This window comes from Artemia sp. Qi Xiang Cuo, chromosome 2 (genome assembly GCF_049724085.1).
Source record: "Artemia sp. Qi Xiang Cuo chromosome 2, ASM4972408v1, whole genome shotgun sequence".
Taxonomy (NCBI): Eukaryota; Metazoa; Arthropoda; class Branchiopoda; order Anostraca; family Artemiidae; genus Artemia; species Artemia sp. Qi Xiang Cuo.
The window spans coordinates 36,787,081-36,859,169 of record NC_142795.1 but is presented as its reverse complement, the minus strand read 5'-3'; the positions used below and the strand labels follow the sequence as shown (position 1 = coordinate 36,859,169).

General features: G+C 36.1%; 2 protein-coding genes across 3 annotated transcripts in view; both read right to left on the bottom strand.

Moving 5' to 3' along the window:
- The window catches only part of Srrm1 (Serine-arginine repetitive matrix 1), a 71,364-nt gene extending 55,206 nt beyond the window's left edge, over nt 1–16,158 (bottom strand). Inside the window, exons 1-3 of the mRNA XM_089106512.1 lie at nt 16,093–16,158; nt 7,058–7,147; nt 6,021–6,146 (exon numbers count right to left, since the gene is read on the bottom strand). Of these exons, the coding sequence (XP_088962638.1) occupies nt 6,021–6,146; nt 7,058–7,147; nt 16,093–16,116 (240 nt within the window). The 5' untranslated portion in view covers nt 16,117–16,158. The remainder of the gene's footprint in view (nt 1–6,020; nt 6,147–7,057; nt 7,148–16,092) is intronic.
- A 14,004-nt stretch (nt 16,159–30,162) lies between these two features.
- LOC148955188 (glutamate receptor ionotropic, kainate 5-like) lies at nt 30,163–70,011 on the bottom strand. 2 transcript variants are annotated; one of them, XM_089100743.1, is made up of 5 exons: nt 69,813–70,011; nt 67,679–67,846; nt 66,532–66,644; nt 55,145–55,319; nt 30,163–30,458 (listed from the first exon to the last, which is right to left on the bottom strand). In XM_089100743.1, the coding sequence occupies exons 1-5, from the start codon at nt 70,009–70,011 to the stop codon at nt 30,391–30,393; spliced, it is 723 nt and encodes a 240-aa protein (XP_088956869.1). In that variant the 3' UTR covers nt 30,163–30,390. The 2 variants fall into 2 exon arrangements, with proteins under 2 accessions (XP_088956869.1, XP_088956878.1); XM_089100752.1 differs by having other exon boundaries at nt 30,396–30,458; nt 55,091–55,319.
- Between the last annotated feature and the right edge of the window lie 2,078 nt (nt 70,012–72,089).

Sequence of the window (72,089 nt, the reverse complement as noted above, 5' to 3'; positions counted from 1 at the left end):
TTAAAACTATTACGCAGTATGGTTTGTCTAATATTAAAAGAAACAAAATAAGTTTATAGTACTAAGAAAAATGGCGACATGCCCAAATCTATCCATTACAATTGAAGTATTTCAACCCCATTAAGTGTGTTTAAAGCACGAAAGAACAGCTTAGATGTCTCGGATATGTGGTCTAGTGGTATAGAAATCGAATACTCATAATTCTTTTCTCAACAACTTAAAAGACAAAACACAAAAAAATGACACTTGCCCGTTCATTCCTTCTTTTCAACGAGCTCATATAGAGTTTAAATGGATTAAAAAGAAATGTTCCTAAAACTGCAAGGAAACATACAGAAATACAGATCAGTTTAAAAATGAATTAAAGCCACAAGAGCCAGAGAAATAGCCACAGCCCTTCACTTTCCCATCTTCGAAACAGTAGCCTTTTCCTATTACAGTAGTATCAACTCCTAGATCGTCTATTCCCTTTGGCTTCTTGTTGCTTTTTTATTTCTTCAATACAAGCCAAAATTCAGGAACAGTTTAGCAAAACTTATAGAAGTTGTCTCCTGTGAATTTTGAACTGTATATTTACCCTTCAACAACAGTTGAGAGAAGTAGCATTCAGAGGTTCAAAAACACTTACCACCCTTCTTCTTATTTCTTCTTTTTTTATATTGACAAGTTCTTCAGGGATACCATCATCAGACTCCATTGCAGATATCAATTGCAGTTCATCAATTGCAGAGACTCCATTGCAGTTCTTCCATAAAGAGTCGTGCAAACTTCCCATTCATGAAACCAGTGATGTTTATCTGAATCTTCTTAGGGTCAGGAAACTGTCAATTATGGAAAACTAATGTAGGAGAGGAACCTCGGGGCTTTTAAATTGATTTAGCCAGAGTTTAAAATACTAGTAACGCAGAGAAAATTTTAGCATTTTAACAAGCGTTAGTTGGTAAGAAAAAAAGCTTAATTTACATTAATTAACATTTTGATTCGCCTTGAACTCTCTGAAAGTACACAGACTTCTTATTTTTGCTCATTTTTAGTGTTGTTTACGAAATGCGTAATTAGGTCTAGGCACAGACACAGGATAGACAAGAGATAAAATGTACACAAATGTATCTATATAATCATATGACAGAATTGGTGCATCTATGTTCACCAATGTAAAGCTAAATAAAGAAAAGAGTTAGTTAAACAAAAACAAAAGGAATTCCCATTTTATTATTGTTTTATAATTGACCTTACGATTTAGCTGGGCAGTGCTGGATGACCTAGGTTGTTGTTTCTTCACAAAAGAGAAACAACTTCCCGCACTCTTTAGTAAGATCTGTGCACATCTAAGATTGAATGGACGTTACTCAATAGTAAAAAAAGCATAATAGCACGTTCGACAACTGAAGATGGTAGTTCCACGGAATAATAATAAAACACTCAATTTACCTTCTATATCACCTTGAGCATTCAGAATTTCTGACCCATTTGACTTCCTGGATGAAGGGCCAAGAAACTAAGATAGATGAGCAGAGCCAATAGGGGATGTAGGCTAAAGACTAGTACAATATCCTTTTTACCTTTATTCGGCAGTCCTGCACAAAGAAGGGGGGCAGTATATATGTCCTTAAGGGCAAAATATTTTGGAGGGGGGATACATAATAATCCATGTAAAGGAGAACTATAAGAAACCCAAATCAAAATAGTAATTAGGGTAAAGGCACCAACGATTCGACAGAGCAATTTTGGAACCACTGTCTCAATTTTCCTTCAAAACGGGACGACTCTGCTTAGCAATGACTTGGAGCGCCATCTTTTGAAGCCGTCGTTACATTTCGACGATGTGAAAGGTGGATACTGTATCCGAGACACCCAGATAATAAAAGAGCATTCAATTCAGTCAGTTTCCTCTTTTTGACACGAGAGGAGCTCCGGACAATTTTTCAGGTATGTAATGTTTAAAATGTTATTACTTGGTTATTTATTGCAAGAAAAAGTTGGGATCAGCACAATGCGTCAAGATACATCTGATCTTCTTTGAAATGTAGACACACTAGCTTTTCGTTGATAAATGAAACGGGCAACGAATATTACATTATCGAAACTACGTTCCAAGTGTCGAAAGTTCTTGCTTGATGTAGTGGAATACCAGGCCAACTAAACATGTTCCTTAAGCCGAATTCAAACGTAAATATCGGTTTCTATCAAGGGATTTATTTATTTTGCGAAACTCTCGTAGTAATCTTGTCAAAATTTTTGACAGACAGCAAGAGGCCCTATCGAAAACTGCACTGAACATGTAAAACGGATGAGAAATAATTGGTGTCGAAATTCCAGGATCCACTGACGAAACCATAGCTGTCGAATTTACGGATGATTTATGCACAGCGAAAGATTTTGATGATTATTATTTCTAATAATATTTCAGTAAAAAATTCAGTTAATATTTCAGTTAAGCAAAGCATTTTACTTGAATAAAGATTTGCGAATTTGTCACCCACAGCATTCATAAAATTATGCTTGTGTGATAAATAGTTATATATCAATAGGTAGTTGACTTTCTTTTAGAACCGAAAAATGCATTTTTCCCTTTTAGTCCATTTGTAAAATGTGGTTTTTTAAAAGTTTTTTTTTTTTTTATAAAGTATTTATTTTGGTTGATGGTGTATTGTTACAACAACTATCTTCCCTTTTCAATCTATTGTCACTTTTTTTTTACCCATATTGAACTTGTGATAACCTTTTGAAAATAAATATTATTTTTTCTTACATTCTAGTATGCCTCCACCACGAGAAATGAAGAGACTGCAGTTTACACTTGTTCCAAGTCTATTGAGAAGTCAACTGAAGGCAGTGACTGGTCACAAGATGAATATCGAAAACGACGCAAAACTGAGCACCATCGTTTGAAGACAAAATGAAAATAATAGGAAAGATGAAGAAATCTCGCCGGATACACAATAGAACCAAAAAAGTCAAGACAATTTTGGACATAGGAATCGGAAGAGATTATGATGATACTGAGAGTGACTCTCAGTCTAGCAGTAATTTCGTTTCAAGCAGCAATACTTCCGACCAGAGTTCGGGGTCTTCAGATTCTAGTGACGTAATTAATAACGCTGACGAAACCGGTGATGCTACAAACGAGTGTGAGAACCAGTACAATAAAGACAAGCTGGTGTAACAAGCAAAAGAATGAAATAGACGCAACTCTGAAGAAGAAAAGACTCGCGGCCAATATAAAAAAAAAAAATTACAATTTAAAAAAGTTGAAAAATCATTGCACGAGCATTTGACAGAAAAGACGTCGATGTCTGAACTATCGCGAAAGTTTTTAATTCCAATCATCTCAGCTATGCAAAGAGATGCTTCTCACAACAGAAAACGCACCCATATGGGACCGATTTATTTTAGTGATTCAGAAGAGAAAAAAAGGTCGACTTTGCTATTGCCTGCCAAAAACGACGATTCCCTTATCGTGAAAGCCGATCTTATGGACTCTGGTGAACTCTGCCTTTTAAAGTCTGGTCGAAAGATAAAAGGAAAAGGTGCTCTAACGAAGAGGTGGTACTATAACTTTATGAAACGACGCCCGAACCTCCCTCTGCAAACAGTAGAAAGTGGGCAGGGTGGACAATCCAAGGTGACAAGTGAGAAAAAAGAAGGTTGGTTTGAAAATCAAGAAGCTTAACTGAAACAAAAAGGTATCCTCCAATGGAGACCGTGAAGCCTGAGCAAGTCTGGAACTGTAATGAGACAGCTTTCATATTCCTTCCCCATGGTAAAGTAGTCTATTCATTGCAGAACGAGATTTTAGGCAAATTGTAAGGAACACAGGAGGCAATGAAAAACTAGTCTTATTATGCCATTTTGTGTGTCCACAAATGGAAGCCAGTGCCCAGAGTTCATTGTCTATCCATACAAACCGTGTCGAGTTTCCAAAGATCTGAAAGATGCTTTCCCAGAAGGTGTATACTAGACTGCATCCAAAACAGGATGGATGAGAGCTGAAACTTTCTTAGAATCTGTTACTAAAGTCTTCACTCCTACCTTGAACAGAAAAGACATTCCAAAACCGGTGTTGTTGTTCATAGATGGACACACATCACACCTTTCTCTGCCGCCTAGCGAGGAGCGTGAAAGCCTTGGGATCGAACTCGTATGCCTTCCGCCGAATGCCACGTTTGTCATGCAGCCTCTAAACAGAGCAGTGTTCAAGTCTTTGAAGACATCTTGGACCCAGTTTAACAAAAAAAAGCGTGAGGTCGTGCTTGAGAAGTCAACATAAGAAGTTATCAAAGGAAACTTCGCTTGGTTGCTGAAGGAGAGCTTTGGGCCTTTACTTTCATTCGCGCTTCTTACAAAGACATTCAAAGTACATGGAATTTACCCATGGAACTGAAAAAAAGCTAGACACAAAAAACTTGTTTCATAAGGTGCGCTTCCCCCTGAGCAAATTGACATCTTAGTTAATACTGAATCTCAAGAGACACTGGGTTTTGTTTTAGATCCTTCTGGCTATAAAAAACCCCGGGCTCCCGAAGTGTTACGGATGGCTTTATTAGCATCTTTTCTTGACCCAGAAACATTAGAACTTTTTGAAAAGTCCTATTCTGGAAATCTAACTGACACACTGGACGATAATTCGACTGGCTTATAGAGTTCTGGAAGCAAAAAGATTGCCTCATCAATAGGGCCATGGCACACCATGGTGGTGCCTGAGATTACGACAGGGTTAACACCACTAATGACACTGAAAGCAGCTAATTCTAGAAAGGTTAGGAGGAAGTTCTATCAACATCTTTCAAATCTTGATTATAGCATTGCAAAAGCCAAAAGAGGAAATAAAGCTCGCAATGAGACAATAGTCAAAGATATGAGTCTCAATCATTTTCTGCGCCCGACTCCGAAATTCTGCCGCCTGGTGGGTCGGAAGTTGAACCGCAGCTCGACGAATACTATGCCGTTTTCTTTAACGATAAAAAAACAAGGTGACTTATTTTGTCGGTAGAATTCTGAACTTTCCAGACAAAGGACAGTCAAACCTAAAATTTTTAAAGTGGATTAAAACAGCAGATCAAACTTTGAAACGGCCAAATGTTGATGACATTTACACTGTGAACAATGAAGAATTTTTTGCTTGACTGTTAAAGCTAAAAGGAAGTGGGCCATTCCAGATAGCATTTGGAGATGCTATTCCTGTGGCATATATGCTACACTGTGAAAAAAAGAAGGGTCACGTGACCTAGGTCACACAATTACACTCCATATGATTATCCAATTTCGTTCCTATACTTGAAACAATTTTTTGTTCGTTTTATTGCTTCTATTATCTGGATAGTGTTTTATACTGACACATTAAATGAAGTTGAAGAGAAAAGAAGAAACAAATTAACAAGAATGGGCATGTTGAATGAACTACTTTCCATCCACAAGCATTCCCCAAGCATTTCAACATGTGTCAAATTCGGTTCCAACTTGCATTGAAAAGATGTAATTTTTTCGCTGTGTCGGATTTGTAGGTGAAAACACTCCGATTTCGGAAAATTGGAGTCTTGTACCCTTTTCTGATAAGACTTCAAACCTCTAATCAAACAGTTAGATTTCTAGATGTTTTTCCTACATGTTGAAATCCTTTCCAAACCAAAAGTCTCTTTTTTTTCAACTATTGAATAATCAGTGGCTTTACCATATATGCATTTTTTTCACTTTAAATTGGATCAAAGATTGAAGTACCACTTTCACAAAAAAACACAATAGATATACCTGGGTAGTTTCAGAGAAATCTAAGTTGAATCCAAATTAAATATTTCGGATCAAAAACATTAACAAAGTGAAATCATTTTATTTAAATTACTATTCTTGGATAATGTACATTCCCTTTGTAAAGGAAAAACAATTATAACAAACAGAAAAAACATAAAAATTTTGAAGAGAGAAAGGTAGGGAAAAAGAGGAAGTAAGAGGAAGAATGAGAGTGAGAGAGGAGGAAAGAGAGAGAGAGAGAGAAAAGGAACATAACAAGAATTGTTGGTTACCTGACTGTCTCTAAGTTGATTTAAAACAAACTCTACAAGAACTTCATCATCAATCTGACAGAGATCATTTAACCGTTTGGCAATCCAAGGTCTCAGCACATCAATCTTCACTTTTTTAGTGTCAATCTAAAATTTACATTGAATGTAGATAATTGATTTGTCTCTTTTTGAATGTTCAACTTGGGTATCAGTACTGAATATTCAGGGAGATTTTGCTCTAACTTGGGTATCAGTACTGAATATTCAGGAAGATTTTGCTCTAATTTGGATATAAGTACTGAACATTCAGGAAGATTTTGCTCTAACTCGGGTATCAGCACTGAATATTCAGGAAGATTTGGCTCTTTGACTTGAACATAAAGCTCCAAGAAACTTGAAAAAATAATAATCCATATTTGACAGAATTCTAACATCACAAATTACAAAGAATTTCTAATTATGATTGTAGAATTATAATCCATGGAGCCTTTGCGATGACAGAATAATAGGTACTATATGAATAAGTCAGTTTTATTACTTCATACCATCTAAACTAGCTAATCTACAAAAACTAAAATAATGCCTAATAAACTTATAGTTCCAAGGTTGTTAAATCAGAAATTATTATTGTTTATACCTGAATGCAGATATGTAGAGATTGTAGAATGTTTGACTGGAGTAGAAACACTTTGCTTGTTTAATGAAACAAAAATAACTTAAAACATATAGGTGCAGGGGCACCAATTCACCAAAAAGAAGGGGGAGGGGGCAAGAATTTTCCCTTATTTCTAAAAATGAAGATACAGAAAAGGTTTTTCAAAATTTCGGGGGGGGGGAGGATTTTGTTTTTCGATTTTTTTCCAATAAAAGCACCAAAAAAGATGTTTCCCAAAATCTAGGGAGGGGTGTAGTTGTTATCCCATGCCCTCTTGCAATTGGCACCCCAAGACAAGTGAGGTTTAAGGTTATGCATGTAGTAACATACTTAAAAACATAAATACAAGCAATATAACAAGTAAATGACAAAGTACAATTAGAAATTTTATAGTAGTTCTTACCTTGTAACCCAAATTATCTGCAAATCTCATCTGCTTTAACAACTTTTTCTCTTTATCACTGAACCTGTTATCTTGCTCAGTTGAAGTCCCCTAAAAAAAACACAAAACTTAGTTCTTGCTTGATATGCCCATTTTATCAAAAAAAAAAAAAAAAAAAAAAAAAAAAAAAAAAAAAAAAAAAAATCTTAGCCATTTCTTTGCTCCACACCCCATTTTATCATATAATTGTCTATTTTTCCGCAGAGTTTACAGTGTGTTCAAGCATAGCATATAAAACCAAGAAAAACTTCTTCTAGAGATCCCAATTTTATAATCAACAATTCTTATAGTTTTCTTCCACATCCAATGGACAAATTATTGTAACAGCGCGTCTAGACTTAAGCTAAAATCAGGCTGAGAAAATGGAACACAAATATTAAAATTTTTGATTTTCATTTCCCAACCACTCAAGTAGCTAAACATTAATTTCTAAGTGATTGAGTTATATTTTAGTTTAAAGCATTTGGTGTGTTAGATTTTTTTGCTTTAGCTTCATGGTTAAAACAAATTCTAAATTTAAAATAAATCATACATCAGTTTTCAATTTGAGTACCTAATATGTGTTTTTGTTTTGAAAAAGCAGTGTTGCCTGCAAGTATTGAAAATTGTCCCATTGCCAACAACAACAGTTGAGGATAACAAGAAGTGAAAATTTTGGCAATCCAAATTTTATGATAAACTGACAAAAATGAGCCAATAACCAGAGGTTTGTTGTACATTGACACAAGTACTCCTAAAAAAAAAGAAAAAAAACTCAATCCCGAAGGCTCAAGAAAACACAGTAGGAATGTCTAAATATTGACCAGCCAAGTAGGAGACCAATCCCCCTACAAGATATCTCTTGATGGAGATTATCAGAGGCACATCTGATGAATAACAAGCCGAAAATTGTTTTTTTGAGATAAAAAAAAGATCTTTTAGATATTAAAAAGCATAAACAAGATAAATTAGATAATGATAAAAAAAATCATTTTTTAGAAATAAAAAAAAGGTTATCTCTATTTTTCACAAAATAAAACTCCAAAATATAGCAGAATCTATGCAGGCTCAATGGCCCCAACCTGCAAGCTTTCTCTTATCAAATCCCCTACACTACTGACCTTACATTCTCATCCCAATATAACAGATCCTGCTAATGCCAACAAAGTGTTCTCCTCAAAATAAATTGCAAGTGCCTCAAGCACCACAAACTCCCACCCTCAGTTAAAAGTTTATATTGCTATGCCCTTGCAAAGAGTATTGGACTTTAAGACAGGATTACCAGTTCCTGGAATCCAAGGAGCTGCAACAAGACCTTTTAATTGCAGCATAGTGCAACAGTTTAACATGCCACATCAAGATGGAAGAAAAGGGAAGAGGGTTAAATAGTCCTGACTGGAAAACACATAATTGCTAATAGAAGAAGCAGTAGAAGAGGCCCAAAGCCAAAGTTCCTTTCAGGAGCCCACTACATGGAACAGCCAAGGGCATATTGTAATCATATAAGAACTGAAAAGGACCCTCTATCTACATGGTTAAACATAAGATACGTCTTCAAGCCAGAACTAGTGGCAGTCAAACAACAGGTATGCCATTTGTGAATCCCCAGAGCACAAAATATAAAGCTACAATACAACATCTTGCTTTTGTATCAATTGGACATCCAAGTACCACATTTATACAGATAAACGAGTATTCACAGGATATCACAATAGAACCACTATTCTGAGAGCCGAAAAGAAAAAAAATTCCTTTATGCAGTGATAGCTGAAGAAATAACTTGCACACCAAATCCAATAAATTCACATTCAGTCACCCAGCCATCTCACTACTTGAAACAAGGCCACCAGGTCCTAAACAGTTCAAAAGCAGGTACCAGACACATCCAGGGAATCACACCACTGCAACAACAGCAAATACCCAAACTTGCCAGAAAACAAGGAAAGAGAAACAACCTCTAGCTACCAGACCAAATGAGAAAAGGTAGTGAATACCAAACTTTATTCTGAATGAGAAATTTGAATTAAAAAAAAAAAAAAATATATATTATAGGCAATCTTTACCCACAAAGCAATAACAGATTTATTTGGGGCCAAAAATAGCAACTACCAAGCTCCATAAAAATAGTCTCAAAACGCATTGGTCATCCCTCAATCATAGTTTCCATCTCAGGCAAACGAAGAAACTAAAAATCTATCCAGGACAGGAAGGAGCAGCAGCACAAGCAGAATACAAAGAAGAAGCCAGATGAAAGTAAAAACAACAAGAAGAAGCCACTTCAATTTCCAAGGTCCAAACGTGGCAAAGAAGACAATGAGGTACTCTTAATCATGACCAATGAGAGCTAAAAAGCAGGGGCACCAATAGCATGGGACAATTGCCCCTTTATATTTTGAAAACCACATTTTATTTGGCAATTTCCAGGGAAAAAATGCCACTACCAAGGTTTTGAAAAACAAGTTTATACTGTCTTCATTTCAAAAAAAATAGACCCCCCTACATTTTCATGAAGTTGTACCCCTGAAAATGAGCTAAAAATTCTACAGAGACTACAAATAACCAGACACTTACAAGAAGCTAGCCAAAATTATCTCCAAAGATTTCAATCCCTGGGTTAACCATTTGTAGACAAGATATGATTTCTGGCTGCAAAGGAGATGGTGTGGCAGTGTTCATGTTTTCCTAAATTGCTCTCTCCTGGGAAATGTCAAAGAGGTTAAACCATGACATTGTTATTGTCAGCATAGATTTTTGAGACAAAGGTGGAACATTTTTAAGAATTATCATAGGCAGCACTATAGCACTGCCAAAGTAAAGAACAATGTGGGCACAATGTATTATTATTATATTTTTTTCTTCTTTCTCCATACCCAGGCACTTTGTATCAAAGAAGTTGTCATAGAAACTTCAAAAAGGGCTCATTCGATTGGAAAATGGAGTGGCTAGTGCCCTTTTTAATAGTCACAAGTGATTGGAGGGCAACTAGCCCCCCCCCCCCCCATGCCCATCATTCCCCCAAACACATCCAATAAAAATTTTGAGATAGCCATTTTGTTCAGCATAGTTGATTTCCTGAATGAAAATATGTTTTTGAGGAGGACACAACCCCCAGGGCAAGGGTTTTAAGTTATGCCCTGAGGGCATATAAAACACTGTTGGCAGAATGTACTATTTATTATTTTTTTTTTCCTTTAGAGCAGGGCACTTCTTATCAAAGAACTTGTCATAGAAACTTCAAAAAGGGCTCATTCAATCAGGAATTGGAGTGGCTTGTGCCCTTTTTAATAGTCAAAAGTGATTGGAAGGCAACTATCACCCCTTCCATGCCCACCATTTCCCAAAACACATCCAATCAAAATGAGATAGCCATTTTGTTCAGCATAGTTGATTTCCAGATAGAAATTATGTTTTCAAGGAGGACACTCCCCCACAGCCTTCAGGGCAAGGGTTGTAAGTTATACCCTGGGATATATGGTTATTTATAGAAGGCATTGTTGTAAAAACTTCAAAAAAGGCTCATTTGATTGGAGATTCAAAGGGCAAGGGCCCTTTTTAATAGTCAACAGTGATTGGAGGGCAACTAACCCCCCCCATGCCCATTATTCCCCCAAACACATCCAATCATAATTTTGAGATAGTCATTTTGTTCAGCATAGTTGATTTCCTAATAGAAAATATGTTTTTACACTCCCCCACAACCCTTGGGGCAAGGGTTTAAGTTATGCCCTGAGGGCATATAAGAACAATGTTGGCACAATGTATTATTTTTTTCCATTAGAGCAGGGCACTTTTTATCAAAGAAATTCAAAGGGCTAGAGCCCTTTTTAATAGTTGAAAGTGATTGGAGGTCAACTAACCCCCCTCTCACGCCCACCTTTTCTCCAAACACATCCAATCAAACTTTTGAGATAGCCATTTTATTCAATGTAGTTTTAAGTTCTGTAAATTAGGTCTTTGAGGGTGACAACCCCCTCACAGCCCACAGGGCAATGGCTGTAAGTTATGCCCTGGGGGCATATAAGGTTTTTATAGAACAAGTTGTCATAGAAACTTCAAAAAGGGCTCATTTGATTAGAAATTGAAATGGCTAGTGCCCTTTTTAATAGTCAAAAGTAATTCGAAGGCAACTAACACCCCTTCCATGCCCACCATTTCCCCAAACACATCCAATCAAAATTTTGAGATAACCATTTTGCTCCACACACTTTAAAGTTCAGGAAATTATACCTTTGAGCAGGACACTCCCCCTACAGTATTCAGGGCAAGAGTTATAAGTTATGCCCTGGGGGCTTATAAGTTTTTATTGAAATCTTTGTCATAGAAACTTGAAAAAGGGCTCATTCGATTGGAAATTCAAAGGTCTAGTGCCCTTTTTAATAGTCAAAAGTGATTTGAGGGCAACTAACCCCCCTCTCTCACCCACCTTTTCCCCAAACACACCGAATCAAAATTTTTAGATAGCCATTTTGTTCAGCATTGTTGATTTCCAGTTAGAAATTATGTTTTAGAGGAGGACACTCCCCCACAGCCCTCAGGGTAAGGGTTATAAGTTATGCCCCAGGGGCATATAGGGTTCTTATAGAATGCATTATTGTAGGAACTTCAAAAAGGGTTCATTTGACTGGAAATTGAAATGGCTAATGCCCTTTTTAATAGTCAAAAATAATTGAAGGGCAAATAACCCCCCTCTCACGCCCACCATTTCCCTAAACATGTCCAATCAAAATTTTGAGATATCCATTTTGTTCAACATAGTCAAAAGTTCTGAAAATTAGGTCTTTTAGGATGATAACCCCATCAAAGCACTCATTGAAAGGGTTGTAAGTTATGCCCTGGGGGCATATAAGGTTTACATAGAAAGTTGTTGCAGGATTTCAAAAAGGGCTCATTTGATTGGAAATTGAAATTGCCCTTTTTAATAGTCAAAAGTGAGTGGAGACTAATTAACCCCCCTCTCACGCCCACCATTTTCCCAAACACATTCAATCAAAGTTTAGAGATAGCCATTTTGTTCAACATAGTTGAAAGTTCTGGAAATTATGTATTTGAGGATGACAAATCCCCCGGAGCCCCCTGGGCAAAGGTTGTAAGTTATGCCCTGGGGGCATATAAGGTTTTATAGATAGAGTTGTTGTAAAAACTTCAAAAGGGGCTTGTTCAATTGGAAATTGAGAGGGCTAGTGCCCTTTTTAATAGTTGAAAGTGATTGGAGGGTAACTAACCCCCCTCTCATGCCCACCATTCCCTCAAACACATTCAATCAAAATTTTCAGATAGCCATTTTGTTCAATGTTGCAGAAAGTTCTGGAAATTAGGTCTTTGAGGATCACCCCCCCAGCTCTCAGAACAAGGGTTCTAAGTTATGCCCTGAGGGCATATAAGGTTTTTTTATTGAGTGTTGTCATAGAAACTTCAAAGGGTTCATTTGATTGGAAATTGAAAGGGCTAGTGCCTTTTTTAATAGTTGAAAGTAATTGGAGAGCAACTAACACCCTTGTCAGTTCTTTATGAATTTAATTTTTTCTATTTAATTTACATATCTAGAAACCAAAAACAATATTTGTTTTTAATTTTATTTTATAACTAATATTTTATAATATTGAAAGTTCTTTTTGAAACCATTTTGTTAAACGTAGTTGAAAGTTCTTGAAATTAGGTCTTAGAGGATGACAACTACCCTCACAGCCCTTAGAGTAAGGGTTGTAATTTATGCCCAGGGGGCATATAAGGTGATTATAAAAAACGTTGTTGTAGAAACTCAAAAAGGGCTCATTCAATTGGAAATCAAAAGACCTTGTGCCCTTTTTAACAGTTGAAAGTTATTGGAAGGCTTGACATTTTTATAGTAAAGATTGATTTGGGTATAATGTATTATTTTTTTGTTTTTGTTTAGACCAGGGCACTTAGTATCGAAGGAGTTATCATAGGACCTTCGAAAAGGGCTCATTTGATTGAAAACGGAAAGGGCTGCTGCCCTTTTTGATAGTCGAAAGTGATAGGAGGGCAACTAATCCCCCTGACACGCCCACCCTCCTATTTGCCTTTATGTTTAAAACTAAATGTTGCCTTAAGATTAAATCAAAATGCACTGTGTTATTGCTAATTCCAAATAAGGCATCTCAGCAGTATCCCAAGAATGACTGAGGGTATTATGTTCAAACTTTTGGGTCTACTTCTGCTCTTAAAATTTAACCAAATCAAAATAGATAAGTGGATCCAAGCTATCAAAGAAAGTAAACAGATTTTTTTGCAAATGGTATGAAGTTTTCTATTTCAGGGCAACTAGAGGAGGTATGAAACTAAATTAAACACTACTATTTGTGTCCAGATTTTTAAAAGGGTGTGTGTTGTTAAAAATTGCTGAAAATGTTTCTCCTGCATACAAATAGCAGGCCAGACTATAAATTCTTAAAAAAGAAAGAAAAGATTTAAAGTATTATTTTCTTTTTCCCTGAAAAGACTATGTCAATATAAAACAAACATAAATTAATTAAAACAACTTTTTCACAAAACAAGTTTTTCAAAGAAAAGTAAAGAACTCTATTAAACAAAAAATGAGCAAAAATAAAACAATCTACCAAGCATGAAACTACCACTAATCAGCATTGGTAAATAAATGAACCAAAAACAAACAGAAATTACAATAAATAACCAAGTGAAACTCAAAACAAGCAGAAATTAACATAAGTTGGGCTAAAAACCCCTATGCCTTCCCAAGGCTAGAACATACATTGCACTTTACTGAAAAAAATATAAATGTTTTTACTTTTATAACTTTAATAAATCAAATAATATTAACATTTTGATTACTAAATATCAGTATATGTATATTAAACTGACAATGCACATTCATTTGTATTTTTTTCAGTAAAGTGCAAATTATGTTCTGGCCTTGGGAAGGCATAGTGGTTTAATTCCAGTTCAGCTTCAGATCTTTCACTGGCTATCTAAATATTTTGTTGATATAGAGGTTTACCAAGAATTGAGCAGGTATAGCCTATAGGGAAAATCAGATAGGAAAAGAAGAGAACATAGTATTAGATCCTCCATAATAGGCTGATCAAAAGTTGGGGTAAATTTTTACCAGATCATATTATTGACCTCTGAATAAAGTGAATATACCACATGATGCCTTTTTTTATGCTCTTTCCAAATTTAATAATCATTTTTGTTGGAAATGAATTTTACCCCACCCCTATATATATACACCAATTCAGGGTATATATTTGCACATTAGGGGGGTGGGGGTAATTTTATTTCTGATGTAAATGAGAGTTAAGTTTTCACTTTACCCTCACCCCTGGTAAATTTTTACCAAATCATATTATAGACTTACAAATAAAGTGAATATGCTACTCAATGGGTAAATTTCTACCAAATCATATTATTGACTTATGCATAAAGTGAATATACCTCTTGATACCTTTTTTATGCTGATTACAAATATAGTAATCATTTCTATTGGGAATGAATTTCAGCCCCCCCCCCCTATATATGCCAATTCAAAGTATATATTTTTACAACCTAACCTAACCCTGAATTGGCATATATAGGGGAGGGGGCTGAAATTCATTTCCAATAGAAATGATTATTATATTTGTAATCAGCATAAAAAAGGCATCAAATGGTGTATTCACTTTAGTCCTAACTCAATAATATGATTTGGTAGAAATTTACCACTCAATGCCTCTTTTTATGCTCTTTCCAAATATAATAATCATTTTTGTCAGAAATGAATTTTACCCCCACCCCTATATACCAATTCAGGGTAGGCCTATATTCTTGCACATTAGGGGGGTGGATATTAGCACATATATTGTATTTTTTATATTTATTGCTATATATTAGCGGTAAAATTCTACTTTAGCTACTTTTGGCTATCTTGGGAAGGGGTTAGGTTAGGAAAATGGAACTTTCAGGGATGTGTCTACAGACTAAAGTTTGTCCTGGGAAGGTATTTTGAAGTACCTACCTCCACTCCTTCTCCCTCTAGAGGGTCCTGACCTTTGATGACCTTTAATAATATGTGTGTTATAAAAGTGAAACCTTGCAAAACAGATCTTCTGCTTAAATGAAGTAAAACAAAATTGTTTTCAGCTTCACAATTTTGCTAAATCCCAATTTATAAGGTTTCAACAATTTGTAAATACATCTCCTAAATTCTGAAAAAAAGCATTGATATTGCTTAAAATTCTAGGCTACTCAAATAACAGGAATTGCATTTCAGAACTAAAACCAGAGAGAAAGAAACTGATAACTGAAAATTAAGGTAAAATGTTGTTTTGTCAAAATTTCAATAGAGAAAAAGAAACTGATAGGCTAACTGAAAATTAAGGGAAAATGTTGTTTTGTCAAAATTTCAAAACTGTCATGTAGGCAAATTTCAGGACCCCCTAGAGGGAGAAGGAGAGGAAGTAGGTACTTCAAAATACTTTCCTGGGACATACTTTAGCCTGTAGACCCATCCCTGAAAGTTTCATTTTCCTAACCTAACCCTTTCCCAAGATAGCCAAAAGTAGCTAAGTAGAATTTTACCATATTAGCACATTAGTTTATACCTGAATTGGTATAGGCTATAGGGGTGGGGGTAAAATACATTTTTGACAAAAATGATTTTTACATTTGTAAAGAGCAAATACATTGCAGGGAATTGTATATACACTATGTTCATAAGTCAATAATATGATCAGGTAGAAATTTACCAAAGTTGGTTCATCATGGAAAGAGGCTAGCCTAGTCTAATGCCAATTTGACAAAGGAAAGAAGAAAAAATGGGCAAATTTTAGTAGCCTATATAGGATGGTTGAAAAGAGCATTAAAAAGCTAATCAAGGACATACTTTTCTATTTACTACTGGATTACTATATAATACTAGTCACGTTTTACCAGAAATTCTAGCCTATCTCATCCCTTACAAGACAAAATTTAATACAATTGCATCAACAAGAGTTATATGTTTATTTATCACTAAAATAACCATGAAAAAAAACTATGAATGTGCAAAATTACTCCTTTACCCTGAAAAATCCTGCATCAGTCATTTCTTTAATTTATATTCAGCAGGGAAAACATGCAACGATTATCATCAGCTACTTCTCAAAGGAGTGTATGTTGTAGTATACGCTGAATAGCGGCATCTAATTAGACAATTCGGTTATTATCTTCACCCAAAGAGTATGGAAAACTATACTCTATACTCCGTTGATTTGGAATTAAAAATCAAGTATTTTGCAGTAGGCATAAGAACATGGCTAACTGTAGGAAAAAAACAAGAAAGATAGTTATACTCTACTCAAACTCTTCCTACTCATGCTCTACCCAAAGAGTATGGGAAACTATATAGTTTCCCATACTCTTTGAGTATACTCAAAGAGTGTGGGTCAAAGTTAAAATTGTTTTTAATAAATCTTTCGACAACGGAATTGAGTTACCAAGCAGGACCATCTGTTTTTATTTTATTTAATTGTGTATCAAAACCTATGGACATTTTTCAATAGTCTATGAGTCCGTCTGCATGTATTTCATGTTAATGTGTCAGAGAACCCAGGGGCAGATCTAGAGTAAAATCTTGGGGGAGGCCCAATGTGACATGGACACAAAGGAGCAAAAACTTGGAGGGGCTAACTTGATAAAGTTGCCAATATTTGACCAAATTGAAAAATTTATTCTAAAAAAAGAGTAAAAAAAGAAAAAAAAATAATGAATGAGAGCGCCAGAAAAAATCTTGGGGGGCCCGGAGTAACCCCCACCCACCCCCTACTGGATCCGCTACTGAGACAACCTGTGATCTTTTTTAGAAGTCTATGAGCCAAAGGGATAAGAAAATTAAACAGAAGAAGGGCCACTCCAGACTGCAAATTTAAGATAATTTTCATCAAGTTGCCTTAAGTCATAATTTTCAAAGTTAAGCGCACATTTTGAAAAGGCTGTGATAAATTTGGAAAGCGATTTCTACTCATGAAGCTCTTACTGTTCATGCTAACCAAAACTAGCTACTCCTGTCAATTAAAAGATAGTTAAAGGAACGGCTAGACTTTCTTCTAACCCTCCTCCTAATCAAGCACTTCTCATTCAACAAGTTCAGGTAGGCTACCTTTTCACGCCCATTCTAACTTAAGATACAAAGTTGGCGAGAAAAGAAATGTCTTTCATTATAACTAAATTCTTGAAAATGAAAGGAGAAAGTGTTGTCTGAACTACTATAAAAGAAAAACAATTTAAGATCCCTTGATTTACATTTATCCCTCATTTTTCATGTAGCACTTCAAGGAGGAGGTTAGCACTTGAAGGAGGTTAAACATTTGCTTGGTTAACTCTCGGTTTACACACATACGAGTTTTTCCGTGTAACAATGATTGTTTGACCAGAAATACTATACTCAGAGCTGTGTGCAATATTCTGATCAAATATATCCGATTTCATAATTGCCATCCAAATTCATGAATATAAACATCTCTGATGAATCTGATCTATAAATTTCGTCTACTTACTGACCTAAGAAGAGACACAGGCTGTTCAGCTCAAATCTCCGTTAAGAAGCTGTTGTACCAATTGCTTCCATTGATTCTTTCTTCTGTATGTGGTTGAATAGACTCCAGCACATATTAAACCATTGGTGACCATGCTTCCAGAAAACCCCAAGTTGCTGGATATCCTTTTTGACAACGTTACGCTAAGAATTTTGTCTTGACATCTGTTTTTTTGTCCATGACGAAAAAAGAGGGGGGGGGGTATGGGCTGCTAGTAGCACGTTGCATGTCAGAATGTTTTCTAGGCACCTTATCACGTGAGCTATCCTATTCAGACGTCTTTTCCTAATCAAAGTGGAAACGTCTAAGTTTTTCCGCACATTTTCTTTACAACATCATGCTATTGCCTATGGCTCGTAGGAATTTTCGATCAAGATTGCCAAGCTGATGTTCTTTCTCTGTTTTGAGAAGCCAGGTTTCATAACCATATAATAAAATTGAACGCAAGCATGCTGAGTGCCTCCTAAGTTTCGTCATAGGGTTACTTTTCTTCTAGTCCTTAGGGGTTTGCAGATCTCACCCAAGGCAGGTCAAGCATCGTTAATTCTGAATTGAATCTCCCTAGAAGCTCCACCTTTAGCATCAATAAGTGATCCCATATATTTAAACTCTTCTACTCTCTCAGTGGGTTCTCCATTTTGAAGTATTTTCTCTGGTTGAGAGATACATTTTCCTGGGGATGCTAATCCTGAATCTTGACACGCTAGCAGTGTTCGTTATCCTTTCTATAATATTTTGTGCTTTCTGGGTTGTGGCTTTGAGTGAAGTACCATCATCAACATATTCAATATCAGTAATACTTTTTATGTGCTGAGACAGTGACACCGTCATCTTCTTTCAATGCGTCTTTAGCAACATAACCAATATTATAGTTGAAAAGAAATAACCATGCTGAACATCCTTGACGGACGCAATATGTTATTTCAAATAGTTCTCTTAGCAGGTTAGCTCACCATATATTCGTCCTTTACTCAGTTAAACATCATGCTATTCTTTTAGTAGGTCAACTATCTTTGTCGGAACCACCAAACTCGAGAATTATTTCCCACATTATGGGTTGTTAAATTGACTCAAATGTGGGGATGAAGTCGAGAAAAATTGCAAAGGTGTCCAATCCCTGAATGAAACAATGGTAAAGGATAAAGCGAAGGTTGCAAAAACAAAAAAGATGCAAAACAAAGCGACTTAAGATCAAATTTGTTGGACACAATTACTCCTAATTTTTGTATTATGTAAACAGGATAAGCCTGTAAATTATTCCCTGTTAAAAAAAAGTTTAGTTTAACCCCCAAAATGGAAGGATTCAGAGAAAACTTTAATTGAGTTCAATGTAGTGGGTATAGGACCATATTAGTTCAGCATTAGTTAGCAGATCAATTTTTATAAAAGTTAAAATTGTTTTTAATATATCGTTTGTCTGAAAATCTGTCCCCGGACAAAGTCTATTTTAAAGCCTACTTAAAATAAATCTCCGTTGCCAATAACACAAAACAAACACCGAAATTTTTCAACACTGGCTACTCATCCCATTCTAAACCTACCTGATGCATCCTTGCATATTGCCCTCGTTCTTTTTTGAAGGGGTTTACTATAACTATCGTAAAAATAATCCCGAACAGGTCTATTAATGAGACTCCCAGTAATTTTTACAGTTTCCTTAATCTCGTTTTTTGAATACAGGGATTACAATAGCTTTACGCCAATCCTAGGGAATATATAAATTGAATTGCCCAAAACAGAGCAAACTTCAGCAATGGTCTATGAAAGTGAAAGAAATAGGCAGTGGCTCGTGCAAGAACTTTGATTTCCTTCTGGATGAGCCACCTGAACAGACAGCCAATGAGCTGAATAAGGATCTAGCTAGTTTTGTGCAAGCGTTCCCCCCTTTCTTGGAAAACTATCTAATCCCTGGAACTTCAAAAGATAAAATCCCGAAAATTTCAGCGAAGAAAATAACAGAAAAATGCAGAAACTGAAAAATACTAGTATTTAACCCTTTGGTATCCCAATTGATCTAATAAAAACATTCTCTGATAAGCTATCAACACCCCTTCTTAATATTTTTAATGATATTAATAATTCTGGATGTTACTCGTCATGGGGAAGCTGGGCTATATTACTCCAATCCAAAAAAAGAGAGGCCTGAATGATTTTACTGGAGCATGACCAATCACCTTGACCCCAGTTTTCTCTGTACGAGAGTTTCTTAGAGAAAATGTACGAGAGTTTCTTAGCTAATTAATCAAAGGCAGGGATTTTTGAACTTTTTGATTTACAACAGTTTGGAAAGCTGAAGGAGACATCTACTTCACACTACTTTGTTAGTCTTCTTAACACCATTATTAAAAATTTTGAAAACCCTAATAGTTGGTTGAATCTAATCTTAATTGATCTCCAGAAAGCGTTAGACCTAATTGACCACGATATCCTTCCAAATAAACTGTTGACGGAGTTTCAAGTGAGTCCATTTCTTGTTAAATTTGTTGCCTCCTTTTTAACAAATCGTTCGCAAGTGCTTAAATATAAAAATGTTTATTCCGATCCCCTTCCTATCTTTTGTGGGGTCCCCCAGGGAACCCTGATGATTCACATTTTATTCCTTATATTGGTTAATAGCCTCATGACTGACCACACAGATCGATAGAAGTATGTGGACGACTTGTCTGCCCTTGAGGTTTGTCGACGAAATATTAAAAGCTCAATTATCACAGTACTTGATGATGTCACACAGGAGGCTTCTTTGTATAAGATGAAAGTTAACGCTAATAAATCGTCAGTTATGACAGTTAATTTTTTCAAACCATCCCCTTCTTTCACAAGCCCTACTCCTCCCAAAATCTCTGTTACGTGCATTAAACTACTTCGGGTGACAATTACTGCTGACTTGAAGCGGGATACCCATGTTTAAAACACCCTCAAACAAGCTTCCCCCTCGGTTTCCCTTTTAAAACTTTTGATTAAATTTTCTTGCCCCTAAGGATCTTCTCCAACTTTATTGTTCTTTTATTCGGCCAATACTGGAGTTTGCTTGTCCAGTGTGGTATTTCGGTCTTTCTTCAGATCAAATTTATAAGATTGAAAATGACCAAAAACGAGCACTTAGAATCATAAATGGTAAAGGGAAGGTTCCATATCATTATCTACTAGGTAAGTTCAAGCTCACCATGCTGGCCGAGAGAAAGAACCTCCTGTGCCTTGGTTTCGGTACCAAGACCCTGTCTGTTCCCCGATTACGTTCCATCATACCTACCATCCCACCCGCAATAGACCGTCCCGTATAAAATCCCAAAAAGTCCCCAAACTGACTCCCATCTGCACTAAACATGAAAAATATCGCAAGAGTTTTGTTCTAAGTTCTTTTGAGTTGTATAATAGCCAGGCAAAGTAGTCATTAATTTTATTGTTATCTATTTTATTTTTTCTTTTTGACTTTTTAACTAAGTTTTGACTCATCTTTTTTTATGTATTTCTCTTGGATTGTGTTTGACGTGAAGGTCAAATTCCTTCGATATGATATGTATATATACTAGGGCTATTTATGACGTAAAATTCAAATTCGGCAACCATGCTGTGAAAGAAATTTTTAAATTAAATTCTATTCTATTCTACATATTCAGCGTTACAAACCTTGCTAAGACGGTTTGTTTGGGCTTCATAAGGCTCTGCTAGCGGGACGTCCTTAGCCTTTGCTATACATATTTTTTTTTTAGATACTTCACAACTTTTCTGACTTCCCCTACGGAAGGTAAGCATAAATCACCAAGATACTGCTCCCCATATGATGGAGCTCCAGGCTTATGTATTTTAACTGGACTGAATGGGGGAAATTTGGGACATAGCCTGACTTTTCCCATTCAACACGTGCTTGAAAGGCTCTTTCCATCGGTCCAATATTTCTAGTCGTTCTGTGATGATAGTCTTGTCAGATTTTTCCACATTTTCTGTGGTGGTAACATTTTGTTTTCCAAGTTCAGCTCTTTTGGCAATTCTGCACTATTTATGGGTCTCGGTTTTAGTTGCAGTCTCTTCTAAATCTATGAACAGCTTTGAATAATAAGCATTTTTTATCTCTCCTGCCTAGCTTATGATCATTCGTACAAAAATTCTGAATACTGTCCTGCTTGATGTGTTTTTTTTCTCATCTAGGGCTGTGACTGTTTATTTGGTCAGGTCATAGATCGGATCTGAATTATTGAAGTAGGATAAAGAAACTGAATATTAAGAAAATGACTTAAAAAAAAGAAATCCGTACAGATTGCATAAAAGACAAGTCCACTTGTCTTAATTTTGGCAAACAAAACTAAGCTGTTAGTTCGAATCAATTTTTTTTACTATACCTTTTAAAGTAAAAACTCCAGAGATTGAATAGAATTTTAAGGCGTACTTGGATATTCTTATGGTTTTAAACACGTTTCTACAAATTCTGATTTTAAAAAGTAAAAGCAATGTTAAAAGTAAAGATCACCATCTAGTGGTGTCTAGGGTTAATTTAAAGCTGAAATTTCGTAAGGGTTACTGCTCCCGGAAAGTCCAGGATGAGAATTTGACAGAAACATTCAAGGAACAGTTGGATAATAAACTCTAGAGTTTAAAATTGGACAATGTGGAAGATGGATGGAAAGATTTTAGGAAAACAATTGTGAAGTTGCTGATGGTGTATTAGCGAAGAGAGCTAGGAGCGCAGCTAGGAACATTGCTGACAAACGCTTTATGTTTAATAGAGAGGAGAAGGATCTTGCACAAGTATTATCTGAGTCATAGATCATATGAAAACGAAAGTAATGTACAGAAAGAGAAGAAAGCAGTAATATGTGAACTAAGGAGGTGTGAATTGGAGGCATGGATAAAATTGCTGAGAATCTGGAAGATGCCACTAGACGGTACAATAATAAAATATTGTACTGACCTAAATTGAGAGAGTGCAGCTAATCCAGACTCGTCCCAGTTAAAGATAGGAACGGGGCCATAATTAGCGATAAGGAAAGAATTAAAGTGAGGTGGGCAGAACATTTTGAGAATGTGCTAAGCCAAGATAGAGTTGCAGGAAAAGATGCAGAGGAAAAGGAAAAAGTTTGGGATACCTTGGAAGTGAAGGAAGATTTGTTTTGTGAGGAAGAATTAGCGGCAGTGCTAAAAAAATTAAAAAATGATAAGGCTCCAGGTGCTGATAGTTTGGTAAATGAGTTTCTTGAATATGGTGGCTTTGAGGTTAGAAATAAGTTACTGAATATTATGAATATGAATTTTGAAAAAGGGGAATTATCTTGCGATTTTAGAAAAAACTTTGATTAAACCACTGTATAAGAAAGGTGACAAGATCGAATGTGGTTATTATCAAGGCATTAGTCTGGTCTCTGTTGGTAGAAAATTACTTAGTAATATGATACTTTTTAGACTGAGAGATGCTGTAGACAAACTTTTAAGAGAAGAACAGTGCGGGTTTTAGAAAAGGCAGAGGATGTGTCGACCAAATTTTTACTCATAGGTTAATAATTGAGAAGTGCCTGAGTTATCAAACATCTTTGGTCCTCAGTCTTATGGATTATGAGCAAGCGGTCGATTCTGTTGATAGAAGAGTTTTAACGAAGGTCTTATCCGTATATGCTATACCAGACAAATACATTAAAGTGATTAGTTCTATGTACAAGAATAACACTGCTGCGGTTAAGGTAGGAAATGAGATTCGCAGCTGGTTTCTTGTTAAATCAGGAGTTAAGATGGGTTGCGTCCTATCCCCCTTTATATGGATCATTTTGATTGGCTTTAGATTAAGGAGCATAGGAAAGGCAATCGAAGACCACGGAATCAAATGGGGAGGAAAACTCCCCTGGACCTTGATTTTGCTGATGATTTATGCATCCTGGATGAAAGTATGAGCAAAATCAATGAACTTTTAGAGGTTTTGCGAATTCAGGGCGCTAGAATATGTTTGAAAATAAAAGTTAAGAAGACTAAGTCAATAAGGCTAGGAATAGCAGTGAAGATGTTAAAACTAGAATAGCCAAGCTCAGAGTGTTTTTTCACAGTTAAGAAAAGTTTGGAAGAATAGGATGACAAGTCTGCAAACCAAGATTGGAATATTGGAAGCTACAGAAAAATTGCCTACGGGTTGTTTTAGGTACCCAGCGGGCTGACCATATTTTAAACAGTAGGCTGTACGATAAGTGTGATTCAATCTCGCTTTCTAGGGCTATAATAAGAGAAAGGTCGAGATGGCTAGAGCACGTTCTGCGAATGAAGGATGACAAATTGCTGAAGATTGTCCCTTTGGGCCAACGGTCTAGGGCTAAACGAAAAGTAGATCGTCCACGGTTGGGGTGGGAGGAGGTCATAAAGAAAGATTTAAAGGAAATGGGAAATTCCTGGGAGGGTGTAAAGAGGGAGGCTTTGAGTAGATGGGGATGGAGGAGAAGCGTTCATAGCTGTGTTGGCATCAGGCGGCTTGGTTCTGTGGTGAGTTTTTAGTAGTAGTAGTAGTAGCCTACTGTAAAACCTTGTTTATCAAAGGTTAGTGCCCTGTAGAGAGAAACATGGATCTAGATATTTCCAAAAACATTTCCAGGTCGGAATTTATAGTCGGAATCCATTTCTTAGAGTTTCATTGAACTAACCCAAGTACTTTCTAAGATAGCAAAAAGCCCATCACCTAGAAATTTACCGTACTGTGTAGTTATGGTATTTTCAACTTTAAAGTAGTGCTTTACATTTAAAGTTGTGGTTTTGCAATTTCAGCAACTTTAAAACACCATTTTACTGTTTTGAAGCTCTAATAATGTCACCAATAGTGCAAAATGAGCTGATAGGTTGGAGCAGTAGCTGCAACTTATCAAGGAATGAACCACGGCCCATAGTAACCAACAATTTAAGAATGTGTTCCAAAAAAATGGCAGGTGAGAAAAATTGCCATTTTTCCTAAATTCAGGAATGCTAACTAATATTTAAACTAGTCTTGATAGGAAAAAGGTTATTTTGAAAACCAATTTAAGGGAATTTTGAGAGCTAGCCTGAAAACCCTAAAAATGGCGTAGGATAGAACAAAAAATTACAGAATTTAAATCGCTGTGGGCAAAAACCATGTTGAGGAAGCTTGCAGTTCCTTAGCTTGAAAAACAAGGAAAATCACTTTTTGCATGGGCAGCACTGATGTGTTGTCCCTTTTTTTCCCTTCTTCACTGCCAGCGGTACACTGAAATATCATTGAGAGCTTTTTAAGGGCTAATTTTTAAGGAAATTGGTATATCTTGTACCTTGTGTAAGCACTGAAGCATAATATTTAAAGTAAAATCAATTCTTTGACAAAGAAACTGCATCTTAACGTAGTAGGTGATGAATTAAGTCATAATGGTTGGTTATAACCATAAATGAGTTTACAGTAAAACTATATGGTGACGTCTGTTGCAACAGGGGTTCGTTCCTTACTATATCCAGCTAAGAAAAAGCCAAAACCAAGAGACGAGTTTTGGATTGGGAAAATGCAAACGAAGCCAAGATTGAAAGCAGAGTCTTCCTCTGCTATCGCTGGTGCTTTGGTCTCCATATCTGGTTAGGATATCCTAAGCCTGGGTACTGTTCTGTTATCATTTTGTGCCAGAGATGCTACACCAGTTTCCAAGGAGGGGGAAACCGCTTTTAAGTGCAATCTATTCCGAACTGTTGCCGTTTCCGCTGCTCTGCGCAAGCTGCTTAAATAAGTTGTTATAGATGAGCTTGAAGGTAAGCGTTATGCTTCACTTCATCAGTTTGACTTCCAGCTTGGAATTGACTGCCCAAAGACACTTTTAGTTGGTACTAATTGGCTCATTGAAGCCGACACTTCTGATTCTACCTTCTTTTTCTGAGAATTTGGTGTTACTTCTGAGAAGTGTGAGTTCCTAAGAGTCAATGGCAATGAAAATTAGTCCTGTTCTATTTGTGACTCTTGATTCCTATTTGATTCATTCAATAGAAGGTATCACGTATCACATCTCACGTCTCCCACTCAGTTCTCCTCTGTCTCACAACCATCAACTCACGATAAGCCACATCTACATCAAGCTTCGATAAACATCTTCTCATCTCTTTTTTTCACTCATATTTCCCCACTTTCTATACGTCGTTCCCTTTGGAAGATTTTTATGAAGTGAGGTAATAGAAAATATTGTTCAAGCTTTTTCAGGCTTGCTAAGTAACTCCCTGTATGGGCCTGATATTCAGGAATGGTTTAGAGTAGCCACCCTGAGGAAGATACCACTTTATTGAATGGAAAACACAGAAGAAAAGAGAATGAACCTTCGTTCATACCCTTTGCTACTGCGTCATGTATTGTTGAGGGTAGAGGGCGTGTATTTTAATGCATTTAGAATTTTCTATTATTTGTTATTTATTTAAGAGCAGTTTTTATTTATTTGTTACAGTCAGTTTGCTTTCTTTTCTCTTTTCGCTCTGCTTTCTGTTTTCCGTTGTGTGTAGAATTTATTGTATAACGGCTTTTGTAATAAATCATGGTAATAACAGGAAAGAATTAGCGAAATACTAAGTGAAAAGAAGTCAAATGCAATATCGTTCAATATTTCTGAAACTCAAAATTTATGAGCATTAATAGGAAATGACAAACTATGGCTGCTATCAATGCGATTTGCTTTGCAATGAAGAGGTGAGATAGCAATAAATTAAAGCCCCTTAAATGTGCTAAAAGTCAGTATTTGTCTTCTGTAAGAGTTAGATGGGTTATTTTCAAACAGATCCGAGAAAAAAAGGAGGCAAATACACAGCAATATAGGTCCCCAGGTGAAATTTTTCTATTACTTTCACTTTTTATAGGAGGAGGGGGAATACCAGAATCTATGTGAAAAAAAGCGATACCCACAATTAAAGAAAGAGAGCTTGAAGTTATAGCCCTAACCACTGGTTAACACCCACTTTTGCTATACGTGAACAAAAAGAATTTTTTTTTACTTTTTTATTTTTACTTTGTATTTGACGGCTAATGTACGGCCTGCTTTTGGAGAGGAGGCTGTTGTTTTTATTTTTTTTCAGTTTTTTTTTTGTTTTAATCCACCAGCTGTACAATATAATTTTTTCAAAAGGCAAGTAATGCGTTTTTATTCCATGTTGGACTGATTTTATAATACCACTTTTCAAACAGTTCGTGGTAACGAACTGTAAGTAAGGAGCAACCCGGCTCAATGGTAACCGAAACTCTAAAAAATGAAATTTTGATACCAATAGATACATCAAAAGAATCGGATTTTAATTCTGATTTCAAATATATAACTTTCATCAAGTTTAGTGCTACCCATCAAAACTAACGCGCCTGAGAAAATTTGGCTGATTTTCAAAAAAAGGGAGAAAGACCCCCAAAAATCTATAGAACCTTAATGAAAATCGCACCGTCACAATAAGTGTATCAGAGAACCCTACTATTGAAGTTTCAAGTTCCTATCTAAAAAAATGTGGCATTTTGCATTTTTTTCCAGACGAAAGATCACGGATGCGTTTTTATTTTTTTCTTTTCCCCAGGGGTGATCGTATCGACCCAGTGGTCCTAGAATATCGTGGGAGGGCTCATTGGAATGGAAATTAAAAGTTCTAGTGCCCTTTTTAAGTGACAAAAAAAATTGAGGGCAACTAGGCCCCCTCCCATGCTCATTTTTTTCCCAAAGTCACCCAATCAAAATTTTGAGATAGCCATTTTGTTCAGCATGGTCGAAAATATTATAACTATGTCTTTTAGGATGACTTAATCCCTCGAAGCCCCTAGGGGGAGGGCTGAAAGTTATGAACTTTATCCAATGTTAACATATAGTATTGGTTATTGGGAAGTATACAGAAGTTTTCAGGAGCTTTTTTTCTGGTAGTGAGGGGGGGGGTGGGGGTGAGTCAGCCATTATGTTGGAGGATCTGTCCATGAACGGAGTTTTCATGGGGGAAGGAAAATTGCCATGAAGGGGGCGCCGGACTTGCCAGCATTATTTATTGGTTATTGGAAAGTATACAGACATTTTCAGGAAGGATTTTTTTCTGGAGGGGGGGGGTGGGGCTGGAGGAGGGGGTTACTCTGGAGAATCTTTCCGTGGAGGATGTTTCTTTGGGGTAAGGGACATTTCTATGAAGGGGGCGCCGGATTTCCAAGCATTATTTAAAAAACGATCAGAAATTAAATTTTAAAAAAAACAAGTTTTTTCAACTGAAAGTAAGAAGCAACATTAGAACTTAAAACGAACAAAAATTATAATGTATATGAGGGGGGTCTCCCCCAAGTCAATACCTCGCTCTTTACGCTATAGTTTTTTTCAGTGTAGCGTTCAAAAGAGCTATCTATTCTAATTAAACGGCCTTGGTGTTTCAGGGTTTCGTGAATCAAATTTTTTTTTAAACTTTTAACGTAAAGAGTGTGGTATTGACTAAGGGGAGAACCCCTTCATCTACGTAATAACATATACGTAATAAAAAAAAAAAAAAAAAAATAAGCGATACGGCTCATAGTAATCGAAACTTTTAAAAACGGAATTTTGATGTCAATAAATGTATCAAAAGAATGTGTTTATAATACTGATTCTAAATATATAAATCTTATTAAGTTTAGTATTACTCATCAAAGGCTACGATCCTGAGAAAATTTACCCGATTTTTTAAAGAGGGGGGAAACATCCCCTACAAATGAAAGAATTTTAATGAAAATCACACCGTCAGATTCAGTGTATCAGAAAACCCTATTACATAGGTTTCAAGCTCATATCTGCAAAAATCTGCAACTTTGTATTTTTTGCCAGAAGAAAAATATACGAATATAGAAGTTAGTTACGTAAGTTAATTTGTAAATTACGTCATAATCAAATTTAGAGACATCCATTTAGCAAAAGAAAAGCAAAATTTTTATGCAAATTTTGTTTACTTATTCAATGACGGTGAACCAAAATAAAACCTGCATTAACTAAAAAACGATCAGAAATTAAATAAAAAAAACAAGTTTTTTAAACTGAAAGTAAGGAGCGACATTAAAACTTAAAACGAACAGAAATTATTCAGTATATGAAAGGGCTGTCCCCTCCTCAACGCCTCTTTCTTTACGCTAAATTTTGACTCTGTCTCACAACTTTATTTTTTAAAATAATAAAAAACTTTAGCGTAAAGAGCGAGGCGTTGAGGAGGGGACAGCCCTTTTCATATACGGAATAATTTCTGTTCGTTTTAAGTTTTAATGTCGCTCCTTACATTCAGTTTAAAAAACTTGTTTTTTTTATTTAATTACCAAAAGGAATCGGATACCTTATTGAGCGCAACTCTTAATCTCTATAACCTCAAACAATTTGTCGTTTCTGGGATGATTGAACATGAATACTTGAATATGGAAAACCGACTTCTTGCAATCGACGGAGTTCAGTTAGCCTTCAACAAAAGCTAGCCTGCAAGGCTAGTATAGAGTGGGTTTTTAAGCTCCTAAGGTATATCCGAGGGGGCAGCGACTTTTAGAGATCACGTACACCGGATGTCACGTGCTAAGCGTGGCAGAACTATCCCACGTATTGTGGGGCCTGTACCATGCGTAACGAACTGTGTGAAACCCCTGAAGCTCCCAGATACACACCGGGCGGCGGAAAGTGGGTGAAGTTTTGGCTATGATACGCAAGAGTTAATTCTTCATTAGAATTTAAAATCCAAAAGAATTAAAATTCAAAAGTTAGACTAATTAATCGGATTTGATTTGTTTATCTGTGAAACCCAAATGCCTTAATGAGGTTTTAAGTATCCGCGGGAATGGTGTTGACTTCAATATTAAAAAAAAAAATCCTTCCAAATGCTTCCCACAAGCTTTTAAGATGTAATTTATCAAAATATTAAATTATTCGTTGAATGTTTGTTGTAAATAGCGTAGAATTGATTATCAATTCAACTACAAATTAGAAGAATTAACAAACTCAAAACTGAAGTCAAAATTGTAGAAAAAAAAAAATGTGAAAATTCTATACAAAAAAATTAATTGCTACTCCTTTGATAATAATATTTTTATATAAACTCAACAAAAGTGTAAAATTTAAAGAAAAACATAAAAGTTGGATCAGTCCTTTTCGTAAATGTCCTGTATCATTAACTGAAAGTAAATCAAAAAATTAAATTATTAAATTCCCTTCCTATTAACATTTAATTTATTGAAATATAAATTTGTCGTTGATTATTTGTTAAAATTAGCGCAGAAGTCTTAATTTAATGCAAACATTAAAAGACGAATTTAAAATAAAAACAAAAGTCAAATCATGCATTAATACAATTTGTGTTAAAAAAAAGAATTGGTCCTTTCTGGCAAAACTATCTGTTATATATTATGGAAAATGCAAGGCATCAGTAAAAGCAAGAAAAAGATTAAGTAAATGAAAAAAAAACGAGAAAGAAAGAACAATGCAAAAGGCTGAATCTGTTATATATATATATATATATATATATATATAGTTTCACTGAAATGAAAGCAAGTATTGTAGCGCACCTCTTAGAGTTTAGTTATACCCAAACCGAATGAAATTCACCTTCCTTAAAGGGATGTTCTATCAATCTTAGCATAATATCATAAATTATTTCATTTAATCCATGGGTACTGAAACACGCGTTTAATAAGATACGTATTTTACAATAAGAAATGTTTTTTGGCTAATTGGACTTTTAAAGGATGAATTAACAGAAATTAAACACGTGCTAGTGCCTAAATCACAGGCGTATACCACTGTCAAGTATGTACATCTTCAAATTTAATATCTGGTAATAGTAAACTAAGATGATATTCTCTTTTATTGGTGCGAAGGGAGTTAATTCAACTCAAACGTTAGTTGTAACTTGTTCTTGAAGATCTACAAAATCATCATCATCCCAGTCTGGCCATTGACCTGAAATTGCAGAACATGAGTAAAAGCCTTCTTGGCTAAAGAGGAAATAAGTACGCAAATACAGACACGCTTAATCTTCAAGTAAAATCAAATTTAATAAAACTGTTTGAATTGTTGGTTTGATGGTTTGATGATGGGAGGTACCGAATGGTTTTTTATTTAATTTTGTGTCGTTTCTTGTTTTGTTTTTGGTGTTTAATTGTTGTCACCTTTCATAAGTTGATTTATATTTAGGCCTAGTGGGGTGAATATTTACCTAAACAAGCTTTGCTCCAGGTTTTGTTATCTTTATTGTTGATGAATAAACCCTTTCTTTCTTTAATAAAAAGAGAAAAATAAACATAATCTTGGAGGCTTAAGGAAAACGCAGTTAGTTTAAGTTTTATTAAGGTTCAATATTTTTTCAATATCTCTTGTCACAATCCTGTTTAGTGTCAACTTATGGTCCTCAACGCACTCTTATTACTAGCATCGGTTTTTTTCTTTGGATTGATAGTAGTATGAATGGTTTCATGCCTGATTCCTATCTAGCCAGTGTCATATCTGGTGGTGGGAATGTGCAGCACCTTTTTGTAGAAATTTTTTTTGACATGAATTATTTTCGCGTTTTTTTTTTTACAGCGGCGGTTCTGGTCTCTCTTGCGCCCGGGACAAAGTGTTGATTGGTACACCCCTTCTTGTATCCCGAAAATTTTCAGTCCGGATTTTAACAAAATTTTAATTTAATGATGAAACTATTTTCAATGTATTAATCAATTAATCATTTATTCTTTCAACTTCATTATTATTATTTAATATTTTTTTATTTTTAATTTATTTTTATTTTAGTAACCAATTAACAACTTCATTTACAATTAATTTCATTTACTAATTCCGCCTTCTACTTTATTTCAATTAAATTAAAATAAGAAAAATTACAAAAGGGATTATAACCCTTAGATTATTTATTTGAAATTTTGCACCCCTAAATTCTGTGCCCGGGGAAAGTACCCCCTTTCTATCTCCCCTGAAACCACCTCTGGCATTATACTATGAGCTGAAAATAAACGGATGACAGGCAAAGGGTTAAATTTAACTTACACACATAAATAGTCCAACATTGAACGCGATGTTAGGGATGTAGCCTATATTTTTTGAACCTTAAATTGTTTTATTTGGATCAACACATGCATGTGTTTATTCCGTGGTTTAGACACCAGTTAAAATACCTTATCAGATGACATATACAATTCTTCAAACACTTATTGAAGAAATTGTCTATTAGATTATTCCATTAGAAACACAATTATTTTATTTACCAAATTTTTCATTGCAGAAAAAATGCTTATCTATCAAGCGTCAAGTGTTATATAAGAGCCGATTTTTCACTCATCAATGTGCTAAGATCTTATCAGAAAACACTTAAAAGTGGAATATTTGAAATAAGATCTTACATCTTTTGTCATTTTTATGCAAACGTCTTTCATTATTCTGCTACGATCAGCGGTCTGTCAAGAGTGATGAGTATATCATCGAAGTTAAACATTTAGTTAAACAAAGTTAAACAGCCATTTAGACATTTGCCTCTCAATTACTTGGACTATCTATCTTGGCTTTTCTCTTTCTACAATTAGCCATGTCTAATTGTAGATTGTTATATATGGCAGAAAAATGGCGTTCTTCATACTTTTTGCTAACATCAGTGAGGTGTAAGATCTTAGAACAAAGATTAGTTAAAAAATGATAATCTTTGCAGAAAGATGCAAGATCTTAGATGTAAGACCCTAGTGCTAAAAAACAACCCTATAGATGAAACGATTTCTAACATGAGGAAATTTACAGATTGTGTCTCATAACATGGGCACCCATAGGGAGGGGGGGGCAGGGGGGTGCCACCCCCCCTGGATGAATGACGGTTTCATATATTTGTATTAATTTAAAAAACTTTCTATAAAATAAGTTTTCAAAGAATAGGAAAGAGCTCTATTAAAACAAAAATGGGCAGAAATAAAGTCAAATAATCTTCCAAGCGTAAAACTACCACAAATAACTATCAACAATTAAATAAAACTCAATACGAACATAAATTATAATAACTAGTCAAGTCAAACTCAAAACGAGCAAAAATTAACATTACTAGGGCTGAAAACCCCCATGGCTTCTCAAGACTAGAACATAAATTAGGCTTTACTAAAAAACAAAAAAAATAACCGTGGATTTTCAGTTTAATTTAACAGTAGAGAGGGGGGCGCTACTCGTGACGGGGCACCATATATGGGCATAGAGTCCGTAGGGGAGATGGATTTCTGAGAAATTGATTGCGAAATCAAAGTGTGTCAATGACCTCTTTTTTCCAAGGTCGATTTGTTTGTTGTTTCTAGGTGTAGTAACTCCGGGACGAAGGTTGCACATGCGCATTGAATTTTAACAGGAACAATTCTATTGATGTAGGACTCAAGGGGGAAGTGAATTTCCGAGAACTTGATTGCGTAATCGATCGTGAATGTCAAGGTGTTTAGAAATATGAAATAGCATTTGATGTTGTTGTTGTTGTTGTAAGTGCACGTTCAAGGCAAATATTATGAGTTTCCAGGAACTGAGAACGGCTAGATCACGTTTTTCCTTCTCAGCCAATCAGCGAGTTGGATACATCCCCCTTCTCTGCCAATCAGAGAGCTGGTTACACATGGTTTTCCCCATTACATAACAAATCACCCTTGAGATTTCGTATATAACGGACATGCATTGTGATTAAATTATCAGAAACTATTGTGACACAATGGATATAACAACTGACATAATTGATGAGCTTGAAGCATTGGCAACCTCAATTTACCATGTAAGTTCCGTTTTAGTACATTTTCAAAATAAAGTTATTTTCATTGATCACCCGCCAGTATATCTAAGTCCTCCCTCCCCACCACAATACAAAACACCTCCATGCTATCTTTATACTCGATAGAAAACATAAAATATGTTCTTTTTACCCTCAAAACCTAACCCCCCCCATTGTTTTACAATGATAATTTTCTTTTCGTTAAATTTATACAATTTTAAGCATTCTATATCCTAGCTAGAAGCGACCACTGACTTCCGTCAATTCTTAAAGCATTATGCCGTTCTCTTTTGACATAATGCTCTGCGCGAGGTTAAAATTAGCTGTCATCCTTTTCCTTTGTGTTTACAATGGGGGTGGCCAAGTCAATGGAACTGTATCTCCGTCAAAATTAAAACACTTTCAGACAATTGCAATAATTTAGCGCAGGCCTATACAATCTCTATTTGGAGAACCGGTGAAATCTCGTTATTTTCAAATTAAGGTCTAGCAACATATTTGAGACATTGGCGAAAGTGGGAGGTGGCCATGCCTCATTTCTAACGCCATCATTTTAAAATGAAAAACAAAACTGTTTTCTCACGTTAGGGCAGTAAGAAGGCCGGTGGTTTCTAAGAAAAAAAAAGATAGCTTTATTCTGTCTGCAAAATTTAAATCCTAGATTGTAATTTAGGCCTATAAGCTGCAAGGCTAGCAATCTTTTTTCTATTTTAAAGACCTATAGACGGGAAACATTTAAAAAAAAATTCTCTGCAAGGTAAAAATAGGGGCATTTCTTGCAAATTTTACCTATTGCTTTGCTTTTGGCGTAGGATGGGCTTTCTTAGTGATAAATGCTTTTCTAGACAAAATTCTGGTTAGGAGCTGGGAGTACTAATTTTCCTTCTTTAAAAAAGAGGAAAATTATTTTCCATACTAACTTTTTTCTCTTCTTTTTTAAGGCCAATTATGAAGAATGTATGCCCCCTCCATCTAAGAGAGCAAGAGAGGGTGAGGCAACCCCATCAGTGCCAGTCCCTATGCAGTCTGAGCATAAACCAAAAAGAGAATGGGCCATAAGGATGGAGAACCCAGATGTCTCATCTGTGCAAGCCCATGACATCACTGGCTCGACTGCACAAGTCCGTACCGTCACTGGTCCTACTGCACAAGCCGCAGCCCAATCTGCGCAAGAAATTAACGACGTCGGCCCATCCGCCCTCCAACACGCACTACCCGGACTATCTGGCACCCAAGTGCAGCCAGGATTTGCAAATGTGAGCCTTTTTTTCCTACCTATATTATAGAAATATATATCTATTTCTTCCAATGTTTTTTAGTCTTTTCTTTTCACTATTTTTCAACCCAATATAAACTTATCTCAGCGGGATATTAAAATATTATTTTCTCTATAATCTCACACCCCTTGTTTTAAATTTCTCTCCTCCCCCCTCCCTGAGAGATATCTAAATATAATGTAATTTTTTTTGCATGTCAAAGAAACCGCCACTCTTTCTTATAATCTTTGCTATTTTCTTTGTTCCCCCACTATTGCTATCTCTTCGCTATCTTATAATAATATTTTTAGATAATTTTCTAGTTTACCGGTATCTCACCATTTGAAACTCAAAATGCTATTTTTCGCCGTGAATATTATAGTCTTGATTTTTGGCATAAGGCTCCGCACTTGCATATAAATAGATCTGTTCCACCCCTTTTCCTGTTTAGTTCTATCATTAGCGGTTTTAGTCACGTCTAGGTTTTCAATGCTTTTACATAATTCTGTTGTTTGGCCAAGAAAATAGCGAAATTGTCTGCAAAATTAGCGATAGATATTTGGACATTGGAATTCTATGCAAGAGCGAAACAAGTTATGTCCCCAAAAATAATAATTGATATTTATGACATTGCTGAAAAGGGGGGGGGTTGTTTTTCTCCCGTCAAATTAAAACGGTTTCATGCAGACAATTGCAATAATTCTCGCGCCACGAGAAGCGCTGCGCGCCGCGGGAAGTGCCGCGGGAAGCGCCGCGATGGCCTCTAATCCAAAAAAAAACAAAAAAAAAAACAAAAAAAAAACAGTAGGGCTGATTTGAACACTTTGAAAATGAGCTATTTTTTGAACAAAATCATATTACTATTTCTCTGTAAAGCGGCGTTTTAGATTGTAAATATCTTATATTAAGTTGGAAATTTGCAGCTTTCGGACTATCGATAGTTGTGGGGTGGGGGGACAGTGAATTAACCAAATGCTGTTATGTGCATACTGCTGCTACTACTACTAAGCACGTTTTAAATAATACATAAATAATATTTTAAATTTTAAAAACAGTAGGGGTGATTTGAACACTTTGAAAATAAGCTATTTTTCATTTATAGGTTGGATCATTGGTCCAATACTCGTCGTCATCATCATCATCATCATCTTCACAAGTTGGAGAAGGAGAGGACCTCTCCAACAATTCACTGGAAATGTCGTCGTCAGTTAATATTGATGAGTTTTTAGTTGATTATTTTAAAGTAGATTATAGCGCAGTTGGGCAGGAGGACTTAATTCCTAACACACTACAGCTTTTGGAGGATTTTACAAACGAATTAACTGGGAACCCTCCCCCCAATGATTACATTTCCCCACTTCAAACAACTGAAGTGGAGCATTCGCATACCCCAAATATTGAACACTGTGGGGGAGGGGTAGTTGATAATATACAAGCGGGGGAGTGGGGTACAATATTTCCAGAGTTTCAGCTATCAAATTTCAAAAGCAATAGCTGTCTACACTGCGACTTTTGGTGATCCTTTTAATTCGCTTTTGTGTGGTAATTTTGTGTTTGATCCTATAGAAATTGTGCATGAATATGTAGATAAAATTCGTGCACTACTGGAGAACCAAATTCAGTTGTGGGGAGGTAGGGATTCAATTAAGGTTTCTATTGTTTTAAAGGTTTTTTATTTAAATGAGGGGAAAAGTGAAGTTTATTATGATTATATACATACCGAGATGCGCGTCATTTATCCGAATTTAGAAAATTTTGAGGGTGTTTTTAGCGACTGGGTAGGTCAAATTATTGCGCATCTCAAGAACTATAACGAAAATGGGAGCGGGTCTGTAGTTTTATTTATTGAAAATTTAAATGTAAATATCTGTAAATTTAAGAAAGATTTTATTTTAAGAGGGGGGCATAGGGACACGGGTACAGTTTTAAAATATAATCCAGACCTAGTAGGATGTAAAGGTGTCCAAAAGACCTGTTTTGAAACAGGTCAAAAATGTTTCAGGTACGCTTTCCTCATATCAGCAATCGGGCCTCTAGCACGTGACGCTAACAAGACGAATTTAGACAATTGGGCTCTACATGGGAAGGACGGGTCCAATTCCCCCATTGTAGATTTCTCATGTTTAGAAGGAAGATACCCAGTAACGCTACGATCTATTGATATTTTTGAAAGGGCTAATGCCCTTTTAAATATCGGCGTTACTGTGGTTCAGTATGAAACTGAATTTGAAGATGGGGTTCGTTCTAAAAAGAAGGGGGCAGTCTTCCCTGTAAGGGGCCCGTCAATTGATTTGGTCAGACACTGGGTTTGGTTGTTGTATACACCCCCATCTAGTGCCCTTGCCAATTCAATTGGCCATTTTAACCCTATCACAGACATCAGTAGAGTTCTTGGGGGTGGTAAGCATAGGGGGGAACGTTTCTACTGTCCAACATGCCTCTCATAATTCCGTAGTGATATAAAACTACGGGATCATATAAAGCATTGTAGACGGCATGGCTACCAGATAGTGGAAACGGTTTCAGGGGATAGGGCCATTTTACGTTTTAAAAATTTCCAGAACGCTCTGTTCCAATGCAACAAAATAATTTTGGCCAGTGAATATCAACGAGAAGTAATATATAATACTCAATTTCCGAATTACGTTATACAGCACAAGGCCAGTGAATAGCCCTACGCCCCCGTCTCCGTAGATAAATCTAACGCCACGTGAGGTTGAGAACAGGTTTAACCATTGGGGGAGTAGGACTGCATTAAAACGAAACTGTCTAAACTTAATGGCACAACTAATGGCACTATTTCTCGTTTGAGAAATACTCATTACCCAATGGTTTTGTTTGCAGAGGATCGTCTCGCGATTAAAAATAAAAAAATGTGTTGGGTTTGTAAGGGGGAGTTTGAAGAGGGGGATAAAGGGACTAAAGGGAAAAGAGGGGCCGGTGGGAGGGGGAAAGTCAGAGATTATAATCACTTGTGGCAGGAAATATCCTCTGGGGGTAGTAATTTTAGAGGGGTTGCGCATCAATCATGTAGCTTAAATGTTGGCCAGCAGTTTTTTATCCCAGTTTTTATCCACAATGCAAATTATGATTTAAAATTTATTTTACCGGCACTGGCACGTATGCACAGCGAGGGAAGGGGAGTAGATAGTCCATGGGCCAATAATTCATTCACCTATCGAATCATTACCAAATCAGCCGAGAAATTGTTGCTTCTCGAGCTGAAACGGCAGGCAGTGGATAATGGGCATACGTGTTGGAATAAAATCAGGGTTTTAGATTCCTTTAGTTTTTTTCCCAAGGCATTGAGTCAATTGATTCAAGTTCAGAAAAGCGACAATTTTGATAGCTTTCCCTGGCTTAAACAACACCTTCGAGACAGTGAAATGTATGATCTGTTGACCTGCAAAGGTGTATACACATACGACTATTACTGTTCTGGCGCTCGCTTAAGCGAGGTGAAACTACCTCCAATTGAAGCTTTTTACAATTTACTGATCAGTAGTGAATGAACAGCCGAGGAATATGAGTTTGCCAAGAAGGTGTGGGCTAAGGGAATTGTAAAAATGGGTGGGATTATTGTAGACTCTACTTGGCCACTGACGTTTTAACTCTGTTGGATATTGTCTGTACAAACAGAGATCAAATCTATTCAGAGTTCGGGTTAGATATAGGATACTATTTTTCCACACCACATTTAGTGATGGATTTGATTTTAAAATTTAGTAGGGAGGAAATAGGCCTAATCACAGATGTAGATCAGCACCTTTTTGTAGAGCGTTCAATGAGGGGAGGGTATGTTTTTCATGGGGACCGCGTCTTGTCAACCGATCCGAGCAGACAAAGCACCGGTGTAAAGTCAAATGCAGTGATCTTGGACATGAACTGATTGTACCCCTCGGCAATGTCTCACTACTATTTGCCGTATGGGGATTATCCATGGCTTGAGAATCCTTGTGTGTTCCCCGACATTAACACCGTCAAGGACAATGGACCACAAGGATGGTTCTTTCAAATTGACGGTCACATTCCGCTGGCGCTTCACGACTCCGTCAAAGATTTTATTTTTCCCTGTATCAATCGACCCGTGAGCAGGGACTCATTGAGCCCCTATCGATCGATCAGTTGTTGAGGATATAGGAATTCACTGGACCTCCTCTAGGCAAAAACTGATGTCTGGTTTGGACTCTAAGAAGAATATAGTTGTTCACCCTAGGCTTTTACATTGGATGGTGAGCAATGGCTTCAAAATCACCCAAATAGACAGGGTCCTGCAGTTCAATCAGCGACCATATTTAAAAAAGTTTATCGATACTTTTGTCGATAAACGCTCTAGGGCAAACTCCAAGGTAGAGAAGAAAATGTACAAACTCATCCCAAATTCAGCGTTTGGCAAAATGTGTGAAAGCGTACGTAATAGATCTCACTGCGACGTCGTGACTGACCCTCTAGAGTGTGCACGAATTATTGCCGATCCCAATTTTACATCGTTCACGAGCATAGAGGCTGGCATGGTTCTTCTACACAGGCGAAAGCGAAATGTGGTACTGAACAAGAATATAGCAGGCGGCAGTTCAGTACTAGAAATTTCCAAAAAGCTCATGTTGTCGTTTATTTACAATGTGTGCAAGGTGCAACGGCCACGGGAGGGGGAGGTTCAAGTTTGCTATGGGGATACATATTCTCTGCTGCTAAAGGTAAATGGGACCGAAGATTTATTGGGTGATTTAGAAGAGGGGGAACACATCAGCTCGCGGATGGATTTCAACAACTGGAATCCGTCCCTCTACCCCGAGTTGGTGAAACGTCAAACCCCCAACCAACTTTTAATGTTAAAATCAGAAACGGGGAGTGATTTGATATCCAGGGGGGTGGTCCCGGGCCCTAAATTGTATTGCGTTAAAAATCAGAACGGGGATCAAAAGAAGGCGTTTAAAGGGGTGCCTACACATTTAGTAAAGAGCAATTTCAACATGAGTGTGTGCAGAAATTGTTTAGAAAGTAGCCTAGTGCCGAGAGCACAAGTGCTTGCAATTCGCTCTCTACAGTATAGAAATTATACTGTGAGAATGGAAAAGAATGCAATGTCATGTATATCTGACAAAGTTTATGTGCTCGAGAATGGTGTGAGTGTCCTACCTCATGGCCACTACCGTATTTCAGACCGAGTTGAATGCATAGACTATCGCAATCAACTTGGTCTGGATAAATTAACCTTACCTCACTAACCAACTAACCACCACCGACCCGTTCATAAATTAACTAACCACCACCAACCCGTTCATCATAAACACCTCAACTAACTCAACCTCAACTAACCTGTAGCAGCAGTGACGACAACTATTGTGTACAATTCATTTTCCACCACGGCTCCCGGGGGGTGGGGGGTCCCGCCCGCAGCTCCCGGGGAGTGGGGGGGTCCCGCCCGCAGCTCCCGGGGGGTGGGGGGTCCCGTCCGCGGCCGGCCTCCGGCCCTGCGATCCCCGGGGGGTGTGGGGAACCCCATTTTTAAATTCATAATGTTCAACTGTGCTAGTTTATGTTCCTAGTGTTTTCTGTTTTTTCAAGTGTTGTTTTCAAGTGCTCTTGTTGTATAGAAAAGTGTTTAAAGACAATAAGTGTTGTACATGTTGATGGATAAAAAGTGTTTTAAAAGACAATAAGTGTTGCTCTTCATGGACAAAAAGTGTTTTTTTATTTTTTGTTGTACATAAAGTGTCATTTTTATCGTTGTCAATTGTTGTTCATGTTGATCAAATAGAGTTATCATGCAGTGCCGAAATAAATGCTGCCATGAAATATTGTCAGGTTCTTGTTGAACAAGTGTTATTTTTGTCAATTGTTCACGTTGATCAAATAGAGTTTTCATGTTGCCGAAATAAATGCTGCCATGAAATATTGTTTTTTTTTGTTGTTGTTAACGTACTAGATAGATCTATGGGAAAATTATTGCTACTACTTATTCATTGGACACGTATGATTTACAGTTAGTTATAGTCCATCTGTTGTCAACAGCATGTATCAATTTAAAACACCCTTCAGATCGTTTCTGTGTGGGCCCTCAATGTCGGGGAAAACAACCCTCTTAACTAAAATAATTACAAATTGCGATAAAATGTTTTTGGAAAAGCCGAAATAAATCTACTATTGCTATAGTATTTGGCATGAGTCCTATGATCAAATAAAAGCAATTGCCACAACCATACCAATACAATTCATACGGGGACTTGATGTTTTCAAGAGTATTGAATCGAACTCTTGGTTGATTATTGATGATTTGGCTGAATCCATTGAACAGTTCTCACAGGAAATGTTACAACGGTTCACTGTTCGCTCCCACCATGAACACATTTCCATAACCCTAGTTCTACACAATCTGTTTTATCAGAGCAAATGTATGCGAACCCTTGCTTTGAATTGCACCATCTATATTATCTATCGAGTTATTCGTGATTCTAGCTCGCTCATAACTCTCAATAAACAGATATACCCCGGCGCCCCAAAATTTCTGTTGTCAGCGTACGCTCATGCGACTAATAAACCCTATGGTTACATTTTGCTGGATCTTAATCAGAGCACGTCTGAGGACCTACGCGTAGTCATTGACATTTTCGACAATGATATTGGAGTATATCTTCCTGTGAACAGTAGAAAAGGGTATTAATTGCCATTATGACACTGAAGAAACTACACGAGCAACGGCATTTATTTTCCGTTTTAAGCACTTCAAAACCATTGCTTAGGAAGGCCATACTCAAACGTGGTGTTGAGATTGATTTCATTAATCTAATATCTGAGCTTTGTTTAAATTTAACTGAGGGCAATGTTCAACTGCCAGAAGGTGTTAGACAACAGACAAAGCAAAATCGTTCCACTGTACGCGCCTTGGCTTTTAAAAACAAGGGAAAAAATTTTAAAAGAAAACGACTCCTTCAAGCGGGCGGTAGCTTTTTAACACTTTTACTGCCAATAATTGCAGGACTTGTAAACAGGTTTCGCTAGAGAGAGAATGGCTAAATACTATAACTTGACAATATTTGAACCGGTGCCCTCGACTGTTGACTATTTTGAGCACAATATAAACAAATTCGTTAATGACAAGAATATTTCCGATGACAAAAAATTTCTTTTGGATTAAGAAGCATTGTGACGAGTGAATAGACATAAACCACATCTTGAGAGACCCACTGCCGACGCCACTGTCACAGATCTCTCTAAACAGGAAACATCACCTCAAGATTCAGCAGTGCAATCAAAGGAGAAGGAATTGAATTCAATTGTATCGAAAATTGGAAACCTATTGCCACTCACCTATTATGAAAAAAGTAAAAGAGTATTATCTTATCTCATACTGAAAACTGGTGGTGATCAAGTTCAGGTCGATAGCACAGGGAAACAAATTATAATTCAGGGAAAATGTTATAATCTAGTTGATTTAATATGTGATATGGTGACGAATCGTAAAGGACTTTTATACTTCGACGATAATCTACACAATTTTCTGAATTCATCAAACTTCACCAAAAGTCTTATTGGCAATAAGAACATTCTTAAATAACTAAGATAATTTTGTCCATAATGAACAACAACACCATCATTTATAAAAGAAGTATAAGATTCAATATAGTAAGATACTAGCAGCAGCAGCAATGATTTTACAAAACCTGTGGATGCTAGTCAAAAGCGAAGACGAATTGATTCACCCTCCAGAGTGCAAAAGGGGAGTGGACATTACACTACGTGTTTGCGTTCAAAATGGATGAAGTTCTGATAGATGTCTATGAAAATGTTGAGGGAGCAGGAAGTTTAAGTTCTCCCAAAACACTTTCTAAGGGTGTCTCCAGCAACACATTTAAAAAAGAAAAAGATTATCTAGAGAATAACTAGTGTTACAAACTGCATCGGAATCACAGTCTTTGCGGCAAACAATATCGACAAACTAAAGCCTTTTTCCCTCTCCATATAATGCAAACGGATCTTTTAACTTTAGACACAGTTCAACGGCGTCACAATGCACCCTACAAATATATTCTGGTGGCAATCAGTGTCTTTAGTCGCTATGCATATGCCATTCCACTGCAATCAAAGAGAGGTGTTAAAGTTGCTCGGGCCATTGAAAGTATTCTTGAACAGGATCCATATAGAAAAATTCAATCGGATCGTGGCAGTGAATTTGTTAATCCACATGTGCAAAAGGTTCTTTTGAAATATAATACAATACTTTATCATAGTCACTAGCCCGATAAAGGCTGCATTGGCTGAACGATTAATAAGAACTATTCGTCAATTAACTTCAAGATATTATACCCTAAAAAATACATCGGCTTCTTTTCATGATTTAGATAAAATCATGCGGTAATTTAACCATCGACCTCATTGAACTCTGTCCAACTCAAGCTCCTGGAAAGTTCACTATAGTGAAAATACCTTTGACGGTTTTCCAAAGCTCTACTCCTATGGCAATGAGAAGAAAAAGAAGAAATTCAATGTTGGTGATACTTTTAGAATTAATAGACCCACCAATATTTTTGAAAAGGGGAATTATTTATGGAGCACCGAACTTTTTAAAGTGTCCAAAATCCTGGACACCGAGCCCATAACATATCGACTGCGAGACACCAAAGATGATGAGATTCTCAGCGGTTTTTATGAATATGAACTGCAAAAGTTAGAAACACTAGTGAAATTTATCAAATTGAAAAGATATTAAAGAGTCGTACTCGTAGGGGCAACAGATAGTTGCGTGTTCACAGGCTGGGATACAACTGTGATTGTGATTCTTAGGGCAGTGCTGAAGACATTGACAATGCCCAATGATTTTTATGTGACTGATTTCATGTCCAATGTTTCTGATCCCCTCTACACTAACCTGAATAGAACAAGCGATTTCTGGACAAAAATCTCCCCCCCCCATCAAATTTGACGGAGTGTTTTAAGTAGCTCTTGTCGACTATATTCTCCAAAATTCCTATGATATCCTGAGAAAGGGTCGTATATATGATATAAAAATTAGACCTTATGGTTTGCGGCCACCACCATCCTCAATTGTCCAAGAAAAAATTCAAAAGATCAATTGGATGGATTATCCATACATTGAATTACCCTACGAGGAATTCACCTGTATGAATAATTTATGTCGTTCTATTAATAAAAGAATTTCCGCTCGTAAAAAAGGAGCTTTTCATTTCAACTATTCAAAGGAGGAGGGAAAGATTTACATTAGTTCACCTATTGCCAATGAAAAGGTTATTCTCAATGATAATCTAAAGGATGTTCTTGGCTTTAAGCTCAATATAATGGACGGTAGAAGTGCCGGAAACACTAATTTAATTTTTGCTGACTACCCGCCTGTATTCTCCACGGACACTTGTATATGTTTCTACACCTCATTTGTTGAAAAATCTCCGGTTGGTAATTCCAATTTTCCCCTCCTACGAGCTCTTTAACGAAAAAACAATAAAGAGAATATTCACCACTACGATATAAAACATATTCAATATATGCCCGTAAACACTTGCTATTTGGAAACCTGTCAGTTAACACTAAGAACCGAATTGGGTGATCCCATAGCAATTTCAAAAGGTTTGGCTGTGATTACATGCCATTTTCCTCCCATTGTTCAACAGCAAGATGTCTAATAAAAAAGTGGTATTCACTTGTCCTGATATTGACAGCTATGTTAATACTCTTGGCCCAAGACAACAGGAAAATGGAATGAATTATTACAAGGGTTACTCTTCAATGTCTGGCTACTGTCTTGGCAGCTGGTTTGCTAAGCTCTTTCGCTCTTCACTGCCACTGGCTAGAAAATATCTTGTACCGGCTGCGACAGATTTTGCATCCTCTACACTATACGATTGGGGCTCTGGCAAGGATTTTAAGAAAAGTGCTACGTAAAATCTTAGGTCCAGTGCGCGAACCCTTGATGAGCAACTAAAACAAAATGGTAAAGGCTTAAAAAGGTCAAAAAAGAATGCATCTCTCATCAGTATCTATCCATGATAAACACGAAAGACACCGCGCCTCATGTCAAAGAAAAGAAGAAAAAAGTCAACACGCGGTGTAAACAGAAGAAGAAGTCCCAGTAAGAGAATTATTACATCAAAACTCCATTTCTTTTCCTGAGATTTCCTACCTGCAGCATAAGGATTCTCAACCTTCACTCACCGCCTCATTGAATCTATTCAATGCTGAAAATGTTGATATGAGTGTCAAGCATGGATACTATGAACAATATTATCCTCAGAAACCCCTCTCCAATAATATCCACTTTCAAATTTATTCCAATGAAAACTACTTTATGGACATGTCTTCAATATTTATAGATTTACAAATGAAAGTCCGGAAATCCGATAATACAATGCCGATTCGGGGCGATGGAATATCCTATGAAAATTGTATATTACATAATCTATTTCGTCAAATTAGTGTCTACATCAATGGCACGCTGGTGAGCACAAGCAACAATCTCTCAAACTATACAAACTATATGCAATTCATGTTGATGACACCCAAGTCATACAAGGAATTGAGAGGCACCTCCAATGGATATGAATATATTACTAATACTGATAGTACAGATGCACTTAAAAATACTACAACTAGTGAATTACATCTAGTTGGAAAAATATATCAAGAAATATTTAATATACCCCAATGGCTGCCGCCCAATGTTAAAATGGATATAAAATTGACGCTTGCACCATCCAATTTAATATTGAGAAAGGAACTTGCTGCCAATCCTGATGTAAGTCTCTCCCTCACCTCGACAATACTTCATGTACGCAAACAACAGGTCATGAGTTCTGTTGCTTTGGCAGTGGATAAACTGAGAGCCAATGGAAATAATATTAAACTACTTATTCCTCATACAATCACAAATCAACGTCATATTGCCATGGGCTCACGCACCTTCACCGATTCATCCTTTATCAATGGCGAAATCCCGTCAAAACTCGCTTTTGCATTTGTAAAAAATGCCAGTGAAATAGGATCGTGGCCGGGATGCCCACATACGTTCGAGATGTTTGGACTTTCATCTCTTGTGTGCAAAGTAAACGGCATCCCACTCTACAATCTATCTTTTGATAAATTCTATACAACATTGTATGAGTTGACCATGCAAACCCTAGATCATGACTCTCAACTATTTGAAAATGGTATAACCGAAGAAATGTTTGCTAAAACGCATGGTATCATTGTACTGGATTTGTCTGGCACACAGGATATGAGTATAGTACGTACGGGGAGTGTGCGTTTAGAGTGTACATTTGCCGACCCATTGGCTGAGAGTATTGCACTAATCTCACTAAATCAATATGAAACCTATTGGGAAATCACTCCCGAAGGCAGTGTTCTACTAGACTTGGCACCATGAACACCAGTCAAATAATCAATGTATTTAATATGGATCCATACATGTCCCAGTACAAATCCTATTGTCTGCCCTCGGACTATCTTGGAAAAATTCAAAGTGTCAACAATACCTTGGTTTTTGTTAATAGCAGTCAATCGAATGTGCTGACAGGTCATTGTCTGGGCATCTATCAAACAGAGAAAACGATTGAGTTTTTTGATCCTCTTTGTCTAACCTACACATTTTACGCGCCCCACATTAGCAACTATATTGAGAGTAGTGGGAAAACTATTATTCAAAATCAACGAAGAGAACAGGATCTAACGACTAAAAGCTGTGGCTTCCATGCACTACTATATTTTGTGTTCCGATGTCGCGGCTATACTTACTAGCAGCTTCTCCCCATTTATGGTGATAATCCTCGTCTGAATGACGTCCTAGTGGAAAATATCCTCTCAGACTTGTACAGTATTGATTTCAGTGTCCTAAAAGTAAAGCGCTTAAAAATGTTTGTGAATTTGTTTATTAATAAAAGCATATATATACAACAATGTCTTTAAATCTTCACTTTAGATTTCTTCTTCTTCGTTCTATAGGCAACTGTCGTGAACCACTAATGCCGGTAAATTATTTGGAGTCACTATATATTGATCTTGATCGACTGCAAAGTCAGGATCACATTTTTTACAGTATAATGTAGCTTTACTCTTGTCACATCTCTTTGTATAGTCAATGATACTATTTGCATTCACATTATGAAATTCACGAGTTGCAATCTGTCTATTTGAAGCAATATCACATACAGTGTTGTCAAATGGCGAATCACATTCGGTAACTGCCAAATAAAAATCACTTGGTTTATAGTCATAGTAGGCAGTGTCGTCACAACGGTGACGTAGAAACCAAATTGTCTTGTTACCCCAACAGTTGAATCGTAGACCAGATTCCTCTTCCCAGAATAATTTAAATCCACGACGATACCAATCTCGTAGAAATAAACTAAAATCGCGTTTGGAATTCTTTCCAATCATAGCAGGGTAAGTATTCTCCCACTAATCACATTTATCATAGTGACAATTGGAGCACAGGTGCCCTCTAGGGTGAGAATCACACACCTCTTCAAGACATGAATTACATCCTTTAATTTGTACTGCTTAGCATCTATGTAATTTACAAGGATTACATATTTTACACTTTTCACTATAGTCATCAATAATCTTTCAATTCTCACATTGAATCCAACTGCCAATAGTGTACATGCACAATGGACATGTATAGAACATTATTTATGGGTTTCCAATATCACTTGACTCACTCACAGCTAAAACGAAACTGATCGTTCCTGCCGACGGATAAATTAAGGATGAGGGAAGAGGGGAGGATTAGCTCTGTGACCTCGCCTTCTTCGAAGAAGGAGCCATCTGCACTGAATCTATTGGTAATGTTTTCAAAACTATATCTACAATATTATTCTGCTCTGTTCAAATTAATATATCAATAAATTGAGTATAAGCCCATGAGTCACATTTTAAAAGTTTCATACAATAGTCAAATGGGGGAGAATCAGTCCTCATTATATTGTAAAGTGTTCCCTGACGTGAGAATATCCTCCGTTGAAGAGATAACTTGAGAAAATCGTCATCCAAAATCAAATGTTTTTCCATAAACACTAGATTTGATCTAATTCTCTCTTTCTCAAATTTATTCATTTTTCAATCCTTTCACTCTGACTGCTGACTCTAGACTGACCCTGATTCGTTAGCCCTAACCAGAAAAGAAATGGAACATTTTCGATTTCGAAACAATTTTATTGAATAATTACAACAATAATACTAAGTATGTACAATTAGCGATACAGTTTATTGTCTTCGATATGTTTCACCAATGCACTTAAAGCACATTGAAGTCTATTCACGTGTACTATATAAACTTTTGCAGCAAAACATAATTGATCCTCCATTTTAAATTTGCTCAAAGATATCACATGTCTTGCATATACTTCATCCCATTCCAGACAAAGCTGTGATCCTGTCGTGATTTCCACCGCAATGTTTGGTACTCTTGTATTATTGCCATCAACTCCACTATCAACTTCTAAGAGGGTAAACATTCCACTCGCTATCATCAACACACAAATATATATCCAAATGAGTAAAGTCAAAACTGTTCTTCTTCTCACTCCTTTGAATTCTATTCACAGACTAATAAAAACTATAGCAAAAATCCTTTCCTCATATTCCCTCCGCCGCTAATATGTAAGCAAGCCCTCTGATTGGCTGAGAAGGGGGATGCATCCGACTCGCTGATTGGCTGAGAAGGAACAGCATGCACTTACAACAACAACAACATCAAATACTGTTTCCTATTTCTGGACACCTTGACATTCACGATCGATTACGGAATCAAGTTCTCGGAAATCCACTCCCCCCTCGAGCCCTAGATCAATAACATTGTTCCCGTTAGAATTCAATGCGCATGTGCAACCTTCGTCCCGGAGTTATTACACCTAGAAACAACAAACAAATGGACCTTGGAAAAAAGAGGTCATTGACACACTTTGATTACGCAATCAATTTCTCAGAAATCCATCTCCCCTAGGGACTCTATGCCCATATATGGTGCCCCGTCACGAGTAGCGTCCCCCTCTCTACTTTTACCTATACTGATATATATTCCTTAAACTAAAAAATGGGCAAAAAAGTGAGTAAAAAAAGTTTTATACTTATTTAAGTAAAAAAAGTGAAAACATATAAACATATTTTGTTTTCAGTAAAGCGCAAATTATGTTCTGATCTTGAGAAGGCATGGGGGTTATCAGCCCTACTTGTGTTTGTTTTTGCTCGTTTCGAGTTTGAATCGGCTATTTATTCTAATTTCTGTTCATTTTAAGTTTCATTTATTAATTGATAGTGATTTGCGGTGGTTTTAAACTTGGATGATTACTTGATTTAATTTCTTCCTAGTATCAACTAAATTGAGCCCTTTACTTTTCTATGAAAAGCTTGTTTTGCGGAAAAAGTTTTTTTAAATAAATATCTGTTCTTTTTCTATTGACAAAGTCATTTTCATGAAAAAAATTATATCTTTTCGTTTTTTTTATAAGAATCCATAGTTTGGCATAATTGTGGGGGTTTGACATGCCCAACGTCCCTAAAGACATAGTTGCTGGACCGTTCTACTATGCTGAACAAAACAGTTGTCACAAAATTTTGACTAGATGTGTTTGGGAAATAAATCTTCTTGAGAGACTTGCCGATTGTTCTCCAATCTCTTTTTACTCTTAGAAAGGATCGTAGAACTTTTAATTTTGAATCGGAATATCTTCTTTAAATATTTCAATGATATTTCTAGCTATTATAGAGTGGTGCTGCCTATGATATTGCTTATATGCCTTTTTAAAAACCTGCATGTGTATAGTTTTTTCGTTTCATTGGAACGCCCCCTAAAAACTTCCTAGAAATTTCACCTTAATACTCTTAGCATCATTAGTTAAAGTAACTGTAGTTGTAGTACTAAAAGTATACACATAGTGCCTTCTGGCTAGTTCAACCCCCCCCCCAAGTTGCTCTTAACTGTCTAACTTAGAAGCCTAAGTTGCTTTCGAAGCATTGCTTTGTCACAATTTTGAAGATCTACATGGTCAGAGTTTGCTATAATTTATTTCAATGTCTACCTAAATATGTCTTACGTTTGATTTACTGAATACATTTTTTATTCTGTTTGGACTATTGGCTACAAAATGGCTGTCTTACAATTTTGATCGAATGTGTTTGGGGAAAAGAGGATATCAGGGAGAGGAGGGGGGGCTATTTTCTCTCCATCATGCCTGACTCTTAAAATGGAACTGGAAGTATGATTTCCAATCAAATGACCCCCCTCTTAAGTTCGCAAGACCACATCTTCATAAAATCCATATATCCACCCGGGGCATAACTTCAAACCCTTATCCCCATACTCTGGGGGGTTGTGTCAACCCCAAAGGCTGTGTTACGAGATCTTTGGACTATTTTTGAACAAATGACTATCTAAAAATTTCTATCGGATGCATTGGGGGAAAATGTGGCGTGGGGAGGAGGTATAGCTTCCCTCTGATAAATTTGACTCTTAAAAATGGCTCTTCAATCTCCGATTTCCATTCCAATGAGCCCCCTCCGAAGTTTATACGACCACCGTTTCCAAAAAACCTTAAATTCCCTCGGGGCATACCTTACAACCCTTACCCTGAGGACTGTGAGGGGGTTCTCATCCTCAAAGGCATAATTTATTAACTTTTAAACTACGTCAAACAAAATAACTAGCTCGAAATTTTGACTGGAAGTGTTTGGGGAAATGATGGGCGTGGGGGGGGGGTGCCCTCTAATCACTTTTGATTATTAAAGAAGACACTAGCCCTTTCAATTACCATCCGATTGAGCCCTTTTCGAGGTTTCTACGACAACAAACGGCCATCTTAAAATTTCTATCAGATGCGTTTCTGTAAAATACGACGTATGTGTGTAGGGGGAGGGGGGGCTATTTGCCTTCTGAACACTTTGACTCTTAACAAGTGCACTATAACTTTTGATTACCAATTCAATGAGCCGTCTTTGAAGTTTATACGACCACCATTTCTATAATAACCTTATATGCCCCCAGGGCGTAACTTAAAACCGTTGACCTTAATATGGGGGGGGGGAGGGGTCAGTTATCCTCAAAGACATAATTTCTGGTCTTTTCAACTACACTGAACAGAATGGATTTCTCAAAAATTATGATTCAATGTGATTGGAGAAATGATCTGTGTACGGGGGGGGGGGGGGAGAGGGCTGGATGCTCTCCATTCCCTTTTGACTGTTAAAAGGGCCAGTAGAAATTCTGATTACCAATCAAATGAGCCCCCTTTGGGGTTTATACGACCACCATTTCTATAAAAACCTTATATCACCCCAGGGCATAACTTACAGCCCTTGCTCTGAGGTTTGTGGGGGGGGGGGGTTGTTATTCTCAAATTCATAATTTCCCAACCTTAAAACTACATTGAACAAAATGGCTATCTCAAAATTTTGATTGGATGTGTTTGGGGAAGTTATTGAAGTGGTAGAGGGGGAGCTGGTTGTCCTCCATGAGCTCTTTTCAAGTTCTTATGAAATTTCCTTCTATAAGAAGTGCCCTGGTCTAAAAAAAACAATATATTGTGCCCACACCGCTCTTTACTTAGGCAGCGCTATCGCGCTGCCTATGATATTTTGTCTTGAGATTTCAATTATACAGCACTGGAAGTGCCGATTAGACCACGTAAGCCCCCCCCTGAAATTCAGTCTATGGGGACCCATGTCTCATAAGCTTGGCAAATCACATGAATTTATAAGTTTGTTTGTGTATTTTGAAGATATGCGAGCCGTACTTTGGAACAGCTCCCCTTTCTCCCGGAAGGAGGGAGAAAGAGAAAGAAAGAAAGAAAGAAAGAGAGAAAAAGTTCTGGCGTGATGAAGGTTTTGAGTTCTGAGCTCAAAATGCATAAAATTGGCCACAGGAATAAATTTGTAAAATTTGGCAGACTTTACAGAGATGGAAGTTATACATGGAACAAAAGTTCGAAATATGTTTTGTTGAGTGGCAATTGAAGGACAAGTTGTTTGACAAGTAAATATTGCAAAATTCTCTGGACACAGCGCTAAGTGACTCTATAAAATTTAACGATTTCGTTAAATTTAGCTTAAGTAAAATTAATTAATGTAGCCTACTATCTGAATTAAAGACAAGCTGAATTTAATATGCGCACAATGCATTTGCGTATCCGAAAAAATTCGACTATGCAAATAAAAATTTGCAAAACTATACTTAAATTTCGAAATTCACATACAAACATGCATAATTTATATTTGTCAACCTTTTTTCTTAAATTCATAAAAAAAAACTTGTCAGAATTTAATGAATATTCAGATTTAATTTTATATAGACTACATAATGCACCTAAGCAAAGATTCTTCTGGAGAGGATCCACAGGAGGGGGGGACAAAGGGTCACGTGCATTTTCCTCTAGGAGTTCATAAGTTGCACTAGTTAGAGGGAAGGAGGGGTGAAAAATATTGAAGTATAACCCAAAGTTTTATCAGTGCCCCTTCACCAAAAGAATCTTGTCGTATCATCTATTATAGCAATACAGGGTACATATTTTACTATATTCTGTTTTCGGGAGAATAGAGTAATTCATGACGTATGGAAAATATATACAATAATATACACAAAAATAGCTCATTTTTTCTTAGAAATTCAATGCTTTACAAGAAAAGATGTATTTTGAGGTTGAAATTAATACATTGCGGACCAGAAATTCAGTTGTCTTAATTAGTTCAGTCTAATTTGGATACTGGCTGAATTGGACGTCTGAAGCTTTATTGTTTTTCATCAAAAAGCTAATCCAGCCCTCTAAAAACGTCACTTTCATCTATCATTAATTTATTTTAAAACAACGAGTTTTGTGTGTATATTTTATAATTAATGTTTCATAATATTAATAATATTTCATAACAAAACATGGATGTTAAATTTGTGAGGTGATTATTACAGTAAATACTAACAATTTGGAAAATTTTTAATCATTGTATTAACAATTTTGAAGAATTTAATATGATACCCATTTTATCATATAGTTATCTCTGTTCACTTAAAATAGGACATGCAGTTGGTTACAGCTTAAATTTAAGAGTGGTTACGCATTGAACTTGGATTGTATTTGATTAGTTAGACATTAATTGCAAGAGTTGTTAATTTCAAAATATTAGCATGTCCACTTTTAATTAAACACAAATAATGTTTTTTATTGATCACAGTATCAATGATTAGAATAGTTTACTCACTGTGGTATATTCTTTCTTTTCATTAGGCAATTTTTAAACTAAATGTTAATAATTCTGACGGATTTTCAATTCTAACATTTATGGTTCTGAAACTTGAGCTGATTATTAAATATTATTACAGCTGATAATTACAATATATGTTAATTGTTGTTAGGCGAATTGTGATACTAATAATTATTTTCCCGGTTTTGTAGATATTATTAGTTATACTTTCCAAATTTCAACCCTCCCCCAAAAAATATTTTCCATAGTACAAAAAACAAATGTTAATTCTTATCTGATATGTTTGGTAACTGAGAGGTTGCATTTACCTCTAATTTATAGGCAAGTCAGAAGGGTTCGGAATCAATAAGATTTCAGTATTATAAATTGTCTGAGTTTGCCTCAGTTCACGACTAATTCTTTTTCCAACCCGACAGAATAATATCTCAAACTTTGCGTGATTTGAACAAGCGTATTTAAAATTGACACTTTTCAGAGCCATCTCTATTTCATGTAGTATATTGTAGCATATTAGCCTCATTGAAAATAGGAAAAAAAAATCTGCTAATGGTAAGTACTGCTGGAAAAACAAGTAGCCGTTGGATCAATTCTATCTTTTAGTTTAAAGACTGTTCGTTCACAAATTCAAAATGAAACTCTTGCCTCCTTTGTATTCTATTGGAGGCAGTTAGTTTCAGACTTGGGCAGCAAGTCGTTATAACTAATAAAACAGAAAAAAAAGTTTCATTAATGCTACCAAGCAAAAGTGAATGCTTTTATTCTGATTTAGCAAGCCCAAAGAATTAAGTCTTAAGCACGAGTCAGTGGACTAACGAGTTTCTTCTTTTGTGTGTGTGTGGGGGGGGGGGAGCGTCATTTAATTTTTTTTGCATGTTCATTGTAAAGTTTAAAAGTATAAATTTCAATATAACCTGTTTGCTTAAAGGGGAGATAGATCTTTCACCACGACTGATCCACTGCAAAACTTCATTTAAAAAAGTGGTCATAACCTTTATGCATGTTTGTCTTGTGTTTCAACTTGTGCACAAACATTCGAAATCAATACTAACGAACTATAAATAAGGGGTGATTATAAGTAAGGATGAAAGATTTTTCTGTTTGCCTTATAATCCAGTAAATTCACTCCGGAGACTAGCCAGTAATAGTTTTTGAAAGTAAGCCTTAAAATTTAAAATAGTGAATTTCAAATGGTTCCTGGTATCGAACTGTTAAGAGGAGCGAGAAGGCAAAATAGTAGCCGAAACTTTAAAAAATGAAATTTTGTCAACAATAGATGCATAAAAAAATCGGATTTTTTGCTGATTCCGAATAAATAAAATTCATTTTAATGCTACCCATCAAAAGCTACGAGCCTGAGAAAATGTTTCTGAATTTAGAAAAAGGGGAAAATATTCCCCAAAAATCAAGAGATCTTAATAAAAATAACAACATCAAATTCAGCGTTTCCGAGACCCTGCTGTAGAGGTTTCAAGCTCCCACCTACAAAAAACGTAGAATTTGTACTTTTTGCTAGAAGAAAGATCACGGGTGAGTATTTATTTTTTATTTGTTTTTGGTTTTTGCTTTTCCCAGAGGTCACCGTATTGAACCAATTGTCCTAGAAGATCGGGAGGGGGCTCATTCAAATGGAATCAAAAGTTTCAGTTCCATTTTAAGTAGCAAAAAAGATTGGAGTGGAACTATTCCCCCTCAAACGCCACTGTTTTACTTAAGCATATTTGATAAAAATTTTCAGATATTGATTTGATTCAGCATAGTTGAAAGGTCTAGCAACTATAGTTTTGGGGATGACATGACCCCCAATAGTTCTTGAACATTTTTTGGGGAAATATACGGAATTTTTGGGGGGTAATTTTCTGCAGAGGGGGGAAGAATTTTCCACGGGAGAATTTTCCATGGAGAGGAAAGTCTCTAAGAGGGGGGAGGTTCCAGAAAAAAATTTGTCAAGGGGAGTAAGGGAAGATGATTTCTTGGCAAGATTTGGAAGGAGGTCAGAAATTAAAAAAACAGTTTTTATTTCAACTGAAAGTAAGGAGCGACATTAAAACTTAAAACGAACAAAAATTATTCCGTATTTGAAGGGGGCTGCTCGCTCCTCAACCCTCGTTCTTGCGCTAAAGTTTCACCTTTTGTCAAAATTCTTTAAGAAAGACTGCTCAAACACAAGGTTTGATTTTGTATGAGAATGATTTATAAAAAAAAACTTTAAGACTTTAGCGTATACGGAATGCGCTATACGCCCCCTCATATACGGAATAATTTATATTGGTTTTAATGTCACTTTTTACTTCAAGTAGAAAAAAAAAATTGTTTTTTTTATATCCAGTCACAAATTAAGAGCAGGGCACAAATCTTATAGTTACCTCAAAAATGGTAATCCATTCTTAAAATTAAAGCAAACATAAAGTGAGACTTACGAGTGTCTCCATTGTTTTGTAGTGTATGGGTAAGATCTAGTGAGTTTCGTATATAAGTACATTTGGAGCAACGCCTAGGAGGAACTGGCCGCTGTGATGGTGCTTGACAATCGATGGCGTAGCAGCAATTATTTACAATATCAGTGCAAATTGAATATTCATAGTCTGCTTCTTCCTAGAAGAACAATTCAAGGGATATTTGAGAATAAATGCCTACTATTTCAGAAAGATGTAAAGGAGGAGTAAAATGTTAATGAAAACAATAATTTCTATTTAGAAAAATATTTATCTTAAAAACCTAAATTAGAACAAATTTTCTATCCTGTGATATACCTGCTGCTTAAGTGGTTTACCGATTTTACCTCAGAGTCTAACCAACACACAGGGGCTTGATTTATGTCATTTCAGCTTTTAATCTGTATGTTAAATATTGCCAACATCACGGTTTTATTCGAATTTCGTAGGACGAGAAAAAATAATTGAGATCCTTTTCATACTAAAATAAAATCGAAGTTAAAACTAATTCTTTATCAACCATTTACAAGTAATTTGGTAATTTGATCAGTTACCAAAAAACGGTGCGAGCTGTTTACATCATGTATGATGAACAAAGGTATGCTATCATAAAGGACATATTTAGGTTTGTTTGATCTGCAACATAATCTCTAATTGCAAGTTAGTAAGTCGGAATATGATAAACTATAGCTTCTCGTAACGAAAACTTCATTATATGCCACGACATACTAAGTTTCTAGTATAGTTTAATGCAGCTTCAAGATAAAAGAATTTAAAATAACTCAAGAGATTATACCTAATTGTTTGATGCTTTCAGAAACATTTACTTTCGTATTCATTATGGGATTACTTGAAGTTGGACCAATTTTTCAATTCAGACCAATTTTCAGGCCCCAAGTGTTTGCAAATTACTAATTGAATGGAATCCTGTGAATGAGAAATATGCCTTTGAAATAGTTGCATTTTTATATGTTTTAGTAAAATTTATTTTCGTCTATGTTTTTTTTTAATATCTCCTCATTACAAAGAAGTCAGTAGATTCACTCTTTCCTTTAACTGTACACAACATCTTGAATATCACTAAGTCATTTTTTGATTCTTGAGAGTAGCCAAAGTTGTCATTGGGCTAAATTGTGTGCTAATTTTTTCTCTAAAATAGCTCTTTCGTTTTTAAATTCTTTACTTAGGCAGCGCGATTGCGCTGCCTATGATGCAGACGTCCACTCATGCTCCGTTTCACTACGTTTGAAATCTTTGCCGTCTGATTGACCTTACCCCCGCCACAATCTGTTTAAATGAGCTGGTGCAAATGCTGATGGTTTCTCTGAAATTCTTAATGGTTTGAAAACTGGGTTTCTTCTAGAGCGGCGAGACTATTATCATTGCAAATCGTTAATACCACTTCACCAAAGCTTTCTAAGCAGAATATGACTCCCATAAACACAAATAAGTAAGCTGGTTCAAATCTCATCCACCATAGAAGTCACAGGTGGCCCGTGTTTACCCCCTCCCGCTAAAAATTACCCCCCGAAAAATACCCTAGCCACGGAGAATACCCCCCGTAAAATACCCCCCCCCCACAGAATATACTCCCCGGAAAATAACCCCCTCGGAAAATATCCCCCGGAAAATACACCCCGTGGAAAATACCAAAAGCGGAAATCCCCCCCCCCCCCCGTGGAAAATAAGGCTTTAAAAATTTGCAAATTTTATTTGAGTTTTATTTTTTTTAAATTTCCGTTGGAGGAAACAGTTTTGGTACTTTTGTATTATGCGTCACTCACCCAAGTTTACGCTGTATAAATCTCGAGAACAAACCGGTTACTTCGTTAGTTTTTTTCCGCTTAGCGAGAGACAAGACAAAGACATGTTACAGAATATATGGTAAATATATAATTTGGGCTATATTTTTGCACATAAAGGGAGGGGGGGTAAAGTATTTAGACAGTTTGACATCAGAAAACAATTCCTTCTAGGTATATGGCCACTAAAAAACTACAGATGAATAGTGAGGTATTTCGAAATTTTGTTAAAAAAAATCCCAGTATAAAGTAAATGTAATGTTTCATTTCAATGTTTTCTCCAAGCGTTAAGTGTTTTTTTTTTCAATAACCGTATTTCCAAGGATTAAGTACTATTATTAGGTTAATGCAGTGTTTTATTTATGTGCTTCATGATGATCGCTGATCAAAGTTTGTTAATTGTGTCTTTCATTTATGTTATTCTACTGTATTCATGGCCGTATATTTGGCTTTAAAATACACTTATCTGTCTCTCTTTCTAATATGTAAAATAATGGTACCGAACACATTTTGCTTGCAGACCCGCTATACTCTATCTCCCCTCTAAAGTGCAAATATAAAGCCCAAATTTATTTTTAAAGTAAAGAAGAAACTAACGAAAAAAAGGGTTTGTTCTCGAATTTTACACAGCGCAAACTTGAGTAAGTGGCGCATAAAACACAAGTACCAAAATTCCTTCCCCCTACAGAAATTAAAAAAGAAAACTCAAATAAAATTCTCAGATTTGGAACGTCTTATTTTCCACGGGGGTTATTTTCCAGGGGGGGGGGGGTCAAGGGGTATTTTCCGCGGGGCTATTTTCCAGGGGGTATTTTCCGCGGGGGGTATTTTGCAGGCAGTAATTTCCGGGGGAGGGGGAGGGGTAAACCCCTAGAACCGAAGTCACATACATTGCACGTCCGACGCATGATCAAAATCAGATTTTGCTTGGGTGGCCAGTGGAAGGGAATTAATACTTTTCTTATGTTTTTCAGAAAAACTCAGGTATGGGGTTAGTTTTTGTGTCAGAACTATTGCAAGTACAATAAGGCCAAAGCAACGCACATTTATGGAGTGGTTCAGGTATTTGGGTTCGGTTTTACCACTTTGGATTTCGGTTTTACAAATCAGAGGACATGTCACACTTATTTTGCCATAGTCAAGCATCAGAGGCAACGCTATAGCGATGCCTATAGTAAAGGCCATACAGCTCCAATGTTTTATTTATTTATTTTCTTTCCCAGAGGCACTTGTGTCGTATGGAACGGGTTGTCGTATAAACTTCAAGGGGGGCTCATTCGATTAGAAATCGGGAGTCTTAGTGCCCTTTTAAAGAGTCAAAAGTGATCGGACTAAAGCTAGCCCCTCCCCCACGCCTTATTTTCTCCAAATACATCCGATACAAATTTTGAGATAGCCATTTTGTTAAAAATAGTTCAAAGATCATTTAAAAATACAAACTCCGGGGTCGACACAACCCTCCCAGGGCAAAGAAGCAGGGGTAGTAAGTTATGCCCTGGGGCATATATGGTTCTTATACAAGGAATGCTTTTATAAACTTGAGAGAGGGCTAATTTGATTAGAAATTAAAAGTTCTAGTTTATTTTTTCAGAGTCAAAAAGATTGGAGGGCAATTAGCCCTCCAATCCCAACGCCCTTTTTTTCAAAACCCATCCGATACAAACTTTTAGATAGCCATTTTTTTTATAAATAATTCAAGCATCCGATAATAAAAACTCCAGGGTCGAGACAACCCCCAGGGCCCAAGGGACAGGCGTTGTAAGTTATGCACTATGCACTTGGGTCATATATGGTTCTTATAGAAGAGATGCTCGTATAAATTTCAGAGAGGGCTTATTTGATTGGAAATTGAAAGTTCTAGTTCACTTTTAAAGAGTCAAAAGAAATCAAAGGGCAATAAGCCCCCTCCCCACGCCCTTTTCCCCAAACCCATCCAATAAAAATTTTGAGATAGTAATTTTGTTAAAAATAGTTCAAATATCAGATAATAAGAACTCCGGGGTCGAAACAAACCCCCACAGCCTGGGGGTAAGTGTTTTAAGTTATGCCCCGGGGGGCATATAAGGTTTTTATGTAAGGATAGGTCGTATAAGCTTCAGAGGTGGCTCATTTAAATGGAAATTGGAAGTTCTAGTTACCTTTTTATGAGTCAAAAGGGATCGGAGAGCATCTAACGCCCCCCCCCACACACACACCCTCTTTTCCCCAAATGCACCCGATTACAATTTTTTAGATTGCCAGTTTGTTTGTAATAGTCCAAAGATCAGATAACAAAATCTTTGGGGTCAAAATCCCCCCCCCCTCGAGCCCGTGGGCGGGGCTGTAACTTATGCCCTGAGGGCATATAAAGTTTTTTATGGACGAACTGGTAGTATTAACCTCGGAGAGGACTCAAATGATTGTAAATTATGCCCTGGTGGTATATAAAGTTTTATGGATGGGATGGTAGTGTAAACTACGGAGGTGGCTCACTTGATTGTAAACCAGAATTTCCAGTGCCCTTTTCAAGAGTCAAAAGTAATCGTAGGGCAAATCCCCTCCCCTAAGGCCACTTTTCCCCTAATGCATCTGATAAAAATTTAGAGACAGCCATTTTAATCAAAATAGTTAAAAGATCAAATAACAAATACTCAGGGATCAACACAACCCCCCAGAGCCCAGGGAAGTGCTGGGAAGTTATGCTCCGGGGACAGATAAACTTTTATGTAAGGGATGGTCGTAAGAACATCAGAGGTGGATCATTTGATTAAAAATTGAAATTTCTATTTACCTTTTTAAGTGTCATCAAAAGTGGTCGGCGGGCATCCCCCCTATCCAACACATACACATACGCACCCTCTTTTCCCCAAATGCATCCGATCAAAATTTTGAGATTGCCAGGTTATTTGAAATAGTCCAACGTTCAGATAGCAAAAACTTTGGGGTCAGCATATCCCCCCACAGAGTCCGGGGAAGGGTTGTAACTTATGCTCTGGGGGCATATAGATTTTATGGACAAACTGGTCGTATTAACCCCCAAGGGGATGCAAATGATCAGAAATTGAAAGCTCTAATTTTCTTTTTAAGAGTCAAAAGTGATCTGATGGCAACTAGCTTCCCCCCGCCAACCCCCATTTCCCCAAATACATCCGATTGAATTTTTTTATATAGCCTTTTTGTTCAAAATAGACCAAAGATAATATAACGAAGACTCCAGAGATAACACAGCCCACCAGAACCTGGGAACAAGTGCTGTAAATTATGCCCCGGGAGCATACAAAGTTTTATGGAAGTGATGGTAGTATAAACTAAGGAGGCTCATTTGATTGTAAATCGGAATTTCTAGCGCCCTTTTTAAGAGTCAAAAGTGACCGTAGGGCAAATAATCCCCCCCCCTAAGACCACTTTTCCCCAAATGCATCCGACCAAAATTTTGAGATAGCCATTTTGTTCGAAATAGTTTAAAGATCAAATAACAAAAATTGTGAGATCAAAACAACCCCCCAGAGCCCGGGGAAGTGTTGTAAGTTATGCTCCGGGGACAGATAGCTTTTATGTAAGGGATAGTCGTAAAAACATCAGAAACGGATCATTTGATTAGAAATTGAAATTTCTATTTACCTTTTTAAAAGTCATCAAAAGGGATCGGCGTGCATATTCCCCCCCCCTCACCCTCTTTCCCCCAAATGTATCCTATCAAAATTTTGAGATAGCCATTTTGTTTGAAATAGTCCAATGATCAGATGACAAAACTTCGGGGCCAATTTACCTCCCCCCGAAACCCGGGAAGGGTTGTAACTTATACCCCGGGGGCATATAAGATTTTTACGGAAAAGTTGGTCGTTTAAACTTTGGATGGGACTCAAATGATTTAAAATTGAAAGCTCTAATTTCCTTTTCAAAACTCAAGTGATTCGATGGGAACTAGCCTCCCCCTACCAAATTCAAAGCCATTAGGCTCGATTTTTTCTCTATAGGCGCCTCATATGGAAGGGATGGCCGTATAAACTTCGGACGGTCTCGTTCGATTGGAAATCGGAAGTTATAGTGCCCTTTTTAGGAGTCAAAAGGGATCAGAGGGCAAACAGCCCCCACGCCCTTTTTTTCCGAAATGCATCCGACAAGAATTTTAATCTTAGTTCAAGGATTAGATAAAAAAAAATCCCGGGGTTGACACAACCATCCCAGGGCAAAGGGGCAGGCGTTGTAAGTTATGCCCTGGGGGCATATATCTTTTTTTATGGAAGGGCTGCTCGTATAAACTTCAGACGGAGTTCATTTGATTGGAAAATGAAAGTTTTAGATCACTTTTTAAGAGTCAAAAGAGATCGGAGGTCAACTATCCCTCCGCCCTTTTTTCTCCAAACCCATCCAATAAAAATTTTGAGATAGCCATGTTATTGAAAATAGTTCAAACATCAGATAACAAAAAGACCAGGGTAGACAAAACGCCCCAGAACCAAGTGGCAAGCATTTTAAGTTATGCCCCGGGGGCATATAAGGTTTAAATGTAAGGGTTGGTCGCATAAAGTTCAGAGGTAGCTCATTAGATTGGAAATTGAGTTACCTTTTTAAAAGTCAAAAGTAATCGGGGGCATCTACCAATGCGCCCGATCAAATTATTTATATAGCCATTTTGTTCAAAATTGAACAAAAATCATATAAAAAACACTCCAGGAATAACACAGCCCCCCCGAACCCAGGGGCAAGTGTTGTAAGTTATCCCCCCGGGGCATATAAGGTATTTATGGAAGGGATGGTAGCATAAACTTCAGAGGGGGCTCATTCGATTGTAAATCGGAATTTCTAGTGCCCTTTTAAGAGTCAAATATGATCTGAGGGCTACAAGCCCCCCCCCTACCGCTCCATGGCCAGTTTTTCCCTAAATGCATCCGAACAAAATATTGAAGATAGTCATTTTGTTCAAAATAGTTTATAAAAAAAAACTCTGGGTTTGACACAACCACCCAGAGCGAGTGGGCAAGTGTTGTAAGTTATGCATCGGGGGCATTTAAGGTTTTTATGTAAGGAGTGATCGTATAAACTTCAGAGGTGGATAATTTGATTTGAAATTGAAAGTTCTAGTTACTTTTTAAGAGACAAAAGTGAACGGAGGGGGCATATACCCTCCCCCCTTAAAAACACCCTATTTTTCCAAATGCATTCAATCAAAATTTTGAGATAGCCATTTTTTTTAAATTGTCCAACAATCAGTTAAAAAGACTTCGGGGTCAATTAATCCCCCCCAGAGCCCGGTGGTAAGGATTGTAAATTATGTCCGGAGGCATAAAAGATAAATTTCGGAGTTCTTATGGAAAAAGTAAACTTCGGAGGGAAACTCAAATGACTAGAATTTAAAGCTCTAGTTCCCTTTTTGAGAGAGTCAAAAGTATTCTGATGGAAAATAGCCCCCCCCCACCAACCGTCTTTTCCCCAAATGGGGCTCATTCTATTGGAAATTGAAAGTTCCAGTTTCTTTTTTAAGAATCAAAACAGACCGGGAGGCAACTAACCCTCCTGCTATCTTTACCTCAAATCCATCTGATCGAATTTTTGAGATAACCATTTTGTTATAAAAACTCAAAGGATCGATTAAAAAAACCTCCAGGGTCAACAGAGGCCCACCAAGCCCTGGGGCAAGTGTTGCATGTTATCTCCATGAGGCATGTAAGGTTTTTATGCGATGGTTTGAAAATAGTTTGAAGATCAGATAAGCCAAACCCCCACCCCCACTCAAAAAACTTATGAACGATATTTTACTCCAAAAATTAAGCGAGCTGACCCCTGGTCTTCACTGCATGGCCCAACCCCATCCCCTAAAAACTAAAACAACTTGTTAACGATATTTTTGTAAAAATTATGGCAACTCATCCCTGGAACTCCATGGCCCAACCCCCCCGCAAAAATATTTTATTAACAATAATTTATTTCAAGACTTATGGGAGCTTACCCGGGGTCCTCCATGACCCAATATCTCCTCCTCTCCCCAAAATTATCAACGATAAATCATGGGAACTGACCCCTGGCCCTCCCTCCCTGGCCCGACCCCTTCCCCTAGAAAACTCATTAACGATATTTTATTCCAAAAATCATGGGAGCTGACAAAGTGCCCTCCCTCTATGCCCCCCTCCAACCGAAAAAAATTATTAAAGATATTCTTATCCAAAAATCATGGGAATTTAGTTTAATTTTATTATCTCTTTCCCAAACTTCTTCACTTCAAACAAGAGTATGGCTACTGCCCGTTTCCCTAACGGTAAAAGCACAAGGTCTACAGCGTATTTGGTACTTTACTAAAACGAATTATATTACAAATATTCTCTTTTGTACTTATTACAATATTGAAATAAAACAAAAATTGCAGTGAAACCAGACTAGGATTTATCAACAAGCCCACTAGGCGCTGCGGCTTTGCCCTATTCCCAAGGTTTTGAGGATTTCCCCAAAAATCTTGCAAAAACGTAGCGGCAAAAACGGTTGGGCCTAGAAGCGTCAAAGCTTTAAATTCAGTCCTGGGTGAAACATAATCTTGAGCCGGTGACCTTTCAGCAAGTAATATCATTATATATCAAATATTCAGTTTAATTTTATTAGCTCTTGCTAAAACTGTTAATTTATTTAAATAAAAAATTATTCTAAAATAAGTTGAAACTAGGGCAAACAAAAACGAACAGAAATTAATTAAAAAAAATAACTTAAGATCAGAAGAAATATAAATATACTATAACTCAAATTAAAAAACACCACAAATTAATATTAAAAAAAATGAACCCCAAACGACCAGAAACTTTATATGCAATCATAGCAAAAAACATTCAACAGGTACTAGTAAAAATGAACAAATAAATCTTAAAACGAGTAAAGCTTAAATTAAATATGCAACTCGAGCTTAACACTATCAGAAATATTTTTTTATTGAAATTATAATGAAACCGAGAACGAACAGAAATTAAATAAACAATCAGAGCAAACAAACACACAATAGGTACTAATATAGATGTATAACTAAATCTTAAGACGAGTGAAAATTAGATTGAATATGCAAATCAAGATTGAAACGAACAAAAATCAATACAAAGAAGGGTTTGGATTTTTCCTCCTCCTCTCGCTGTAAAAGTCTAAAGCCTCCTGCCTCATTGGCGCTTTACTGAAAACGAATTATATTACAATTATTTTCTTTTGTACTTATTACAATATTGAAAATAAACATAAAATTTGTAGTAAAATTAAAGTTTGAACTGATAAGCTTTCAGCAATTAATATCATTATATATCAAATATTCAGTTTAATTTTATTAGTTCTTGCCAAAACTGTTAATTAATTGAAATAAAAAATTATTCTAAAATAAGTTGAAACTAGGGCAAACAAAAACGAACAGAAATTAATTAAAAAAAATAACTTAAGATAAAAAGAAATAGAAATCTACTATAACTCAAAGTAAAAAAGACCAGAAATTACTATTAAAAAAAATGAAACCCAAACGACCAGAAACTTTATATGCAATCATAGCAAAAAACATTCAACTCCTCATTGCCTCATTGGCGCTTTACTGAAAACGAATTATATTACAATTATTTTCTTTTGTACTTATTACAACATTGGAAATAAAAATTAAATTTGTAGCAAAGTTAAATTATGAACTGATGAGCTATCAGCAATCAATATCATTATATATCAAATATTAAGTTTAATTTTATTAGTTCTTTCCAAAACTGTTAATTAATTGAAATAAAAAATTATTCTAAAATAAGTTGAAACTAGGGCAAACAAAAACGAACAGAAATTAATTAAAAAAAATAACTTAATATAAAAATAAATATAAATATAATATAACTAAAATTAAAAAAGACCAGAAATTACTATTAAAAAAAATGAAACCCAAACGACCAGAAACTTTATATGCAATCATAGCAAAAAACATTCAACAGGTACTAGTAAAAATGAACAAATAAATCTTAAAACGAGTAAAGCTTAAATTAAATATGCAACTCGAGCTTAACACTATCAGAAATATTTTTCTATTGAAATTATAATGAAACCGAAAACGAACAGAAATTAAATAAACAATCAGAGCAAACAAACACACAATAGGTACTAATATAGATGTATAACTAAATCTTAAGACGAGTGAAAATTAGATTGAATATGCAAATCAAGATTGAAACGAACAAAAATCAATACAAAGAAGGGTTTGGATTTTGCCTCCTCCTCTCACTGTAAAAGTCTAAAACCTCCTGCCTCATTGGCGCTTTACTGAAAACGAATTATATTACAATTATTTTCTTTTGTACTTATTACAACATTGAAAATAAGCATAAAAATTGTAGTAAAATTAAATTTTGAACTGGTGAGCTTTCAGCAACTAATATCATTATATATCAAATATTCAGTTTAATTTTATTAGTTCTTTCCAAGACAAATATAGCTTCACTCCAAACAAGAGTTTGGATACTGTCCCCATCCCTAACTGTAGAAGTCTAAAGCCTACTGCGTCATTGCCGCTTCACTAACAACGAATTATATTAAAAATATTTTCTTTTCTGGTTATTACAGCATTGAAAATAAAATAAAATTACAGTAAAATAAAATCACGAAGTGATGATCTTCCAACAATTAATAGCATTATATATCAAACATTCAGTTTGATTTTATTTGTAATTGCCAAGAATGTTCAAAACACATAGTTTTCAGTAAAGTGCCAATGAAGCAGTAGGTTTTAGACTTTTGCAGTGAGAGAAAGACGCAAAACCCAAACTCTTGCTTGTATAGATTTTTGTTTGTTTCAAGCATGATTTGCTTATTCAATTTAAGTTTCACTAGTTTTAAGATTTGTTTACTCATTTATATTAGTGCCTATTATGTGTTTGTTTGCCATGAGTGTTTATTTAATTTCTGTTCGTTTTTCATTTATACTTCAATAGCAAAATATTTGTATACGTTATAAGCTTGATTTGCATATTCAACTTAAGGTACAATCGTTTTAAGGTTTATTTATTCATTTATATTAGTACCTGTTGCCTGTTTTTTTTCTATGATTGTTTATTTAATTTCTGTTCGTTTTTTGTTTCTTATATTCTTTAATATAGTTTCTGGTTTATTTGAGTTTGATTTATTGTAGGTTTCTATTTCTTCTGATCTTGAGTTTAATACGGCCTTTATTTTTCTTCGAAAAAACTTCTTTTTCGGATTTTTTTTTAATTAATCATATTAAATGTGCTTAAAATAGCTTAATTTTCCTTGTATTTTCTATAATAAAATTATGATGAAAAGAAAGAGCACACACCCAACCTGTCTTCCTTCTCTGGTAGGCCCGGACCATAGTTGAGCGCTTTTTCTTCAGTTTAAAATTTCTTGGTTTCAGCCTCCCTTAAAGTGTATCAGAATTCAAATAATGCTTTTTCAAAAGCTAGGTATCCTGAATAAAACCACCCAAAAGTTGAGACAATAGCTTTTTGTCGACGTAGGAAAACGAAACGTATGGTGCTTCAGAGACCAAGAAGTATGTTTTAGCAAGATAAGTATATTATTTTAATATGTTATTAAGTTTTAATAAGTCCCAATAAGTTTTAACCAGTAAAAAAATTTCCTTACCGATTGTGGATCATAAGTAACTGGCTCCATATGCCGTGTTTTCCAGCAGAATTCAAGAACAGATATTAGAAGAGAAAATGCAAGGCCACAAATTAGGACAACAAATACTCCACCTAAAACAAAGTAACATTATTTTCAATTGCTTTGTTCCTTATTTTTTTTCAGGTTCTCACTAAAATCAATCCTTCGGTACCGAGTCGGTACCCTTTCGATCTAAAGTCCAGGAAGTAACTTACTAGTCTTGGCACCTTTCCGAAATTCAAAAGTGGCTAAAATTGTGGCAATGCTTGCTAATCTGACTTTTAGCAAGGACATTTGTGAAGGAAAGGTCCTCGTACCTTTGCTGCGGTCAAGAAGTATCGTAAATCCATTGCATAAATGTGGAAGGAAGAGAGGAGAGAGAGAAAGTAAATAAAAAGTGAGAGGTTAGGTTAAGGAGATGGAGAGAAAAAAGAAAAAATGAAAAAAGGAAAAAAGTGAAAGAGAGAGAGAGATATAGATTGTTGTAGTGAGAGACAGAGATAGATATAGATATATATAGAGAGAGAGAGAAAGAGAGAAAGAATGACAGAGAAAGAGAGTTATAACTCGATCGAGAGATAGAGATATAGAGAGAGAAACAGAGAAAGAAAGAGAGAGAGAGAGAGAGAGAGATAAACACAGAATACCTGTAAGAAAGTTTGTGGAAAAATCAGAAGGGAGAAAGATAAGTGAAGAAATACAGGACGTCCTCGAGTGGGCTTGGAAAATGATTGGAAAATATTAAGAGGAAAATGGAAATTTTTATGAAAGAACTGCAGGGTAAAGCTCTAAATAGAATGGGACTGACAAGGATCGTTCTAACTTGTTCTGGAGCAGCTCGTTCTTGTGGCATCGATGAGCAATAGTAATATTGAGTAATTTTCTTTCGAAAGTATGTGGTAGTTGGCTTCAAACTAATATATAACTTCTTTCTGAACTTCTTCATTTAGTACTGTATGGGGCAAATCTGATATACCCAGCAACAAAATATATGTCTGTTGGAAATATAATCTGTTTATAAAACACAAGTCTGTTGAAAAAATGAGGAAATTAGTAATATATCTTCACTACTCTTAAATCTCAGAGACAAAAAACAGACTCGGGTACTACTTTCAGAACAAAATACCTATGCTATCAGGGCCAAGGGCAAGGGCGTTTGTCTTTGAATTCTTATTCTCATTGGCCTTCTCACAGGTGCCTCCAGCCTTCCACCATTTGTTGTACAATAGTTGAATGACACCATTTTCTTGCAACTCTAAAATAGCGAGAGATATTTTGTCTCTCCATGGTGAGCCTAGAAAATAAAAGAAATTGTAAAAGTTATAAACAAAATTGTTTATTTGGCAGTAGTCATAATATTTATGGAAAGAGCCAACAGGAGGGTTGGGGAGGAGAACAACCAATTTCCAAGTATAAATTGTTTTTTAATATCTAAAAAAATATGACTTTCTGATAAAAATCAATCGAAAGTCCTCTGAAGCTTTAGTCCCATGGCAATAATTATGCAAACACATTTGGAAAAATAGCCTCTTTCGTCCTTTTCAGCGTGATGAAATCTAGAAGGTAGCCGGTGTTAACCCCCCGGAAGATAAACCCTTGTAGAAAATCCCCCTGGAAAATACCTCCTGTGGAAAATAGCCACTGCGGAAAATACCCCCCCTCGAGGAAAACAGCCCTGCGGAAAATCTTATCTCGAAAAATAGTCCCCCTGGAAAATACCCCTGGAAAATACCCTCCCCCTGTGGCTGGTAGGTCTCCAGTCACTTTCGACTTACAAAAAAAGACTTGAACTCAGCAAGTAGTTAAAATGAAATATAACACAATTAGATTCTTAAAACAAAATCTTCAATCAATGTTCTTTTATGTTCATGTTAGTAACAGGATGGGGGTCAGGATGTCACAGGATGAAAAGACTCTCAAATGTTTCTTCTATTAACCATTAAAAAAAGAATCTTTAAAAAAAGATTAAAAAAGTAAATAACTAAATCAAACAAAAGAAGAGCATACGAGTATATAAAGTCATATATATGCTATATATAATATAGTATATATATAGCATATATATATATATATATGTATATATATATATATATATATATATATATATATATATATATATATATATATATATATATATATATATATATATATATGCATATATATATATATAGTATATGTATATATATATATAGTATATATATAGCATATATATAGTATATATATAAAGTCATATATAATATAGATTCAAATTTAAAACAAACAAAAATTACTTTCTATGAATAAATAAAACCGAAAACGACCAGACAATTTGGCTTTTAAAAGGCTTTAAGAAGTTTTTCTATTCTTTTTTTTTATTCACGGTGCCAGGTGTAATTAAATATCTTTTGCTGAAAGAGTCAACTAAGAAGCTTTTAGGGATAACTTTGTCAGTAAGATCATTTAAGATCGAAGTGCAAGGTCGGATGAACAAAGTGCGTTAGTCCTGTTCCTCTTTGTGTAATTACTGTTCGTTTTAAGCACAGTTCATATAATTATCCAGTAAGCTTATCGCAGATCATTTCTGGTCTTCGTTCTCGGTGCGAACAAAAAGCTCCTCCCACTTCTTTCTGCATTAGCGGGTTAGTCTGTTTCCGATTGTTTCCAACAAAGTGCATTATTCGTAATAGCGGGTTTCCACTTGTTTCCGATTAGATCACAGTCTGACTTGTCTACCCGTGAAAAGATCTGATGCCGCCTATGTTTCTATCTGCAAAAACGTTCTCTGGAGCACTCGCAACTTGGTCCGGGTTTTTATAATGGGTGGGATAGGGAAAGATCATACTGGATAATTATATAAACTGTGGTTTTAAGTTTGAAATGATTATTCATTGTGATTTCTGGTCGTTTTGAACATCATTTGATCATAATTTCTGTTTGTTTCTGTTTGTTATTGCATGAATTTGTTCCGCTCTTTTTTGGTTCAATGTAGCTCTCTACTTTTCTTTAACAAACTTTTTTATAGGAAAACTTCATTAAAAATTCAATTCAACAGTTTTAGGAAAACAGAAGCAAAGTAATTCCAAGAAGAACTATAATATTTTCAGTTTGTGTGCAGTATCATAAGATTAGTTAATCTTGTATGCAGAATTACGGTGGTAGCCAGTAAAATGCTGACGCAGTTGGGTACTTGTGGAAAAAATTCTACATTTTAATTTGCATTTTGGAAAAATAGCAAATAGCCACGTTTTAGATTGACCGGTAAAAAAGAGACAGCCTCTTACCTTTTGGGGTAGCTATACCGTAGCTCTTGGAATCTAAAAGGCCACCAATTTGAGTGAGATTGCAGTTTCGCTGTATGTTATAAACTAGTGTATTTGATTCCATAAAGAACGCATAGTTCCCTTCAAGGACACGACGTATGCCTTCTTCATATGAACTAACAAACACCGATGGCTTTCTATTTTCCATGAAACGCCACATTTTCTGATATGTTTCTATCTTCGAGTCCTACAATACAAAAAAAAAACTACTTTATAATACAGGAAATCATAAGTCATTGATTCAACTTTAAACAAATTCTAAGGCTAATGAAAAAGAAAAACTACAGTATATTTTGTTAATAAGAAAGAATAAGGTTATTTCTCTGTGCGAATTCCCGCTTCTATGTGTGATTAATCGCGACAATGCTTCTATGTTTTCCTAGAAGATTCTTGAAGAATAGAACTCATTTGAATATCTAAAACGAAAGAACAAGCGTATGTGTTGACCGGAAATAGGCAGAAGTACTTGACTGTTTTAAACTCAAATTTGTTTGCCCGACGAATTAGTTAGACTCTAATTTGAAGCGAAAAGGAACAGATCTTAGCAATTGGACAGAGAATAATAAGTCTTGAAATTGAAACTCTCGATTAAACACGATGAAACCATGTTATTAATTTTGCCAAAATTAGAAACACAATTTTACATGGTAATATTGAAATAAATGTACATCTACTTTAAATGATCATATCTTTGTTAAAAGGCTTAAAGAGCACACTTTTCACACCTGACCTTTATCATTGCCCGACACAGTTGGGACTCCTCCGGAAAACCAGTCTTGGATATGCATCGGCCAGTATTAATAGAACCTATCAAACAGTTCGTGGTAACGAACTGTAAGTAAGGAGCCACCCGGCTCCATGGTAACCGAAACTCTAAAAAACGGAATTTTGATACCAATAGGTACATAAAAAGAATCAGATTTTAATTCTGATTTCAAATATATAAGTTTCATCAAGTTTAATCTTACCTATCAAAAATCTTACCTATTATATGGGAGGATCTTTTCATGAGGGAAGTTTTCATGGGGGAAGGGACATTGCTATGAAGGGGGCGCCGGATTTCCCATCATTATTTAAAAAAAATAAGAAATTATATATAAAAAAACAAGTTTTTCAACTGAAAGTAAGGAACAACATCAATACTTAAAACGAACAAAAAAATATTCGCTATATGACTGGGTTCACCTTCTGATCAATGCCTCGCTCTTTAAGCCAAAGATTTTTTAGTACTTTCATAAGAGTTATTTATTCTAATTAACGGCCTTTGTGATTAAGGGGTCATTTTTAAAGAATTGGAACAAACCAAATTTTCACTCTTAGGTTAATAATTGAGAAGTGCCTAAGTTTTCAAACACCTTTGGTCCTCAGTTTTATAGATTATGAGCAAGCGTTCGATTCTGTTGATAGAGGAGCTTTAGTAAAGGTTTTATCCTTGTATGGTATACCAGACAAATACATTAAAGTGATTAGTGTTATGTACGAGAATAACACTGCTGCGGTTAAGGTAGGAAATGAGGTTAGCAGCTGGTTTTATATTAAATCCGGAGTTAATCAGGGTTATGTTCTATCTCCCTTTATATGGGTTATTTTAATGGGTTTTGTCTTAAGGAACAACGAAAGGCAATGGGAAACCATGGAATCAAATGTGGAGGAAAAAGTCTCCTTGACTTAGATTATGCTGATGATTTAATCATCTTAAATTAAAGTGTGAGCAAAATGAATGAAGTTTTAGAGGTTTTTGCGAGTTCAGGGTGCTAGTATTGGTTTGAAAATTAATGTTAGGAAGACCAAGTCACTAAGGCTAGGAATAAGTGAAGATGAAAAGGTGACGTTGGGTAATGAAAAGATTGATCAGGTGAGCAGTTTCACTTACCTTGGTAGTATTATTAGTAAAGATGGTGGGAGCAGTGAAGATGTTAAAAATAGAATAGCCAAGGCTCAGGGTGTTTTTTCACAGTTAAAAAAGTCTGGAAGAATAGGAAGATAAGTCTGCAAACCAAGATTAGAATCTTAGAAGCTACAGTGATGACAGTGGTCAAATATGGCTCTGAAGCATGGACGCTCCGAAAAGCGGATGAAGATTTGCTAGATGTTTTCCAGAGAAAGTGCTTAAGGATTGTTCTGGGTACCCGGCTGACTGACCGTATTTCAAACAATAGGCTATACGAAAAATGTGGTTCAATACCGCTTTCTAGGTCTATAATGAAAGAAAGGTTGAGGTGGTTAGGGCATGTTGTT

Bases quoted from the DNA above. Each gene is read 5' to 3' on its own strand.
- LOC148955188 (XM_089100743.1), bottom strand. From the start codon at position 70,011: ATGTGGCGTTTCATGGAAAATAGAAAGCCATCGGTGTTTGTTAGTTCA. The intron at 67,847-69,812 runs GTAAGAGGCTGT...TTTATTTTCTAG, and splicing joins CGGTATAGCTACCCCAAAAG to GCTCACCATGGAGAGACAAA. The intron at 30,459-55,144 runs GTAAGTCTCACT...CTGCAATTTCAG, and splicing joins ACAAAACAATGGAGACACTC to GTCAATGGCCAGACTGGGAT.